Source organism: Ranitomeya imitator, chromosome 1 (genome assembly GCF_032444005.1).
Source record: "Ranitomeya imitator isolate aRanImi1 chromosome 1, aRanImi1.pri, whole genome shotgun sequence".
Lineage (NCBI taxonomy): Eukaryota > Metazoa > Chordata > Amphibia > Anura > Dendrobatidae > Ranitomeya > Ranitomeya imitator.
This window is the reverse complement of record NC_091282.1, coordinates 627082557-627154645: the sequence shown is the minus strand read 5'-3', so window position 1 is coordinate 627154645 and position 72089 is coordinate 627082557. Positions and strand designations below refer to the sequence as shown.

Here is a 72089-nt window from a genome sequence, read left to right as displayed (position 1 = left end):
AGAGTGAAATGGAACCGGGAGAAGAACAAGGACCATCTGGCCTGATGAGAATTCAGCCGCTGGGCTGTATGCAAATAGACCAATTTTTGTGGTCCGTGAAGACTTGGAAGGGAAACCGAGCACCTTCCAGAAGATGTCTCCACTCCGAAAAGGCCAACTTCATTGCAAGCAACTCCCTATCCCCGATGGAGTAATTTCTCTCCGCTGGTGTGAAGGTCTGTGAGAAGAAGAAGCATGGATGCTTCCTACCTTGAGCATCCTTTTGATAGAGGACTGCTCCAGCACCAATGGATGAGGCATCCACCTCCATTAAGAATGGCTTATCCACATCGGGACGATGTAAGATGGGAGCGCTAGCAAAATGAGACTTTATAGAAGTGAAGGCCTTGGAGACCTCTGCCGACCACAATTTGGGATTCGCTCCCTTCTTGGTGAGGGCTACCAAGGGAGCTACCAATGTTGAAAAGTGGGGAATGAACTGGCGGTAATAATTAATGAACCCCATAAAGCGCTGCACTGCCTTAAGAGAATGGGGCTCTTGCCAGTCCATCACAGCCTGTAGTTTGGCAGGATCCATAGCCAATCCCTGGGCAGGGATGATATAGTCCAGGAAAGGTAAAGACTCCTGCTCAAACATACACTTCTCCAACTTAGCATAAAGAGAGTTTGCCCGTAGGAGGTCGAAGACTCTGCCAACATCTCTCCGGTGAGAGTCAATATCTGGAGAAAAGATGAGAATATCATCCAAATAGACTACGACAGAGGTGGAAAGCATATCCCGGAAGATGTCGTTGACAAAGTCTTGGAAAACGGCTGGGGCATTACAAAGCCCGAAGGGCATCACCAGATACTCATAGTGCCCATCTCTGGTGTTAAACGCCGTTTTCCATTCGTCCCCCTCACGGATGCGAATCAGGTTGTAAGCACCCTGCAGATCTAGTTTCGTAAACACCCTTGCTCCCCGAAGTCTATCAAAGAGCCCAGATATCAAGGGCAAAGGATACTTATTCTTAACGGTGATGGCGTTAAGACCCCTGTAGTCTATGCATGGACGCAGTTCCCCATTCTTGTTCTGCACGAAAAAGAACCCTGCCCCAGCAGGTGACACTGATTTCATGATGAACCCTCTTGCCAGATTCTCTTGAATGTACTGAGACATTGCCTCCATCTCCGGGAGAGATAACGGATAGACTCGACCCCAGGGAGGCTCAGCACCAGGCAAGAGGTCAATAGGACAGTCATAGGGGCGATGGGGCAGAAGGGTCTCCGCCGCCTTTTTGGAGAACACGTCTGCATAAGACGAATATTGCTTGGGGAGAGAGGATAGCTCTGCGGGTACCTCTGTAGTAGCAACCTGAACGCACTCCCTCTGACACCTACTCCCACAAGATTCACCCCATCCCAGAATTCTGCCTGAGGACCACTCAATGTGGTCAAGGTATCCCCAACCGGACCTCATCAATTCCCTCAGGAATGATGAGCAGAGATATAATCTCCTGATGCGATGGTGACATGGACAGAGTAAAAGGGATGGTCTGGTGTGTTATCTGTGAGGGCAGTGTCGACCCATTCACCACTCATACCGTTACTGGTTGAGGTAGCATAACCAGGGGTATTGCGTGACATTGGGCGAAGGCAGAAGACATAAAATTGCCCTCCACCCCAGAATCCACGCAGAGATCTACCGAGTGGGAGGATGAGCCAATCGTTATTGTCCCCTTAAAGGACAATTTGGAGGCAAACGTCGCCGTGTCTAGTGTACCTCCACTTACTACCACTAGACGCTGACGTTTCCTCGACCGCTGGGGAAATCTGGTGGCAAGATGCCCTGACTGCTTTCAAACATGACAAACCTGGAGTGCACGAGTGGTCCAGGACTTAGATCCCGCTCGTGACACCTCCATGGCCTCATGTGACTCAGGAGCCTGGACTGGAGATTCCAAAGGTTTGGCGAAGGTGGGAGCCAGCCGAAACCTTTGCCTACACTGGGCTCGCTCTAACCTCCGCTCATGAAAATGGAGGTCAATACGAGTGGATACTGCTTTTAATTCCTCCAGTGTGGTGGGAATCTCTCTAGTGGCCAGGGCATCCATCACGTGGTCAGCCAGCCCCCTCCAAAATATCGGAATAAGGGCTTTATCCGACCACTCCAGCTCAGACACTAGGGTGCGGAAGTGGACAGCAAAATGGCTGACCAAGGACGAGCCCTGAGTCAATGCCAACAGTTAGAGCGCCGTATCATGAGTGACACGAGGTCCTAAAAAGACCTGTTTCAGAGTGGTCAGTAATAACGGAGCACTCTGCACCACATGATCGCCACGCTCCCACAGTGGCATAGCCCACTCTAATGCCCTGTCCGACAGGAGAGACACTATAAACCCAACCTTTGCCCTCTCTGTAGGGAAACGAGAGGCCAGAAGCTCGAGATGCATAGAGCACTGACTCACTAAACCCCTACAAGACTTACTATCACCAGAAAAATTTTCTGGCAGCGGGAGGCGAGATAGAGTCGGTACAGGGGTGGCAGTGGACAAGGTAGCTGCAGCCATGCTAGCAGCCTGAACAGCGACAGCAGTGACATCCACAGCTGAGGTTGGACTTTCTAGAGCCACCAACCTTCCCTCCAACTGCTGGATGTCCCGTTGTAAACGTTGATCGTCCGCCATTTACTAGCCAGACCTTGGCGCTAGTGTTATGTTAGGACTGGCAGAAGGCACCAAGTTTAAGATGGAATAGTATTAGGTGCGTTCACAGTCCGAGGTCCACCGTGCAGGTGAAACCCTGCTGCTAGTATTGACGGATGATATGGCTGTACAATGTGAATACACACACGGGTTAACTTCACCCTGTGTGAAGGAAGCGAACCCTGTTACGTCACAGGGCCGTGGTACCGCACCAAGAGCGCAAGCAAGAAGTCTCAGAACTCTATCCCAAGACACAGGATTTGAGTTCATAAAGACCTCATGCGCTCGACACCGCAACTGGGGTGTCAGAGTGACAGAAATAATAGTATTAAGATGCACGAGAGTGCGTGCGGTACCGCACTGGCGGACGCCACTAACCACCCAGGCTTGGGTCAGGAAAATGCAGAGAAAGCGCACGGCACTGCACTGGCAGTCTCAGCAATTAGACGCTGGAATGTGTGTAACGTGCTGATGGCTTGGTCAGGAGCTAGATAGCTTCCATCATTCGCAAACAGTCAACAACACTAGGAATGGGAATGATTTAGGAGCTTTCATCCATCGACATACATCCATCTACACACACACATTATAAAGTCAATACTAGCTCATGGCCGTGCGGCCATGCAAGCCTTAAATAGTTGCAGCACGTTTAGGACCTTCAAAGAAGGACCAATGGAGTTGCTGCAGTACCTGAGCATGTGACCCCAGATCTCCACTGAGAGATCTTGCCCTGGGCATGCTCAGAGTGCAAAGCAGGACTTAGTCCTAGCACCTACAAGGACCTTCCAAGAAGGACGCTGCAGTATCTGATCATGTGACCCTCGATCTCCACTGAGAGATCTTACTATGGGCATGCTCAGAATGTGAAAAGCAGAACTTAGTCCCAGAAGCGTCTGCTCGCCGCTGCCCAGCACGGACTTCAATGGCAGAAGCAGGAAATGCAGCAGTAACTCTTAGCACAGAGTCAGACTGAGCGAGACGCTGGGATCGACGTCTCTGCTGAGCAGGCTCCACTGCGGCAGGAGAAGAATGGGAGACCGCAGCGGAGATGGCCTGAGGTTCCCTCTGTGCAGAGGCAGAAACTCGACCCCTAACAATGGTGGCCCGATTCTAACTCATCAGGGTGTTCTAGAATATGTATGTATGTATGTATATAGCAACCACATAGTGTATAGCACAGGCCACGTAGTATATAGGAGTACTACGTGGCCTGTGCTATATACTATTTGGCTGCTATATACATACATATTGTAGAATGCCTGATGCGTTAATACAGGCCACGCAGTAAATAACACAGCCCACGCAGTATATAGCAGCCACGTAGTATATAACATAGCCAACGTAGTATGTAACACGGGCCACATAGCATATAACACAGCCCACATAATATATAGCACAGCCCACATAGTATCTAACACTGGCCATAGAAGTAAATAGTCCCATACAGCTTCATATAATACACGATTACTCTGCACAGCTGGGGCCACCGTACACATAGATCACTACGCCCGGGCCCGGCCACTCACCGTGTAATTAAAATAAAAAATAGTTATATACTTACCCATTTAGCGAGACCGCTAAGTCTTCTGGGTAATTTTGCAATGCATCTCTGGGAACAGAACCTGGCGGCAGGCGCGAGCGCATCTTCGGACAACGGAAGGTGAGAATAGCAGGTTTTTTGATTTTGTATTATTTTTAACATTAGATCTTTTTACTATTGATGCTGCATAGGAAGTAAAAAGTTGGGGACACACAGGGTTAATAGCAGTGTTAATGGAGGGCGTTACTCGTGGCATAACGCGGTCTGTTAATGCTGGCATTAACCCTGTGTGAGCGGTGACTGGACGGGAGTATGGAGCGGACGCCGGGCACTGACTGGACGGAAGTAGGGAGGGACGAATTCTTGGCCTGACTGTGCCCGTCGCTCATTGGTCGCAGCAGCCAGGACAGGCAGCTGGCGAGACCAATCAGCGACGCGGGATTTCCATTACAGACAGACAGACAGACGGAAGTACCCCTTAGACAATTAGATATATAGATGGTGCAAAAAGTTGTATTTTGATTCTTCCTACAATCAAACAACTACATATATCTGGTTTGACAGCTTTACTCAAAAAACTATTTCTGTGAAATAAAAATGTAAACATTTCAATAAAATGTCTTTATTTATTGTATATTGTATTCTACATGAATATTCAATTTGTGAAATGACAAAAAAATTGCAATGTCTATGAAAAGTGTGCAGCAAAACAAACGGTGAGTATAACAGAATGACAGAACAGATGGCAAATAACAACCAAGATTAGGAATACAAGGTGGTAAAGTAATGAAAGCCAACAGATCGATAGTAACAGTGACGATAATAATAATTTTATTTCTACAGCGCCAACATATTCCGCAGCACTTTACATTTTACAGGGAACTTGTGTAGACAATAAAAGACATTTCAGCATAATAATAATAATCACATAAGCAATATATACCAAAAGGAGTGAGGGCCCTTCCCGCAAGCTTACAATCTATGAGGAAATAGGGGAGACATGAAAGGTGGATAGTAACAATTGCTTTGAATGTTCTGATCAGCCATAGTGTAAGGATCGGGTGTTCATGTATTGCTGCATGAACCAGTTAACAACCAGTATGTGTAAAAGTACAGACAAACAGGGCTATTAAAAGCATGAGGGTTGTGGGAACAGATGATATGAGGGTCCTAATTTTGTAATTTTAAAGAAAACATAGAATGTGCAAAACAGGGATAGTTAGGTAAATATGTTGAGGTGGTAGGTCTTTCTGAAGAAATGCATTTTTAAGGCATGTTTAATACTGTGGGGATTGGGGATTAATTTAATTATCCTGGCAGTGCATTCCAAAGAATGGGCGCAGCACATGAGAAGTCTTGGAGATGGGAGTGGGAGGTTCTGATTATTGAGGATGTTAACATTAGGTCAGACGAGGGAGGAGATGTAGGGTGGTGTTGAGGCATGGAGCTCTTTGTGTGTGAGAGAATGTACTGTTGTTTCATTCCTGTGGTATAGTAGACTGAATCAAAACATGGTAAGAGAGTGTGATTGTGAGGTTTAGGGAATACGGATGGGAATAGTTGCAATTCTTGACTCATGATTAAGTTGTGTTGTAAGTTTTTGCTAAAGTGTGATGATGAGTTATGCTAAGAGTTATTAAGAAATCACTGCTTGGAGATCGTTAGAGATGAGGGTGATAGGTAGTTTTAACAACCAGGCTGACCAAATTTATAACATCCTCACAAGGCATTGGGGCATCTTTTGGGCAAATCCAGACCTGATGAAAATCAAAATATTTCAGCCTTACATGCAGTAAGGTGAGATCGATCCGTGATCAAGTTATCCAAAGTCACTATAATAGACCACAGCAAGCTGGCACACAGCTGGAGTGCCAAACCTGTGGAACTTTCACATGTGGGGACTGTGGGTTCTGTGCATGGATGACACCTGGATCGAATTCGTGAGCGCATGAACAGGGAGGCAATTCTTTAGATGGGTCTGTGTTAACTGTAAAATGATTGGTGTACTGTATATGGCCACCTGCACATTCCCCCTGAATTACATAGGTAAGACATAGAGGGAACATTTAGGGGATATTTCACATAAGAGGGATACTACCCTTTCTCGTCATGTAAAAGAATATCACCATGGAGATAATGGGAACCTTTCGTTCTGTGTTTTGAAGGTTGTAAAAAACATACCAGTAGAGATGACTGGAACAGACTTATACAACAAAAAGAAACCCAGTGGATCTTTAGGATGGACATTCTGGCTCCTAAGGGCCTGAATAATTAATGTATGGGTGCTTTCTGTAGGACATAAATTGTAGCTGTGAGGTCCATATAATTTATATCTGTTCTAGAACTTGCCATATAATAATGGCCCTAAGAGATGGGCCGTTGTGTAACCTTAGCCACTAGAGTTGAGCGACCTTGACCTTTTTAGAGTCGAGCCGGGTTTCGCGAAACCCGACTATCTCAAAAGTCGGGTCGAGTGAAATCGGCCGATTATGACGTAAAGTCGGGATCGACCGAAACACGAAACCCAATGCAAGTCAATGGGGCAGCATAGTCGGCAGTGAGTGGGGGCCAGGAAAACACCTAGAGTGCCCATTTTAATGTCAAAACCATCCATTCTTCTTAATGAAGCTTGTCAAGCGTAATTTACCTTATAATAATTGGAAGGCATTTGAAATTGGGGGTCATTTGGCTAAAGTTGTGGTGGGTAGGGCTGGTTCAAGTAATTAGTGGGCCCAGGAAATCTGGACCACGTCACGGCAGTGGAGCAGGGAGAGGTAAGTATTTCAACTTTGCAAGTGCTGTGAACCTGAGCAAGCAGGGGGGGCCCACTCGTTGGCATTGGCACTGGCACAGCAGGGCCCCTCAAAGTACAGCGGTGTGTTTGCACGGCGGGGGCGCCTCCCACCAGCAGCAACACTTTTGCGTACCATGAGAGGCCCTGTGCCAGTGACGTCGCCAACTAGTATTCCTCCCCCCACCTGATGAAGGAACCTGCACTTTCATCTGCACCTTCCTGTTTGTCCCCGTGTAAGGTGGTATGGTATGCGGGAAGGGGGACCTGACTTTCAGCAGGGTCACAATCTTGCAGTGTAGCGTGCACGGGAAATGTTGCGTTATGGGTCAATGTACCAGCAGACTCATCTATCACTGGCTGGGCAATGGGCAGGATGAGGAGGAAACACAGATATAGGCCCAAAGAATAAAGTGGGCTAAATGCAGTTCAAAATTGGTAACACAGGACTAATCAGGGGGCATTGCAGTGGAGGACAACTGGAATGAGAGGCTGACACGTAGAGTAGGCCCAAATCAGTAAGTAGTCGAAATGCAGTTCAAAATTGGCAACAGTAGTAAACAGGCGGCACAGCTTTGTTTAGTGGAGGAGAACAGCAAGGAGTGGCAGACACCGATAGTAGGCCCCAACCCAACTAGTAGGCCAAATGCAGTCTAACATTAACAACTACTTAACGAGCGCCTGAAAACGGAATTTCAGGACAGGAAACCAGGAGAACAGCAAGGAGCGGCAGACACCGATAGTAGGCCCCAAACCAACTAGTACGCCAAATGCAGTTGTTCCGTTTAACCACAATTTAATGAGAGCCTGAAGATAGAAGTTCAGGAAAGGCAACCTGGAGAACACCTTGGAGTGGAACACACCATCTCTCTACACCCCATACCCAATTTGTAGGTCTAATGCAGCTTAGTTTCCAACAACTACTAAACGAGAGCATGATGATCGAAGCATTGGCGAGGAAACCTGGGGAACACCTTGGAGTGGAACACACCATCTCTCTACAACCCATACCCAATTTGTAGGCCTAATGCAGCGTAGTTTCCAACAACTACTAAACGAGAGCATGATGATCGAAGCATTGGCGAGGAAACCTGGGGAACACCTTGGAGTGGAACACACCATCTCTCTACAGTGGAACACACCATCTCTCTACACCCCATACCCAATTTGTAGGCCTAATGCAGCGAAGTTTCCAACAACTACTAAACGAGAGCCGGAAGATCGAAGCTCAGGAAAGGCAACCTGGAGAACACCTTGGAGTGGAACACACCATCTCTCTACACCCCATACCCAATTTGTAGGCCCAATGCAGCGTAGTTTCCAACAACTACTAAACGAGAGCCGGAAGATCGAAGCAATGGAGAGGAAACCTGGGGAACACCTTGAAGTGTAACACACCATCTCTCTACACCCCATACCCAATTTGTAGGCCTAATGCAGCGTAGTTTCCAACAACTACTAAACGAGAGCCGGAAGATCGAAGCAATGGAGAGGAAACCTGGGGAACACCTTGGAGTGTAACACACCATCTCTCTACACCCCATACCCAATTTGTAGGCCTAATGCAGCGTAGTTTCCAACAACTACTAAACGAGAGCATGAAGATCGAAGCAATGGAGAGGAAACCTGGGGAACACCTTGGAGTGGAACACACCATCTCTCTACACCCCATACCCAATTTGTAGGCCTAATGCAGCGTAGTTTCCAACAACTACTAAACGAGAGCATGATGATCGAAGCATTGGCGAGGAAACCTGGGGAACACCTTGGAGTGGAACACACCATCTCTCTACAGTGGAACACACCATCTCTCTACACCCCATACCCAATTTGTAGGCCTAATGCAGCGTAGTTTCCAACAACTACTAAACGAGAGCCGGAAGATCGAAGCTCAGGAAAGGCAACCTGGGGAACACCTTGGAGTGGAACACACCATCTCTCTACACCCCATACCCAATTTGTAGGCCTAATGCAGCGTAGTTTCCAACAACTACTAAACGAGAGCCGGAAGATCGAAGCAATGGAGAGGAAACCTGGGGAACACCTTGGAGTGTAACACACCATCTCTCTACACCCCATACCCAATTTGTAGGCCTAATGCAGCGTAGTTTCCAACAACTACTAAACGAGAGCATGAAGATCGAAGCAATGGAGAGGAAACCTGGGGAACACCTTGGAGTGGAACACACCATCTCTCTACACCCCATACCCAATTTGTAGGCCTAATGCAGCGTAGTTTCCAACAACTACTAAACGAGAGCATGATGATCGAAGCATTGGCGAGGAAACCTGGGGAACACCTTGGAGTGGAACAAACCCTCTCTCTACATCACGGAAGGGCTGATTCTTAGGAAGGAAGGCTGTCGGAAAGAAGCAGGGCGCGTCCGAGGGTGATTATATTCTTATTAGGTATATACTCACCCTCGGACGCTCCCTGCTTCTTTATTTGTAATGAATGTTTATTTGCAATGTGGTTTTGACTTACTCTATTTTTTTGGTAAATAATGATTTTATTATTTTCATTGTTTTGCATCTTCTTGGCAATAATATAAAGAAGACGCGACAGGACAACACTCGGTGGATGCCATATCTGTGTTTAAAATTGAAAAAACCTTTCAGTTAACTACTTGCAGGAGAAAGTTATTGTAGCTGGTGGCCATTTTTAGTACTGTACCAGATTTTTGTTGTATGTGTTTGTTTTTAATGTTAAAATGTCTGCATTTGATATCTCTCCAGTATTTTCTTTTTTATAAGCAAAATACTTATTTTTATATTTTCTGATGTTGGTTCCAGGGGTACGCGGGCAGCAGTGGTGTGGTCAGTGGAGGCCTAGTGGAAGGAGTGACCGCAGACAGGCATCGAAGGCCTAAAATAATAACACATGGCTGTAGGCAATTTTAAATTGGTTCCAGGGGTACACGGGCAGCAGTGGTGTGGTCAGTGGAGGCCTAGTGGAAGGAGTGACCGCAGACAGGCATCGAAGGCCTAAAATAATAACACATGGCTGTAGGCAATTTTAAATTGGTTCCAGGGGTACACGGGCAGCAGTGGTGTGGTCAGTGGAGGCCTAGTGGAAGGAGTGACCGCAGACAGGCATCGAAGGCCTAAAATAATAACACATGGCTGTAGGCAATTTTAAATTGGTTCCAGGGGTACACGGGCAGCAGTGGTGTGGTCAGTGGAGGCCTAGTGGAAGGAGTGACCGCAGACAGGCATCGAAGGCCTAAAATAATACCACATGGCTGTAGGTAATTTTAAATTGGTTCCAGGGGTACACGGGCAGCAGTGGTGTGGTCAGTGGAGGCCTAGTGGAAGGAGTCACCGCAGACAGGCATCGAAGGCCTAAAATAATAACACATGGCTGTAGGCAATTTTAAATTGGTTCCAGGGGTACACGGGCAGCAGTGGTGTGGTCAGTGGAGGCCTAGTGGAAGGAGTGACCGCAGACAGGCATCGAAGGCCTAAAATAATAACACATGGCTGTAGGCAATTTTAAATTGGTTCCAGGGGTACACGGGCAGCAGTGGTGTGGTCAGTGGAGGCCTAGTGGAAGGAGTGACCGCAGACAGGCATCGAAGGCCTAAAATAATAACACATGGCTGTAGGCAATTTTAAATTGGTTCCAGGGGTACACGGGCAGCAGTGGTGTGGTCAGTGGAGGCCTAGTGGAAGGAGTGACCGCAGACAGGCATCGAAGGCCTAAAATAATAACACATGGCTGTAGACAATTTTAAATTGGTTCCAGGGGTACACGGGCAGCAGTGGTGTGGTCAGTGGAGGCCTAGTGGAAGGAGTGACCGCAGACAGGCATCGAAGGCCTAAAATAATAACACATGGCTGTAGGCAATTTTAAATTGGTTCCAGGGGTACACGGGCAGCAGTGGTGTGGTCAGTGGAGGCCTAGTGGAAGGAGTGACCGCAGACAGGCATCGAAGGCCTAAAATAATAACACATGGCTGTAGGCAATTTTAAATTGGTTCCAGGGGTACACGGGCAGCAGTGGTGTGGTCAGTGGAGGCCTAGTGGAAGGAGTGACCGCAGACAGGCATCGAAGGCCTAAAATAATAACACATGGCTGTAGGCAATTTTAAATTGGTTCCAGGGGTACACGGGCAGCAGTGGTGTGGTCAGTGGAGGCCTAGTGGAAGGAGTCACCGCAGACAGGCATCGAAGGCCTAAAATAATAACACATGGCTGTAGGCAATTTTAAATTGGTTCCAGGGGTACACGGGCAGCAGTGGTGTGGTCAGTGGAGGCCTAGTGGAAGGAGTCACCGCAGACAGGCATCGAAGGCCTAAAATAATAACACATGGCTGTAGGCAATTTTAAATTGGTTCCAGGGGTACACGGGCAGCAGTGGTGTGGTCAGTGGAGGCCTAGTGGAAGGAGTGACCGCAGACAGGCATCGAAGGCCTAAAATAATAACACATGGCTGTAGGCAATTTTAAATTGGTTCCAGGGGTACACGGGCAGCAGTGGTGTGGTCAGTGGAGGCCTAGTGGAAGGAGTGACCGCAGACAGGCATCGAAGGCCTAAAATAATAACACATGGCTGTAGGCAATTTTAAATTGGTTCCAGGGGTACACGGGCAGCAGTGGTGTGGTCAGTGGAGGCCTAGTGGAAGGAGTGACCGCAGACAGGCATCGAAGGCCTAAAATAATAACACATGGCTGTAGGCAATTTTAAATTGGTTACAGGGATACACGGGCAGCAGTGGTGTGGTCAGTGGAGGCCTAGTGGAAGGAGTGACCACAGACAGGCATCGAAGGCCTAACATAACAAAAATGTCAATACAATGGTATTGTCAGTGGCAGGCATTGAAGGATGTCAGCACATAGACTAAACATTGGTGGAGCTGTGAGATAATTTTGCAAGTGGTAGAGCACTGTTTGAGCTGGGGTGGGGGGAAACTGTCTTGTGGCCGGCGGTACAGGCCCAGGGGCCCTCATATTACAACGGTGTGTCTGACGTTGGGTGCGCACCACCACCGCCAGAGACACTTTATTGTACTAGGAGGGACCCAGTGGCAGTGCCGTCGACCAAAAGCGGGCTCACCCACCTCTTCAGACAAACTGCACTCTCACGGGTGCTGTCGCCAAGTGTCGATACCACGGCCCCGTGTGGGGAGTTTGGCCATTTAGTGAGGTGTAAACATGTCGTATGCTGGACAATCAGGTGCAGAAAATTACGAGATTGGAAAAGGCGTTCAGAATAGTCCACAGGCAAGACCTTTTCATAGGAAAGCTAGGTGTCAGCCGGGCAAGGTGGGGCAAAAGATTTCGAAATCCAGTTGTGGTTCATTTTAATGAAGGTTAGATCATCTACATTTTGGGTAGCCATACGAGTCCTTTTTTCTGTTAGTATTGAACCTGCAGCACTGAATACTCTTTCTGATAGGACACTAGCTGCCGGGCAAGCAAGCTCCTGCAATGCATATTCTGCCAATTCTGGCCAGGTGTCTAATTTTGATGCCCAGTAATCAAATGGGAATGACGGTTGAGGGAGAACATCGATAAGGGATGAAAAATAGGTTGTAACCATACTGGACAAATGTTGTCTCCTGTCACTTTGAATTGATGCTGCAGTACCTGTCCTGTCTGCGGTCATAGCAAAATCACTCCACAACCTGGTCAGAAAACCCCTCTGGCCAACGCCACTTCTGATTTCTGCCCCTCTAACTCCTCTGGTCTGCTGGCCCCTGCAGCTCGTGTGAGAACGATCACGGGCGCTGTGTGCAGGGAATGCCAGAAGCAAACGGTCAACAAGAGTTGATTGTTTGGTTGCTAATATTAGTTCCAAGTTCTCATGTGGCATTATATTTTGCAATTTGCCTTTATAGCGAGGATCAAGGAGGCAGGCCAACCAGTAATCGTCATCATTCATCATTTTAGTTATGCGTGTGTCCCTTTTGAGGATACGTAAGGCATAATCCGCCATGTGGGCCAAAGTTCCAGTTCTCAAATCTGTGGTTGTGCTTGGTTGAGGGGCAGTTTCAGGCAAATCCACGTCACTTGTGTCCCTCAAAAAACCAGAACCCGGCCTTGTCGCGCCACCAATTTCCAGTGGCCCCGGAAAAGCTTCCTCATTAAAAATATAATCATCCCCATCATCCTCCTCGTCCTCCTCCTCCTCTTCGCCCGCTACCTCGTCCTGTACACTGCCCTGGCCAGACAATGGCTGACTGTCATCAAGTCTTTCCTCTTCCTCAGCTGCAGACGCCTGATCCTTTATGTGCGTCAAACTTTGCATCAGCAGACGCATTAGGGGGATGCTCATGCTTATTATGGCGTTGTCTGCACTAACCAGCCGTGTGCATTCCTCAAAACACTGAAGGACTTGACACATGTCTTGAATCTTCGACCACTGCACACCTGACAACTCCATGTCTGCCATCCTACTGCCTGCCCGTGTATGTGTATCCTCCCACAAAAGCATAACAGCCCGCCTCTGTTCACACAGTCTCTGAAGCATGTGCAGTGTTGAGTTCCACCTTGTTGCAACGCCTATAATTAGGCGATGCTGGGGAAGGTTCAAAGAATGCTGATAGGTCTGCATACGGCTGGAGTGTACGGGCGAACGGCGGATATGTGAGCAAAGTCCACGCACTTTGAGGAGCAGGTCGGATAACCCCGGATAACTTTTCAGGAAGCACTGCACCACCAGGTTTAAGGTGTGAGCCAGGCAAGGAATGTGTTTCAGTTGGGAAAGGGAGATGGCAGCCATGAAATTCCTTCCGTTATCACTCACTACCTTGCCTGCCTCAAGATCTACAGTGCCCAGCCACGACTGCGTTTCTTTCTGCAAGAACTCGGACAGAACTTCCGCGGTGTGGTGTTGTCGCCCAAACACTTCATAGCCAATACAGCCTGCTGACGTTTGCCAGTAGCTGCCCCATAATGGGAGACCTGGTGTGCAACAGTGGCAGCTGCGGATGGAGTGGTTGTGCGACTGCGGTCTGTGGACGAGCTCTCGCTTCTGCAGGAGGACGAAGAGGAGGAGGAGGGGGTGCGAACGGCTACAGCCAATTGTTTCCTAGACCGTGGGCTAGGCAGAACTGTCCCAAACTTGCTGTCCCCTGTGGACCCTGCATCCACCACATTTACCCAGTGTGCCGTGATGGACACGTAACGTCCCTGGCCATGCCTACTGGTCCATGCATCTGTTGTCAGGTGCACCTTTGTGCTCACAGATTGCCTGAGTGCATGGACGATGCGCTCTTTAACATGCTGGTGGAGGGCTGGGATGGCTTTTCTGGAAAAAAAGTGTCGACTGGGTAGCTCGTAGCGTGGTACAGCGTAGTCCATCAGGGCTTTGAAAGCTTTGCTTTCAACTAACCGGTAGGGCATCATCTCTAACGAGATTAGTCTAGCTATGTGTGCGTTCAAACCCTGTATACGCGGATACGAGGCTAAGTACTTCCTTTTTCTAACCATAGTCTCATGTAGGGTGAGCTGAACTGGAGAGCTGGAGATCGTGGAACTAGCGGGGGTGCCGGTGGACATGGCAGACTGAGAGACTGTTGTAGCTCGTGTGCAACTTCGTCTGTGTCACCGTGTCGGTCGGTGGTATAGCGTTCGTGATGGGGCAACATAGTCTCATCAGGGTCTGATTCTTGATCAGCACCCTGCGAGGGCAATGTTGTGGTCTGAGTCAAAGGACCAGCATAGTAGTCTGGCTGTGGCTGTGCATCAGTGCACTCCATGTCAGATTCAACTTGTAATGGGCATGGACTGTTAACTGCTTCACTTTCTAAGCCAGGGACGGTATGTGTAAAGAGCTCCATGGAGTAACCCGTTGTGTCGCCTGCTGCATTCTTCTCTGTTGTTGTTTTTGCTGAAGAGGACAAGGAAGCGACTTGTCCCTGACCGTGAACATCCACTAACGACGCGCTGCTTTGACATTTACCAGTTTCACGAGAGGAGGCAAAAGAGCTAGAGGCTGAGTCAGCAAGATAAGCCAAAACTTGCTCTTGCTGCTCCGGCTTTAAAAGCGGTTTTCCTACTCCCAGAAAAGGGAGCGTTCGAGGCCTTGTGTAGCCAGACGACGAACCTGGCTCCACAGCTCCAGACTTAGGTGCAATATTTTTTTTCCCACGACCAGCTGATGCTCCACCACTACTACTACCCTCATTACCAGCTGACAATGAACGCCCCCGGCCACGACCTCTTCCACCATACTTCCTCATTGTTTTAAAAACGTAAACAAACTAACGGTATTTGTTGCTGTCACACAAATTACACGGTGAGCTATAACTTCAGTATGATTTAGCTACCCCTTTACAGGTGAGTGAGACCACAACGAAAATCAGGCACAATGTTACACACTCTGTTGTTGGTGGCAACAAATGAGAGAGATGCCACACACGCAGGACTGTCACTGAAGCACAAATGTAAATATTAATCTCCCACTGATTTGATTTTTTTTTTTTTTAAGGGAGACTTTAGGAAAAAAAAATAATAGAATAAAATGATTTTTTCAGGAAGAATTTAGAAACCAAATAAAATAAAATGATTTTTTCAGGGAGAATTTAGAAAACAAATAAAACAAAAAAAGGCTTTCTATGGCCCACTGAGTGAGAGATGACGCACACAGGAGTCAGGAGTGGCACACAAGCCCAGAGGCCAATATTTATCTCCCACTGATTGATGTAGTGATTTTTTCAGGTAGATTTTGGAACCCAAATCAAGCTAAAAAAAATAATAGGCTTTCTATGGCCCACAATTGGAGAGAGAGAGAGAGATGGCACACCCAGGAGTCAAGACTGGCACACAAGCAGAAAGGACAATATTAATCTCCCACTGATTTGTTTTTTTTTTTTTTTTTCAGGGAGACTTTAGGAAAAAAAAAATAGAATAAAATGATTTTTTCAGGAAGAATTTAGAAACCAAATAAAATAAAATGATTTTTTCAGGGAGAATTTAGAAAACAAATAAAACAAAAAAAGGCTTTCTATGGCCCACTGAGTGAGAGATGACGCACACAGGAGTCAGGAGTGGCACACAAGCCCAGAGGCCAATATTTATCTCCCACTGATTGATGTAGTGATTTTTTCAGGTAGATTTTGGAACCCAAATCAAGCTAAAAAAATAATAGGCTTTCTATGGCCCACAATTGGAGAGAGAGAGAGAGATGGCACACCCAGGAGTCAAGACTGGCACACAAGCAGAAAGGGCAATATTAATCTCCCACTGATTTGTTTTTTTTTTGTTTTTTTTTCAGGGAGACTTTAGGAAAAAAAAAAAAATAGAATAAAATGATTTTTTCAGGAAGAATTTAGAAACCAAAGAAAATAAAATGATTTTTTCAGGGAGAATTTAGAAAACAAATAAAACAAAAAAAGGCTTTCTATGGCCCACTGAGTGAGAGATGACGCACACAGGAGTCAGGAGTGGCACACAAGCCCAGAGGCCAATATTTATCTCCCACTGATTGATGTAGTGATTTTTTCAGGTAGATTTTGGAACCCAAATCAAGCTAAAAAAAATAATAGGCTTTCTATGGCCCACAATTGGAGAGAGAGAGAGAGATGGCACACCCAGGAGTCAAGACTGGCACACAAGCAGAAAGGGCAATATTAATCTCCCACTGATTTGTTTTTTTTTGTTTTTTTTTTTCTGGGAGACTTTAGGAAAAAAAAATAGAATAAAATGATTTTTTCAGGAAGAATTTAGAAACCAAATAAAATAAAATGATTTTTTCAGGGAGAATTTAGAAAACAAATAAAACAAAAAAAGGCTTTCTATGGCCCACTGAGTGAGAGATGACGCACACAGGAGTCAGGAGTGGCACACAAGCCCAGAGGCCAATATTTATCTCCCACTGATTGATGTAGTGATTTTTTCAGGTAGATTTTGGAACCCAAATCAAGCTAAAAAAATAATAGGCTTTCTATGGCCCACAATTGGAGAGAGAGAGAGAGATGGCACACCCAGGAGTCAAGACTGGCACACAAGCAGAAAGGGCAATATTAATCTCCCACTGATTTGTTTTTTTTTTGTTTTTTTTCAGGGAGACTTTAGGAAAAAAAAAAATAGAATAAAATGATTTTTTCAGGAAGAATTTAGAAAACAAATAAAACAAAAAAAGGCTTTCTATGGCCCACTGAGTGAGAGATGACGCACACAGGAGTCAGGAGTGGCACACAAGCCCAGAGGCCAATATTTATCTCCCACTTTTTTTTTTTTGTTCCAGGGAAAATTTATAAACCCAATAAAAAAAATAATAAATAGGCTTTCTATGGCCCACTATCTGAGAGACAGAGAGAGATGGCACGCTTAGGACTGGCACACAAGCCCAAAGGCCAATATTAATCTCCCTTTTTTTTTTAAGGGAGAATTTATAAAACCAAAAAAAAAAAATAAATAGGCTTTCTATGGCCCACTATTTGTGAGAGAGATGGCACGCTCAGGACTGGCACACAAGCCCAGAGGCCAATATTAATCTCCCACTGATTGATTTATTGATTTTTTCAGGTAGAATTTAGAACCCAAATAAAGCAAAAAAAAAAAAAAATAGGCTTTCTATGGCCCACTGAGTGAGTGATGATGCACACAGGAGTCAAGAGTGGCACACAAGCCCTGAGGCCAATATTTTTCTCCCACTGATTGATGTAGTGATTTTTTCAGGTAGATTTTATAACCCAAATCAAGCAAAAAAATAAATAGGCTTTCTATGGCCCACTGAGTGAGAGATGGCACACACAGGGATGGCACTCTAGCAGAAATGTCAATCTTAATCTCCCACAAAAAAAAAAAAAAAAAAACAGGGAGTGTCCAACAATTACTATCTCCCTGCAGTAATCTCAGCCAGGTATGGCAGGCAGCAATAAGGAGTGGACTGATGCACAAATTAAATAAAAAGTGTGGACAAACCAAAAAGATAGCTGTGCAGAAAGGAAGGAACAAGAGGATTTGTGCTTTGAAAAAAGCAGTTGGTTTGCACAGCGGCGTACACACAGCAATGCAGCTATCAGGGAGCCTTCTAGGGCAGCCCAATGAGCTACAGCGCTGAGGGGGAAAAAAAAAAAAAGTAGCTTCCACTATCCCTGCACACCGAAGGTGGTGTTGGGCAGTGGAAATCGCTACAGCACAAGCGGTTTGGTGGTTAATGGACCCTGCCTAACGCTATCCCTGCTTCTGACGAAGCGGCAGCAACCTCTCCCTAAGCTCAGATCAGCAGCAGTAACATGGCGGTCGGCGGGAACTCCCCTTTATAGCCCCTGTGACGCCGCAGACAGCAAGCCAATCACTGCAATGCCCTTCTCTAAGATGGTGGGGACCAGGACCTATGTCATCACGCTGCCCACACTCTGCGTTTACCTTCATTGGCTGAGAAATGGCGCTTTTCGCGTCATTGAAACGCGACTTTGGCGTGAAAGTCGCGTACCGCATGGCCGACCCCGCACAGGGGTCGGATCGGGTTTCATGAAACCCGACTTTGCCAAAAGTCGGCGACTTTTGAAAATGAACGACCCGTTTCGCTCAACCCTATTAGCCACTATTGCAAATAATATGTGGAGTATCAGTCCCTAATGTGGTGTATAAGTCCCTTTAATCCAGATCTATATGAGTATATGTACTGCCTTCTATAATAAACTTCTGTTTATACGTCTGATCCTATGATCATCCTCTCTGAGGATGTCATGGATATGATTTATATACCGTATTGTAAAGAATCCCCTTTGGGCAGCATGGACTAGGAAGAGAAAAGAATAGTACATCTTTATCTATGCCAAAATATGTGTGCAGTAAATGAGATGATATCTACAGTAGATGTGGGATGAACTCTGATGCGCCCTGACGTTGGAGAAATGCATCTTTGTAGTAGGATGAAATAGGGCACACGTTAAACATCTGAAATTGATAGGGTGGTACACTTACCTGAAACAGCATCTACTCAATGATACAGCAGATAGTCAATAACATGTGCAATAAGGCAGGTATAAGACCGTAATGAAATGAGAGCATAAGAACCGCGCATGCGAGCATGCAGATGTGGCCAGAAGCTGAAACAAAGGCAGTATCCACTCCAACATGATGTGAATAATATGATGCAGGCAGGGATGGCACTGCTGATACATGTGCATTGGTTAACTTTGGCTAGGTAATCAACTAAGTGACTGTTTGTTCCCATTTGAGATGGTTACGTAGCCCTATATATTGACTTATTTACTTGATATATAATCCAATTATATAGTACGTAACCCTATACTGTGGGCGAAATAAGTATTTGATTCCTTGCTGATTTTGTAACTTTGCCCACTGACAAAGACATGAACAGTCTATAATGTTAAGGGTAGGTAAATTTAAACATTGAAAGATAGAATATCAAAAATAAAATCCAGAAAATCGCATTGTATAAATTTATTTGAAATTTGCATTGAGAAATAAGTATTTGATCCCCTACCAACCATTAAGAGTTCTGGCTCCTACAGACCAAATAGATGCTCCTAATCAACTCATTACCTGCATTAACCCTTTTACCCCCAAGGGTGGTTTGCATGTTAATGACCAGGCCAATTTTTACAATCCTGAACACTGTCCCTTTATGATGTTATAACGCTGGAACGCTTCCATGGATCTTGGTGATTCTGACACTGTTTTCTCATGACATACTGTATTTCATGATAGTGGTTGTTAGGTGTCGAGTTCCCGCCGCTGCACAGGGGGAATCTCAAACCATGTCTGCTGCGGTCTCCCATTCTCCTCCAGCCACATTGGAGCCTGCTCAGCAGAGACATCGATCCCAGCATCTGGCTCAAGCAGATACTGTGCGTTTGGTTACAGTTGCCTTTCCAGGCTCAGCCTTTGCAACCAGCATTGATCAGCGGTGAGCAGATGTTCCAGGGATTAAGTCCTGCTTTTCTTCTACTGAGCATGCCCACGGGATGACCTCTCATTGGAGGTCGAGGATCAAAAAAAGTTTGCATGGCCGCTCGGTCATGTTCTAGTATAAAATTGAAATTGTGTGTGTGGATGTATGACCGAATCTCATGAAAGCTCCTTAACCATTCCGATTCCTAGTGTTGTTAAAAGTCCTAGGGTGATTGAGCGACCTAGCGCCAGACTCTGCCATCCAGCACTAGGCACAAGCTACAGCGTCAATTAGCAGCGACCGCCAGTGCGGCGCCATGCGCAATCAGTGCGCTTTCCTGACCATAGTTAGGGAGGTTAGTGGCGTCCGCTAGAGCGGCGCTCTATGCACTCAGTGCGGTAAATGTTTTAGTTAAGTATATAGAAAATGAGGTGCTCACTACCCTTAGAGTAGGTGCTCAGGAGAAAAATAGAGATATCCAAAAAAGTAATTCCGGCACACAATGGAAGTCAATATAATTCACATATGAGTTTATTGAAAATTCCCATCACGTTGAAAATGACGTTTCAAATGACCTCGCACGGCCGGACCCCCGTCACTGATTCATGTACAGGTTTTCTTGAAAAAGGCTTATAAGCCGAAACGTTGAAATAATTACCTGTGAAGTGATGAATACTATTGTTTTCTTCGTCTCACTACGTATGCAGTGTTAATCTTTTCCTTATATGGATTAAACGTCATTTGAAACGACATTTGCAACGTGATGGGAATTTTCAATAAACTCATATGTGAATTATATTGACTTCCATTGTGTGCCAGAGTTTTAAATGTTTTAGTTAGTCCTGTCCTGACAACCGGTCAGTGTAGGGTGGGAATTCCCACTTGGACTCAGCATCTGACTCAGGGCGTCCTCAGGCGCGGGCTCAAAAGCCACCGAGGGTCAGAGCGAGTCCACTCACAAGGTTTAGAGGGGGTGATTCATAAGGATCCCACTAGCGTCTTTCAGCTGCACCCTGTGACTGCTAACAGGGCGCAGCATATATTTGGCAACTCTGTGAAGCAACAGAGTTCGCTTCCATTCACACTAGGTGAGGTCTAAACACACATGTGAGCAAGCATCCATCCACCATTACGCAGCAGCAGGTTCCATCTCTGCACGGTGCATCTCTTATCTCCCTTTATATTATTTGGTGCGTTCCAATACCCCTAACAGTAGTAACATATCTTTGATCATATTCCTCACCAACCGTTACACCGATGCCTCTACCTTGTGCCAGTCATTACACTGGCTACCCATCCACTCCAGAATCCAGTACAAAACTACTACCCTCATCCACAAAGCACTCCATGGCTCTGCACCACCCTACATCTCCTCTCTTGTCTCAGTCTACCACCCTACCCATGCCCTCCGCTCCGCTAATGACCTCAGGTTAGCATCCTCAATAATCAGAACCTCCCACTCCCGTCTCCAAGACTTTACATGTGTTGCGCCGATTCTTTGGAATACACTACCTAGGTTAATACGATTAATCCCCAATCCCCACAGTTTTAAGCGTACCCCAAAAACTCATTTGTTCAGACTGGCCTACCGCCTCAATGCATTAACCTAACGATCCCTGTGTGGCCTATTTAAAAAAAAAAAAAAATCAGGTTCCTCGCATTATGTTCTCATTCACTTTATGCAGTTAATAGCCCTCTGTGTCTGTACTGATACATACTTAGGCAGTTAACTGGTTCATGCAGCTTTACATGAACACCCGAGCCTTACACTATGGCTGGTCCGAATAACTATAGCAATTGTTACCATCCACCTCTCGTGTCTCCCCTTTTCCTCATAGTTTGTAAGCTTGCGAGCAGGGCCCTCACTCCTCCTGGTATCTGTTTTGAACTGTATTTCTGTTATGCTGTAATGTCTATTGTCTGTACAAGTCCCCTCTATAATTTGCAAAGCGCTGCGGAATATGTTGGCGCTATATAAATAAAAATTATTATTATTATTATTATTTGATATGACTTGCATTTATTTGTGAAAAAAAACGGATATTTGGCAAACATTTTGAAAATTTCGCAAATCCCTACTTTGAATTTTCATGCCCTTTAATCACACAGATATATCACAAAAAGTACTTAATTAAGTAACATTTCCCACATGTCTTCTTTACATCACCACAATTTTGGAACCAATTTTTTTTTCTTAAGGAGTTATAAGTGTAAAAATTTGAACAGCGATTTCTCATTTTTACAACACCATTTTTTTAAGGGACCACATCACATTTGAAATCCCTTTGAGGGGTCTGTATGACAGAAAATAACCAAAAGTGACACCATTCTAAAAACTACACCCCTCAAGGTGCAAAAAAACACATTCAAGAAGTTAATTAACTTCTCAGGCGCTTCACAGAAATTTTTGGAATGTTTAAAATGAAATGAACATTTAACTTTTTTCACAAAAAAATTCTCAAATTCAATGTTTTTACTTTTCCAAGGGTAAAAGGAGAAATTGGACCACAAAAGTTGTTGAGCAATTTGTCCTAAGTATGCTGATGTCCAACATGTGAGGGGAAACCAGTGTTTGGGCGCATGGCAGAGCTCGCAAGGGAAGGAGCACCGTTTTGGAATTAAGACTTTGATGAAATGGTCTGCGGGTCTCATGAAGTGTTTGCAGAGCCCCTGATGTACCTAAACAGTAAAAACTTCCCACAAGTGACCCCATATTGGAAACTAGACCCCCCAAGGAACTTATCTAGATGTGGTGAGAGAACTTTGAACCCCAAGTGTTTCAGTAAAGTTTAAAATGCAGAGCCGTGAAAATAAAAAATCATTTGTTTTTCCACAAAAATTAATTTTTAGTCCCAATTTTGTATTTTCACAAGGGTAACAGGAGAAATTTGACCCCAAAAGTTGTTATGCAATTTGTCCTGAGTATGCTGATACCCCATATTTGGGAGAAAACTACTATTTGGGCACACGTCAGGGCTTTGAAGGGAAGTAGTGACGTTTTGGATGCAGACATTGACGGAATGGTCTGCGGGCATCATGTTGCGTTTGCAGAGCCCCTAATGTGCCTAAACAGTAGAAACCCCCCACAAGTGACCCCATTTTGGAAACTAGACCCCCCAAAGGAACTTATCTAGATGTGTTGTGTTTCACTAATGTTTATAACGCAAAGCCGTGAAAATAAAAAATCATTTTGTTTCCCCACAAAAATTATTTTTATCACCCAATTTTTTATTTTTACAAGGGTAACAAGAAAAATTGGGCAACAAAATTTGTGGTCCAATTTGTCCTGAGTAAGCTGATAACCCATATGTGGGGGTAAACCACTGTTTGGGCACATGGCAGAGCTCGGAAGGGAAGGAACACCATTTGACTTTTTCAACTCAGAATTGGCTGGAATTTAGATTGAATGCCATGTCGCGTTTGGAGAGCCCCTGATGTGCATAAACAATAGAAAACCCCCAATTATAACTGAAACTCTAATCCAAACACACCCCTAACCCTAATCATAACCCTAACTATAACCCTAACCACATCCCTAACCCGAACACACTCCTAACCATAATCTCAACCCTAACCACAACCCTAAGCCCAACACACCCCTAACCTTAATCCCAACCCTAACCATAACCACACCCCTTACCTTGACACACCCGTAACCATAATGCCATCCAAAAACATAATCCCAACCCTAGCCCTAATCCAAACCCGAACCCTAACTTTAGCCCCAACCCTAACTCTAACTTTAGACCCAAACCTAACCCTAATGCTAATGGGAAAATAGAAATACATACTTTTTTTTGTTTTATTATTTTTCCCTAACTAAGGGTGTGATAAAGGGGGATTTGATTTACTATTTATAGCGGGATTTTATAGTGGTTTTTATGTTTGGCATCTGTCACATGGTAAAATACACTTTTTATTGCAAAAAATAGTTTTTGCATCATCACATTTTGAGAGATATAATTTTTCCACACTTTGTCCCACATAGTCATGTGAGGTCTTGTTGTTTGCGGAACGAGTTCTTGTTTTTAGTGGAATCATTTTCGGGCACGTGACATTATTTGATCGCTTTTTATTACGATTTTTGGGAGGCAGAATGAACCAAAAACATAAATTCATGAATTTCTTTTGAGTGAGGCGTTTATACCGTTCAGTGTGTGGTAAAATTGATAGGGCAGTTTTATTCTTCGGATCAGTACGATTACAGCAATACCTCAGTTATATTTTTTTATGTTTTGGTGCTTTTATACAATAAAAACTATTCTATATAATAAATAATTATAATTATTTTTGCATCGCTTTATTCTGAGGGCTAAAACTTTTTAATTTTTTCACTGATGATGCTGTATTATGGCTTGCTTTTTGTGGGACAAGATGACGTTTTCAGCGGTACCATGTTTATTTATATCCGTCTTTTTGATCGCATGTTATTCCACTTTCTGTTCGGCAGTATGATGATAAAGCATTGTTTTTTGCCACTTTTTTTTTACAGTGTTCACTGAAGAGGTTAACTAGTGGGACAGTTTTATAGGTCAGGTCGTTAAGGACGTGGTGATGCTTAATCGGTGTCATTTACATAAAAAATGTATTTATTGGAACAATATATATATTTTTTTTCTTTATTTAGGAATTTTTAGAAAAATATTTTTTCACAGTATAATATTTTTTTTTTACATTGTTCCAGGGTGGGACATCACTGTATAGAGTGAGATAGCTGATATGACACTTTGCACAGCTATGTGTCAGATCAGCGATCTGACAGGCAGTGAAGGAGGCTTCTCAGGTCCTGCTCTCAGTAGGCACTGAGAAGCCACCTCCCTGCAGGACCCGAAAAGACTCCACGGCCATCTTGGATCAGGGGGTCTGCAGGCAGGGAGAACCTCAGAACAACCGATAACATTGTGTTGTTCTGAGTGTTTGAGAGAAGCACGCAGGGAGCCCCCTCCCTGCGCAATGCTTCTCTATGCCACTGGGATGCTGTGATCTTGTTTGATCACAGTGTTCTGGGGGTTAAAGTGCCGGGAGCAGTCCGTGACTGCTCCTGGCACTTAGTGCCGGGTGTTAGCTGTGAGAATAAACTGACACCCTGCCGCGATCACCCGCGCTCCCCCCGGGAATGCAGCTGATCGCATTGGACGTACTATTCCATCCATGGGAATTAAGTCCCAGCTCACATGGTTGGAATAGTATGTCCAATGCCAGAAAGGGTTAAAGACAGCTGTCCTACATAGTCACCATTATAAAAGACTCCTGTCCACAGACTCAATTAATCAGTCAGACTCTAGCCTCTATAACATGGGTAAGTCGAAACAGCTTTCTAAGGATGTCAGGGACAAGATTGTAGACCTGCAAAAAGCTGAAATGAGCTCCAAAACCATAACTAAGATGCTAGGCGAGAAGGAGACAACTGTTGGTGCAGTAGTAAGTAAATGGGAGAAATTCAAAATGACTGTCAATCGACATCAATCTGAGGCATCATGCAAAATCTAACCTCTTGAGGTATCCTTGATCATGAGGAAGGTGAGAGATGAGCCTAAAACTACACATGGGGAACTTGTTAATGATCTCAAGGCAGATGGGACCACAGTCACCAAGAAAACCGTTGGTAACACATTACGACATAAAGGTTTAAAATCCTGCAGTGCCCGCAAGGTCCCCCTGCTCAAGAAGGCACATGTGCAGACACATCTGAAGTTTGCGAATGAACATCTGAATGATTCTGTGAGTGATTGGGAGAAGGTACTGTGGTCAGATGAGACAAAAATTGAGGTCTTTGGCATTAACTCAACTCAGCATGCTTGGAAGAAGAGAAATGCTGCCTATGACCCAAAGAACCCCATCCCTACTGTCAAGCATGAAGGTGGAAACATAATTTTTTGGGGTTGTTTCTCTTCTTAGGGCACAGGACTACTTCACTGCATCAATGGGAGAATAAATGGAGCTATGTACCCTAAAATCCTGAGTGACAAACTCCTTCCCTATGCCAGGACATTAAAAATGGGTTGTGGCTGGGTCTTCCAGCAAGACAATGACCCAAAACATACAGCCAAGGCAACAAAGGAGTGGCTCAAAATGAAGCACATTAAGATCATGGAGTGGTCTAACTAGTCTCCATACCTTAATGCCATAAAAAAATTATGGAGGGAGTTGAAGCTCCGAGTTACCAAGCGACAGCCTCAAAATCTTAATGATTTAAAGATGTTCTGCAAAGAGGAGTGGACCAAAATTCTTCCTGACAAGTACATTAACCTCATCATCAACTACAAAAAATGTCTGACTGCTGTGTCTGCCAACAAGGGTTTTGCCGCCAAGTATTAAGTCTTGTTTGCCAGAGAGAACAAATCACTGCAAAATGCAAATAAATGTATATAATTTATACAATGTGATTTTCTGGATTTAGTTTTTTGTATTCTATTTGTCAATATTAAAATTAACCTACCCTTAAAATTGTAGACTGTTCATATCTTTGTCAGTGGGCAAACTTACAAAATCAGCAAGGGATCAAATACTTATATCAGAAAAAGATACAGTGGAGGAAATATTATATATGGTCCCGTATGCTCAATTAAATAGGATCTATGCCTAGGGCAATGAAGGGACATAAAGGGATAGTCCTTGATGAGTGGGCATTCCATTGGTGTCAAACGTAGCGTGCCAACCTCTGCTGCAAGGCAGGGATCTGCCCAAAGAATTTACAGGAACTATTAGGCCCGTTTTTGTTTTAACATTTATGGCTGGTTACTGATCGGATTTTGAGGAATTGTGAATTCATCAGAAAAACATTTGTGACACAAATACATACGCCATTTATGATATATTTACATAGAGGGAGGGTGTCTTTAACGATTATTATAAAATGTTATGTTTTAAGGGTATTTTCTGTAAGAGGACTTGATAATATCTCATACTAAAATCAATATTGTCAATCTAAAGTATACAGCTTATACTACTCAAAGAGAGGAGAAGCACAACATGGCGGCAGAGTCAGTACCATTCTCAAGGGGCTCATTCTAGCGTCTTTGGTGCCATTTTACGTTTCCAAGGCTGTTCTATACCCATACTCTGTATATTTGCTTTTTTTACATGCTCATTATTCTTGACCTCTCTGCAGCTTTCGGCACTATTAACCACCATCTACTACTCTCTGTTCTCCAATCAATAGGCCTAAAGGACACCGTTCTCTCCTGGTTCTCTTCTTATCTTTCTGACCTCTCCTTCAGTGTATCCTTCGCTGGCTCCATTTCTTCTCCTCTGCCTCTCACTATTGGTGTCCCTCAAGGTTCAGTTCTTGGCCCTATTCTCTTCTCTCTCTACATTGCCACAATTGGACACATCGTCAGCAAATTTGGCTTTCAGTAGAATCTGTGTGCTAATGACATACAACTAGATGAAGGGGTTAATGTGGATATGGTCCGCGCTGCTGAATAATTGTTTGTCCAAACATATTTTGCAGAAAGAATGGTGGTTTATTCAACGCGTTTCAAAGTCTAAGTGACTTTTTCGTTAGGAAATACCGCACGAATACCAATTTTCCTGATGAAGAAGTCACTTAGACTTCGAAACGCATTGAATAAACCACCATTCTTTATGCGAAATACATTTGGACATACGATTATTCAGTAGCACGGACCATATACACATTTACCCCTTGATCTGTATACAGCATGGCCGCTTCTTGACTTGTGGATCTGCCGCAGCGGATTTCTTTATGTGCTTTATTATAAGCTCCATCTGGTGAGTAGAATTTGATTATATCAATTCACTTTGTGTTGGATAAGACCCTATTTGCGCTGATCTCTCCAGCAGCATTCCTTGAATGACATACAGGTCCTTCTCAAAAAATTAGCATATAGTGTTAAATTTCATTATTTACCATAATGTAATGATTACAATTAAACTTTCATATATTATAGATTCATTATCCACCAACTGAAATTTGTCAGGTCTTTTATTGTTTTAATACTGATGATTTTGGCATACAACTCCTGATAACCCAAAAAACCTGTCTCAATAAATTAGCATATCAAGAAAAGGTTCTCTAAACGACCTATTACCCTAATCTTCTGAATCAACTAATTAACTCTAAACACATGCAAAAGATACCTGAGGCTTTTATAAACTCCCTGCCTGGTTCGTTACTCAAAACCCCCATCATGGGTAAGACTAGCGACCTGACAGATGTCAAGAAGGCCATCATTGACACCCTCAAGCAAGAGGGTAAGACCCAGAAAGAAATTTCTCAACAAATAGGCTGTTCCCAGAGTGCTGTATCAAGGCACCTCAATGGTAAGTCTGTTGGAAGGAAACAATGTGGCAGAAAACGCTGTACAACGAGAAGAGGAGACCGGACCCTGAGGAAGATTGTGGAGAAGGACCGATTCCAGACCTTGGGGAACCTGAGGAAGCAGTGGACTGAGTCTGGTGTGGAAACATCCAGAGCCACCGTGCACAGGCGTGTGCAGGAAATGGGCTACAGGTGCCGCATTCCCCAGGTAAAGCCACTTTTGAACCATAAACAGCGGCAGAGGCGCCTGACCCGGGCTACAGAGAAGCAGCACTGGACTGTTGCTAAGTGGTCCCAAGTACTTTTTTCGGATGAAAGCAAATTTTGCATGTCATTCGGAAATCAAGGTGCCAGAGTCTGGAGGAAGACTGGGGAGAAGGAAATGCCAAAATGCCTGAAGTCCAGTGTCAAGTACCCACAGTCAGTGATGGTGTGGGGTGCCATGTCAGCTGCTGGTGTTGGTCCACTGTGTTTCATCAAGGGCAGGGTCAATGCAGCTAGCTATCAGGAGATTTTGGAGCACTTCATGCTTCCATCGGCTGAAATGCTTTATGGAGATGAAGATTTCATTTTTCAGCACGACCTGGCACCTGCTCACAGTGCCAAAACCACTGGTAAATGGTTTACTGACCATGGTATTACTGTGCTCAATTGGCCTGCCAACTCTCCTGACCTGAACCCCATAGAGAATCTGTGGGATATTGTGAAGAGAAAGTTGAGAGACGCAAGACCCAACACTCTGGATGAGCTTAAGGCCGCTATTGAAGCATCCTGGGCCTCCATAACATCTCAGCAGTGTCACAGGCTGATTGCCTCCATGCCACGCCGCATTGAAGCAGTCATTTCTGCCAAAGGATTCCCGACCAAGTATTGAGTGCATAACTGAACATTATTATTTGTTGGTTTTTTTGTTTGTTATTAAAAAACACTTTTATTTGATTGGATGGGTGAAATATGCTAATTTATTGAGACAGGTTTTTTGGGTTATCAGGAGTTGTATGCCAAAATCATCAGTATTAAAACAATAAAAGACCTGACAAATTTCAGTTGGTGGATAATGAATCTATAATATATGAAAGTTTAATTGTAATCATTACATTATGGTAAATAATGAAATTTAACACTATATGCTAATTTTTTGAGAAGGACCTGTAGAACTATACATGTCATCCCCTGACCTTACTTCTGCTGTACTACAGAACAAGTGACTATCTTTCCACAGTTTCCAACATCATGTCTGCTCTCTGGGTCAAGGAGTACAACTTTAATAGTCTCATTCCCAACTACGGTCCTGAACCATAACTTCTAACTACATCTTCTCTGAAATGCCAGAGCATTTTAAATAAAATATATGTGGCTGCAATCATGTAATCAGGTTTTAATTCATGATATCCATGGTTTTGGCAGCATAAATCAGCTGACAGGTTTCTTTTAAAGCCTCTAATTACCTAGAAAAGACTCATCTAGACAGTATCAAACATCTTCTGTTTCAAGCTCTTTAATGCAAATATAGCTTTGGTAATGTTAAAGTTAGTGTCCTCAACATATATGGTTTTGGGTAACAAGGCCACTGGTGTTATCATACAAGCTGTTTAATGACATGTTGAACTCACAGGTTCTTTATGCTTTTAACTTAAAATAAGCGGCAAAAAAAATCCCATTTAAGTGATCAGGCAGACTAGAATAAGTGACTGTAAGTCCAGAAGAATGACTGAAATTTCCTCCTATAAGGACAGAATTTTCTCCTCTAGTGCAGGAATTTCCTGCTCTCCCCAGAATTTCATGCTCTCCTCACAATTCACTTGCCCCAACCTGTGGTCCAGGCATGGGTCTGGATGATGACAATTCATTCACGTTTCACTGCCTTCCCTACCAACAATATATTTTGTTTTCTATGGCTACCATAGTAGTTAGACAATGGCTAACGAAGAATCATGTTTTGATTGCTGTTTTGATCATATTTTCTGATCCAGGCAGATAGTGACAAAAAATAACACTCCACCAGCCTGTTATGCCCCCAACCTTGCAACACATAGACAATTTCAATGAGTGGCCAACACAAAGGTGGCTTAGTTCAAAGGACAGCGGTAGTTCTGTAATGTCCATGAAGGCTGATCACATACCATAATTTCATAGAAGACAATATAATTTAAGAGGGATAGAAACTGTTTTGAATTTGAACACATAGGAGATGAGTTTTCACACAAATGGACAATCTGAATATTTTTCCTGTTCACAAATCTGGATAAATGACTATGCCATGGAGTAAGAGTATGTAAAGTTGTTGAAAATGGTATTGATTATAGGGATGTGATAATGACCAGGCACTAACTGAGGTTGCCATCTTGCTATCCAAAAGAGGATGATGAAGAGGAGCATAGCTCATTTTGCTACCCTGTTAGTTTTTAGCATGTGGACAGGTAGTACCTCTTCATGTGCTGATGTAGATCCATAGTTCCTAGACAACTTGCGCCAGGATGTCTTTGGCTTATTTTCTGGCTGTATAGCCTCCACACTGCAATAGATTGGTCATCCATGAACACAGTGAAGAATTACTTCACCTGAAATGATGACACTATGACCAGGGCATTCAGGCGCTTTTGAGACTTCTCCACTAGCAGTTGCAACCCAAGCTGACCACAGAAGAAGGTTTGCCTCTGGAAAATCTTTTGAATGGACATTTGCCCTGCTCTGTATTCCTAATGCTACCCTCCTTCTCTTATTACAATACCTCTTTGCTATCAGCAGATTGGTATGGTGGCATCAGCACTGTAGATCAGGACCAACTTTTGTCTAAAAAGTATCCTCCAGACCCTGTTCCTAGGTCCTTTCCACCACAAATCATCATCATTTCTGACTTGTCTGGTTGTTTTTTCAATGTAGAAACTGCTCTAAATACTTTGCCCTCCACCTTTTTTAGATCTCTACTTGTGTCCTGTTTCAGGGTGCCCCTATCAATTTGACTGCCACGCTGCCACACTCACCACACTTAAAATCTTACCACCAAATCAACATGATTAGTGTGGAATTGATGATGGTTAGATTTTAAAGAACTCTCGAAGGTCCTAATCAAACCAGGTCAAAAAACATTTGTTCTATTATGTTTAAATGCATTTGCATTCCTTTTACGCAAGGCGAACATTTGGAAACAGACCACTGCATGAATAAGAGACATACTGTAGATGGAAAGTAAACAAGAACGGTGCAGTGTAATTGTTGACCCTGAAGGTCAGTTTGGAAGCTGGGGTTTGAACACATCATAGTATGGAATTCCGACAGTAGCATCCACCAAAAAATCTGAAAAAGGCAATATGACTAAGCTAAAAGAGACCTAGAAAGACAGTGACTTCCTATCCAAGATGAGTGTAGCTATGAGATTACTGACAATAATCCTTGGTAGGCTTGGTAGCCCCTCTCAGTAATTTCACAATAACACATACAGTAAATGTGATAGACCTTTTGTAATATTTTCTAAATTTAGCTGTTAAGAAGAGTCCTGGACAGTAAAAGGAACACCCATGGCACATGCAACAATAAGGAGGAAAATAGGAAGTTTTCCAAATATGGCCTGGTGCAATTTAACTTCGATCAGAAACAAACAGCTCAATCTCTCCAGTTCAAAAGGGGTCTAATGGTCATGAGAAAGTCCAGCATCAAATGTTTAGGAGCTGTGCCACATACGACGGTCTAAAGCTAACGCTTGTGCACTTCAGCATGACCTACATTACAATTTAATCACACAACTCTTAAATATTTGGCCCATTGCCTACTTAAGGCCCATGCTGTGCCTTTTAGTGTCTCCGATCTTAAACGGAGGCACAAAAGGTTTTTCTCATGTGCTCTGCCCAGGTCATCCCATATTACAAAGTTGTGCTCCCTTAGCAGCATTGCTTTCAAGTAGAAGTGCTGTGTTTGATGCAGAGTATGGAGCTCCTATGAGTTACTAATATAGACAGATTGGAAAATATGGGAAATTATGTTATAAATAAAGTGCTTGATACAATTTTTAGCTCCTTCATTAAAAACTCCTATCTCAGTCTGCCAAGTCTCAAGTGGAAAATCTTCCCCTCGGGATTTTTTCCTGCTACTCCCTTTCCAATTCAGCTCATTATAAGTAGAGAGGATCACCGTTATATTTGATCTCAGACTTTATGAACTACGAGAAGATAATGCGCTGTCACCAAACAACATTGCTTGCATATAAATATGGAGAATAAATCAGAGGTAAATACAATTGTTACTTTCTTCTATCAGATTCTTTGTGTATTGTGATGTGTAAATATTAACATCACGGATTTTACCTTTTTGCAATTATAATGATAAATTTCACTAAGAAAAAAAGAACAATTGATAACATTGTATTTTTAACATTTCATGGTCACTTACATAGTACTGTATTGGATGCAGTTTGTGGTGTGGAAAATCCAGAAAATCCAAGGTTTCTGAACCTGGTAGAATCAGAGATATCAGAGATAATAGAATGATCATAAGAGTGGAAGTATTTGTGTAATTCCTTTAAAAATAATTTGTCAGTCGGTTGTTTGTATGTAATCTGAGAGCAGCATAGTGTAGGAGTAGAGACCTTGATTTAAGAGATGTATCATTTACTAGGCTGTCTTTTGCTGTTTGATAAAATCAGTGTTTTATCAGCAGGTGATTCTCATTGGAGGACCAGTTGTCTCTGCAGACTGCAGCCATATTAAAAGTGTTGTGGCCAATCAGAGAGCTCAGCTGATCTGAGTGGTTCATGCCATCACTTCAGGCAGAGCCACTTGGCTCACTCATTGGATGCAATGTTCCTGATGTAGCATAGGGGCGGCTGACAATGGCAGAGACCAGGCGCAGCAACAGAAACTCATAGCTGGACCCATGGATGGTGAGTACAGTCCAGTTTGTTTTTTACAACAAATTTCAACCAGGGGACAGAGTTTTTCCAAAACCAGAAAACTCCTTTAATGACAATTTTTATCGTAGCACGTGAAACCATTTACCAGCAACAATATAACCTCTTTCAGATGAGAAGCTACACTAAACAAACTTAAACTTCTCTGTGTTTAGTCCTCAGTTAAACTTGTTGAAAGTAGATTCAAGATATGCCCTATTCTAATTAGCAATCACCTGGCTATGGTGCAAAATCAAGATAGAAGCAGCCATACACCGCCAAGGCAGAATCATTAGAATATCATTTAACCACCTAACTTTTCTTGCACTATGCTGTTTGGAGGTGTGCCTGCCTCCATCTTGGGCTTGCACCATATCCACCCATCTGCCCAAATGTAGCTGGATTCTACTTTTCCAAAGTTTCTCCTGCCATTAGAAGTTAAGGACATGCAGAAATGCAGAGAAGTGTTGCAATGTATGAGTAAATGCTTGTATCTTAGTTAGCTAGCAGGTGGGAGTGAGTAGCACTCACAATTCAGGTGCCACTTAGGAAGCTCTAACCTTAACTGCATTTAGTGTTTGTTCTACTAGAAGATCAATCCACTTACATTAGAGCATAGAGGTTTATTCTTTATTATGTGAGAGATTAGCCATCCAAGATGGGCACTGAGTAGCCATACCAGAATAGTCCGGAAAATGACACCTTATGTACTAAGTATGAAGAGGAATGCCAGAGACAAAAAAAAACAGTTTGTGTTAGGGACTAGGACACAGTAAGTGTGAAGTGTTGGTCGCAAGCGTATGCAATGTTCTGGACAAGCTACTAAATTCATTGCTGCTAAAGAAAGGTGAATGAGAAAGGGGTTGAGACCGACACTGTGAAGGTGAACTGTTAAGAAAATAACCCACATTGTTACAGAATAAGGAAAGAGCTGCTGAGGAGACTGCCAGCAAGTTATTTTAAGTGTCGACAAATTGGTGCATGTATATACCAATTGTTGCAAGTGACAAATGTACACCTTTTTTCAAATAAACATGTTGCGTCTTCAGAGAATGTGAAACCATCAAACTCTTTACCTGTTGACTTCATGGCTGACAGTAAACTGATATCTATGTTCATGTGCATCTTTCTGCTCTCCCTGGGTGGGAAAACATTCTTCTACCAAGAGTCTCATCATTTATTACTTTTATGGTGGTTTGCAGACAATGAGTCACCCCGTGGGCTAGGGGTAATCGGTACTGGGTCCTGCGGTTCACAGGGGGATGTCATGGTGACTGCGACCCGGTCCGTGGCCCAGGGCGCCAATGTAAAAGGGGAAAGGTCTTTAAAGGGATAGAGTTTATGTTCATGATGCCACCTGTGGTATTCGGTCAGGGTGACCAATGCTGCTTTAAGGGGTCCCTTTACCTTTACTGAAGATTCTGGCATCCACAGTCCAGGGCACCAGACCACAGGGCAGGTAGGGTCCAGCCGGTTTGGAGGCAAGTCCAGAGTCCCCTTGTCCAGGTGGAGAATAAAAGCCTTCCTTTGAGCTGTAATGTTGTAGTCCCTTACTGCTAAGCTTCACATAAGGTCCTCACAGATGTTATCTCTCTCTCTGTCTCCCGGATAGGACAAAACCCGTATGACTGGTGACTTGAGCCTGTTTATGAGCCTGTTTATAAGATCTCTTTGATGACCCGGCTCTCTGGGGTGGCACCATGCCTCCTGGGTGTAGGTGTGGACAGGTAACGTGCTATTAGCTGTCTGGCCGGTCTCTAATGTAAGGCGTAGAGGTTCTCACAACCTTGGTGTTCTGGCTACTGGTGTTTCTGCACCTCAGAAGGAGGCAGCCTGCTCGGGGCTGGTCCCCTTCTGGTATCCTCTCCAATGCTTCCTCTCCTGCTCGCTCGCTGCAAACAATTCAGCCTTAAATGTCTCTTTCTGGGAGCTGCAGCTCTGTGGGCATGCACAGCTCCGTGAACCTTCTCTCCTCCTCAGACAGCTGTCTGGAACTAACTGAACTATGCTCAGCCAGCAACTAACTAACTTTTCCTACAGACTACCAGTTATATATATGGGGAGTGACCAAGTAAATAGGAGCAAAAGCTCCCCCTGGTGGCCTGGAGTGTGAAGTGTTGCATGTTTGTGGTCCCTGGATGCAGTTATCCTTCCTTGCCTCCAAACGTAGTATCACTCTCCCTGGAGGAAAGCGACACTACTGCGACGACGAGGACCCTGGGGCACCGCAACAACATCCTAAAACAAATCTAACTCTTTAGTTTCCTGATTGCAGAGAAAAAAAAGATGACTATTCATACCAATAGATGTCTACCTAACAAGATTATTTATTAATTTATTCCTCTGAAAACTTCTGAACTTACATTTTTTTCCAGTGATCTGGGTTTTATCATACGGTCAGGTGTTTATGTACAGTAGTTTTTTGATAGTTAATAATACGTTATTAGAATTTTATCAACATTTACGAACCTGAATTTTCTCTTGTATGCAAAAATGACACACCCTTAATGACTTGAGTGAAACAACATAAGCTTCCAAAGCCACTTCAATATCAATTAATCATAGAAGCTTTAGGCCGCGTCACACTTGGCGTAAGACAATACGGAACGTATTATACGTCCGTACTACGCGTTCAATATGCCAAAATGTCCCCGAAATCTACTTCCGTAGTTAATGCGTTGCTTAGGTGTGGTCGCGTATTTTGCACATGTGCTTGTGCGTGTGTAATCCGTATGTGATCCGTATGGCGTATTTTTCACGCACCATCACAAAATGGACATTTAATGGTTTTCAGGCCTGCAAATCATTTAAACCATCATTAACCACACTATTTAAGCCCTCTACAACAGGTGGACCCCTCCCATCTGCCCTATATGTTCTCTAGCATATTTTGGCTGTGTTGCTTTGACCTTACAAACATGACTGACCATGTGTATTTAAGCACAACTCAGCGGGTGTTGCTTCACTGGGTGTTGTCTCGTCGCTTTGGCCAGCCATATCCGGTCAATGTTGATCCGCGAAGGAGGAGACGAAGATTGTGGGTACATCCTCTATTGACCCAACGCCAGAGTAAAGGACATTTCCAGAGACTATATTCAGCTTTGAGGGCACATCCTGACAAGTTTTACCTGTATAGTCGCATGTCCATCAGGACTTTTGACATGTTGTTGGAGATCTTACGTCCTGGGCTCACCTATCAGGACACCTGCATGAGAAAAGCCATCTCTGCTGAGGAGCGTCTGCTCCTAACCTTATGGTATGTATTCAACATTTGCACAAACTGTATGTTTTTTTTTTTTTTTAAATGTGTTGTGTCCTACTATGTTTCATTAACTTTATTTGGACATGAAGCCACAAGCACATCACAAAAAATGGTGTTAATATTCTAGTATAGTAAGAATGTTAAATGAACCTTTTTATATTGTAAATAATGTCATAGTAAATGAAATATACACTTGTGCTTCTTCATGTTTTCTTAGTCCTCATGTTAATGTTTTTTTAAAATATTTCTTGTATTTCAGCTTCCTGTCCACAGGCTTGTCCTATGCGGGTCTACACCTGGAGTTTCTGATTGGGCGGTCGACAATATCAGGCATTGTTAGGACAACCTGTTCCCAAATATGGCAGAAACTTCAGGAAGTTGTTATGCCTGAGCCCAAACAGGATGATTGGCTCAAAATCGCCACTGGTTTCAAAAATACTTGTGACTTCCCTAACTACATTGGAGCTGTGGATGTGAAACATATCAGGGTGCGTAAGCCGCTGAACTCTGGTTCCCAATTCTACAATTATAAGCAGTTTTTCTCTGTAGTTCTGTTAGCAGTTGCTGACAGTAACTACAGGTTTATAATTGTAGACATTGGGGCCTATGGGCGAACTGGAGACTCTAGGGTCTTCAATTCGTCCATAATGGGTCGGCGGCTACGTGACAACCAGTTGAACCTCCCACCACCACAACAACTCCCAGGCTCCAATGCGGAAGCAGTGCCTTTTGTTTTGGTTGGAGATGAGGCATTCCAACTGACGAGGCACGTCATGAGGCCTTACCCCTGGCGCAACCTTGACCACCGGCGGAGGGTGTTTAATTTGAGACTTGCCAGGGCACGGAGACTGGTTGAGTGCGCCTTTGGGATTCTTGTAGCCAAATGGCGGGTTCTTCAGTCTGCCATTCAGCTGAGTGAGGCTACAATCAATGAAGCGATCAAAGCCTGTGTTATTCTACATAATTTCACCAGAATACATGATTGTTCCTCTCCAAATTTTGAAGATCACCTCATGAGCAATGTTAGTAGGCCTACCCCATATGTCCCTCCTCCGCGTCGTCCACTTTCTGGCCTCAAAATTCGGGATGTCTTGACAAATTATTTTTTGACTCCTCAAGGTGCTACTCCCTGGCAAGACTATGCAATTTTGCATGTGTAATTAGTTAGATATATAAATTTTTGGTTTCCCAATTTTGAAACTAGGTCTGCTGTATTTAATTATTTCACATATGGTTATGAGCATATCATGTGTGTGATGTAAGAATGAATAGAGCGCATCCAGAGTTTGATTGTTATTAACGAAAATTTTACTTATGTAACTTTTTTGGGGGGTTGGTTATTGTTTTGTCATAACCATTTTTTTTTTCTAAATTCCACAGTTTTTTGTGGCCATAAAAATTAGGAACAACATCTTCATTCAAGATTGCTATGTAAGCACAAGCAAACACAATATTGTGTATACAAATCAAAGATCAAAAATAAACAAAATGGTTAAATTAAAATTTAAAAACCAAACAAAAAGAAAACAAAAAAAATTACAAGTCCTAGTAGGTAGGTGCTGGAGATGTTAATTGCTCAGGGTCAGCATCAGGTGGCCTTTGTAGGCCCAATTGTCCAGCACCCTGTGCGGATGTGGTAGTGGCCTGAGGGACATTAGGCCTGCTATGATGCTGGGCACTTTGAAGAGTGAGGACAGGATTTTGGAGATACCCCTGATGTTGATGACCATATGGGCGGGAATCATACCCCAACCCAAAATGACCATATTGTCCAAACCCAGGTTGGGACCAGCCTCCAGCACTGGGTGTGGACAAGTGTCCATATTGGGATGGTTGCTGATATCCCGCCATATGGTGCTGAGGTTGCCATTGTGGGTTCATTGTGGGTTGGGGTTGAGGTGTTGGCTGACGTGGAGGGGGTGCTTCAGATCCTTGTTGAGCATGCATGCCTTGTAATCTCTGAGGCCGCAGAATATTTTCTGGTGACATCTGCCACTGTTCAATCATGTGCAAGAGATTGTATGGGTTATTTGGGGGGGTGCATGCATCAATAAGGATCTGAAAACACCCTCTCACACGAAGCCTCAACTCCCGCTCTATGGACCGTAAGTACTGGGCAAGGCTACGTGTAAATCTCTCCTTCCCATCATCCTCTCGAACCCGTGCCAAATAGTTCATGACCCCAGCATCCACGTTTCTCCTGCTTTGGAGAAGCTCTCTCCTGCGGCGTGAACGCTGTGGTCTGACTGTAGCCTGTGGGGATCGCTCCAGGGCAACAGTAGGGCTGCTGCTATTTCCAGGGTCATCCTGGCTAGGTGGTGGTGCTGCTGCTGCTGATGATGCTGCTGATGCAAACTGTGGGGCCTCTTGGTGTTGTTCTGCTGCAGCTGGAGCTGGCTGGCCAGATGAGGAGGATCCTGGAGGGATGGAGCCTGAGGGAGCAGCAGATGGACCAGCCACCTCTTCACCTTCACCAACTGGGTCAATGACCAGTTCAGAGTCAGACCCTGTCTCCCTGTCAGTGAGGTTAGACTGTGTTCTGAAAAAGAAAAATTTATTTAGTTTAAATTTTATTTGTAATCATTTCTCCAACTTCAAAAATTAAAAAAGGTTGTGATGTTTTTACTTACGGCCTGAGGTCCATGCTGGGGTTCAAAAAGGTTAGCCGGTCAAAATACACGTATTTCCGTTTTTTAGGACGTGCCCCGGCTCCACTTCTCTCCCGCTGCTGCCTCTGCCTCCTATACTGGTCACGGATACTCCGCCACCTTGTTGTAACATCACCCACTGAAACAACAGAAATTAAACACATTGATTAGACCATTATGCAGAGTGCTCACACAAGGTGTAATTGACTACACAGATTTAAGTGTAGCATAGAAATAGGCATTTGTGGAGCACATTTAGTATTAAATTTGAAAAACTCACACAATTATGAAGCAAGGCCACAAGGATAGAGTCCGCTACCCTCTATCCCAGAAAGCACAATTACTGGGAAACACTGTTAGTAAGGGACATCTGTTCAAAACATTACTGAAATCCGTTTATCATGTACAACACCATGTATCTACTGGTGTGCTTTCTATTTCTTTCTGGATTAATTTATAAATTCTTGTTTAGAAATTCAAAGTAGTAAGGGCCTGCTGTTTCACAAGAATATTACATTTCAAACATGGGTGTACTTACTTATTTGTCGCTGGGCCGCACGTGGCTGCTGCTCATAATGTGGGAAGAGGGACCCACACACGCTCCTCCATGCTGCCTCTTTTTGGGCCCGGTTGGCATAGTTGGGGTCTCTTTGGTCCCAGATCACAGGCCTCTCTTGGACCAAAATGATCAGCATGTCTACATTAATTATGCTGGCCATGCTGAATCTCACTCCGTGGAGGCGTGCCACAGACTTCCGGGTTCACTGTCTGGCTTTTTCAGCTAATTAGCATGTCTCACCTGCCTGATTGAGGCCTTTGGACATTTCCGGACATCTGCCAGTGAGTAGCGTATTTCTCGCAAGGCACACGCATGGTCCGTATGCATTCCGTATTATACGCTCTCCCATAGACTTGCATTGGCGTATTTTTTGCGCAATACGCTGACAAACGCAGCATGCTGCAATTTTGTGCGGCCGTAGAACGCCGTATATTACGGATCCGTAATATACGGCTGATAGGGCTAGACCCATTGAGAATCATTGTGCCGTATGTTATGCGAGTTTTACGCACGTAGTTTCTTTTCTCTTACGTACGTAAAACTCGCAAGTGTGACGGCGGCCTTATTGTTTTACCAAGGAATTATCAAGCTGAGAAAGTTCATTTGAAAGTATTTTTTTTTGTTATAGTTTTCCTAACTGTTTTTGCAATTTTTTTTCAGGGATTTGTACTTTACAGAACCAATAAAATTAATAAGACCACAGTTACAGAATTTGTTCTTATGGCATTTTCCGATCTACAGAGCCTACAGATTTTACTTTTCGCATTTATACTATTGGCTTATGTATCGTGTGTTGCGGGGAACAGTGTCATACTTGCCTTAGTAAGATATGAGCGCTCACTTCATACTCCAATGTATTTTTTTATTGGCACCTTTGCTCTTTTGGAAATAATATTTGTATCTGTCACCGTTCCTAAACTTCTAGCTACTTTAATAGCAGCAAACAGGAAGATATCATTCATTGGATGCTTTGCCCAGTTGTATACATTTGATTCTTTGGGAGTAGCAGAATGTTATCTTCTAATAGTTATGGCTTTTGATCGGGACTTAGCCATTAACAAACCTTTGCATTATTACAGGATAATGACCCAGACTCATTGTATTGAACTTGCAGTTGCCCCTTGGGTTGTTGGATGTTTCATTATTGCCATACCTACGATATTTACAGCTGAACTGGATTTTTGTGGACCCAATGAAGTCAACCATTTCTTCTGTGATTTTGCTCCATTGCAGAATCTAGCATGTTCTAATCCCATAGTCAGCAACCTCGTTACAAGTTCAGCAACTATATTTGCCAGTGTTCTTCCATTCCTGACCATTTTAGGATTTTATATTCACATCATTACCCTAATCTCAAAGATTAAAAGCAACAGAGGCAAGAAGAAAGCCTTCTCCACCTGTTCATCTCACCTCATTGTAGCCTCCTTGTTCTACAGCTCAGGTATTATCATATATGCTAAGCCTAAAGGTAGTTAACATGACAAATTCCTTGCCCTGATATATATTGTCATTATCCCATTTTTAAATCCATTTATTTATACCTTAAGGAACAAGGATGTAAAAGCAGCTCTAAGAAATTCAAAGCTACTAAGAGTCCTTGGTCAGATAAGGATTAGCCAAGTTCAGTAAGTCCATTGTAGATATTCATAAAATGAAGGACAAAAAGAGAAAAGAAAAAGATGTTAAAATGTTGCAAACAATTGTATTCTGATTCCTCCTACAATCAAATCAATAATTACATCTACTGTAGAGATTAGTGGATCAATTCTTGGAGGAGTGACTTGAGTCAAATTTCCTGAAATTCTCAGGTCTACATGAATTTGAAAACTGTATTTCAATTATCAAAGATCATAAAATATATATGCCATTTCACAGGCTGCTTGCGACTTACAGAGTGAACTTATGTCATCAGGCAATGCCGAGCAACCGTCCCCATGATGCCTTGCAGCTATCACAATACACGGTCTACCTCAGCTAATCAGGGAGACTTTCACAGCTGGTATAAAAGATGGGGGCTAGCCCAGGTGTTCTTTTTTATGCCTGAGCAGTGTAGAGATAGAAGGTCAGAGTGCGCTGCTTATTCCACATAGGGATAGAAAAATGCTTGAACCTCGTGATATACTACTGCAGCGCGGAAGCATATTGAAAATGGGAGAGCTAGTCTCATCTGTAAATAACAATCCAAAGATTTAAATGATATAGGAAAGTGCTGGACCTGAATAGTCAGTTTGACTATGAATTGACATATACTGCAGTAACAACACCTTAACACACATTGCAAACAAGGAGTGCATTTTAATGCCCATCTGTCCTATTTTTGCTATTTAATAAAATCATAAAACCAAGGTTTTCATGTTACAGAAAGTGTGCTTCCTGGCTTGTAAGATATGCAAGTCATATTTTTTGGAGTTTTAAATGTCAAAAGAAAAAATATGTGTAGATTTTTGTGCATAATTTCTTGTTGCTTCAGTATAGTACAAAATTAGACCTGTCCATGTCACCTGATTAGGGCGAACTGTTGCAGATTGCTTTTAGGATGTTAAACGAACAAGCCTTCCTTCTCACATCATTTTTTGTAAAGACATGGGGATGTTATTTTTTTCTTTTTCATCTTTTGAATAAAGGACACATTATAATTTTTGAATAGTTGTTTTAATTGTCCAATTAGCAACTGTAAACCTCAACATTATACTGCAAATGGTTGCCACATGTTTGTTTCTAGCCTTGACCAAACATGTAGTTACTGTGCTTCACAGGGTAGCATTTTGGGTTATGTTTAGTGTTGAGCGATACCGTCCGATACTTGAAAGTATCGGTATCGGATAGTATCGGCCGATACCCGAAAAATATCGGATATCGCCGATACCGATATCCGATACCAATACAAGTCAATGGGACATCAAGTATCGGAAGGTATTCTCATGGTTCCCAGGGTCTGAAGGAGAGGAAACTCTCCTTCAGGCCCTGGGATCCATAGGGATGTGTAAAATAAAGAATTAAAATAAAAAATATTGATATATTTACCTCTCCGGCGGCCCCTGAACTCAGCGCGGGTAACCGGCAGGCTTCTTTGTTCAAAATCAGCGCTTTTAGGACCTGAGAATCACGTCCCGGCTTCTGATTGGTCGCGGGCCGCCCATGTGACCGCCACGCGACCAATCACAAGCCGCGACGTCACCGCAAGCTATTAGCGCGCTCATTTTTGAAAAATGAGCGTGTTAATGACTTTCAAAGACGTAGCGGCTTGTGATTGGTCGCGGCCAGGCGACCAATCACAAGCCGCGACGTCACCGCAAGCTATTAACGCGCTCATTTTTCAAAATGAGCGCGTTAATGACTTTCAAAGACGTAGCGGCTTGTGATTGGTCACGTGGCCGCGACCAATCACAAGCCGCGACGTCACCGCAAGCTATTAATGCGCTCATTTTTAAAAATGAGCGCGTTAATGACTTTCAAAGACGTAGCGGCTTGTGATTGGTCACGTGGCCGCGACCAATCACAAGCCGCGACGTCACCGCAAGCTATTAACGCGCTCATTTTTAAAAATGAGCGCGTTAATGGCTTTCAAAGACGTAGCGGCTTGTGATTGGTCGCGTGGCCGCGACCAATCACAAGCCGCGACGTCTTTGAAAGCCATTAACGCGCTCATTTTTAAAAATAAGCGCGTTAATAGCTTGCGGTGACGTCGCGGCTTGTGATTGGTCGCGGCCACGCGACCAATCACAAGCCGCTACGTCTTTGAAAGTCATTAACGCGCTCATTTTTAAAAATGAGCGCGTTAATAGCTTGCGGTGACGTCGCGGCTTGTGATTGGTCGCGGCCACGCGACCAATCACAAGCCGCTACGTCTTTGAAAGTCATTAACGCGCTCATTTTTAAAAATGAGCGCGTTAATAGCTTGCGGTGACGTCGCGGCTTGTGATTGGTCGCGGCCACGCGACCAATCACAATCCGCTACGTCATTGAAAGTCATTAACGCGCTCATTTTTAAAAATGAGCGCGTTAATAGCTTGCGGTGACGTCGCGGCTTGTGATTGGTCGCGGCCACGCGACCAATCACAAGCCGCTACGTCATTGAAAGTCATTAACGCGCTCATTTTTAAAAATGAGCGCGTTAATAGCTTGCGGTGACGTCGCGGCTTGTCATTGGTCGCGGCCACGCGACCAATCACAAGCCGCTACGTCTTTGAAAGTCATTAACGCGCTCATTTTTCAAAAATGAGCGCGCTAATAGCTTGCGGTGACGTCGCGGCTTGTGATTGGTCGCGTGGCGGTCACATGGGCGGCCCGCGACCAATCAGAAGCCGGGACGTGATTCTCAGGTCCTAAAAGCGCTGATTTTGAACAACGAAGCCTGCCGGTTACCCGCGCTGAGTCCAGGGGCCGCCGGAGAGGTAAATATATCAATATTTTTTATTTTAATTCTTTATTTTACACATCTCTATGTATCCGATGCCGATACCCGATACCACAAAAGTATCGGATCTCGGTATCGGAATTCCGATACCGCAAGTATCGGCCGATACCCGATACTTGCGGTATCGGAATGCTCAACACTAGTTATGTTGCATTTTTTTATCAAGAGGGGCACCTTATAAAAGTATACGGTAAATACATAAATTAAAAATGGAAAAGCTTTTCAACTGTATTACTTGTCATATTTAAAAAGTGCCTGTGCCATAATGGCTGTTACTAGGGTGGAGCGAAACGGATCGGACAAATTCAAAAATCGCCAACTTTCGGCAAAGTCAGGTTTCATGAAACCCGACCTGATCCTAGTGTGGGATCGGCCATGAAGTCGGCGATCTTCACGCCAAAGTCACACTTCGTATGACCCTTTCAGCGCCATTTTTCAGCCAATGAAGGAGGATGCAGAGTGTGGGCAGCGTGATGACATAGGTCTCAGTCCCCACCATCTTAGAGAAGGGCATTGCAGAGATTGGCTTGCTTTCTGTGGCGTCACAGGGGCTATAAAGGGGCGTGCACGCCGACCACCATCTTACTTCTGCGGATCGTAGCATAGGGAGAGGTTGCTGCAGCTGCATCATAAGAAGGGATATAGTTAGGGAGGGAAGATTAAGTTTCCACCCAGGAGAGAAAGTATTGATGACTGGGTATTCCATCATACAAGACTGCTACCTGACCTTCATATCCCCTGATGAGTTCCTTTTCCCGGAATGTAACGCGTAGGGAGGTGGTCCTGAATAAGAAATGGTCTATGGAGTGTTATACCGAATTTCTGAATCTCCTAAATGACTGAGTGGTGGAGTGCATCCTTTGTATGGCTTCTTCAGGAACGGGTGAGATTGTTCCATACTTTATGGTGCATTTTTTGTGTTAGTGACTTTTGCAGATGCAGTGAGAATTGATGATACTGTTTTGATGTCACATTTCTGAGCAAAAGCACACATGTACAAACAGCAGCATTATTATATACCCTCCTTCAGCCGTTCTTTTTTGAGCTTTGGGTAAGGACATGCTAGCAGGAGAAGCAGTTGTAAATTTGAGTATTTTTCTGCTGTAAGTACAGTTTCTCTGTGATTTCCTTGGATAACTGTTTGACCAACTGTTGGTATTATACATGTTTGTCTCTGTGTATTGGGTTATGTCATTTTTAACTAGTATATTAAATGTTATGTTTTAGGTCCCTTTATTGTGCTATTTACACACAGGGAAGATTAAGCCCCAAAACTGCTTGTGCTGTAGCGATTTCCACTGTCCAACACCACCATTTGTTTGCAGGGACAGTGGAGGCTAGATTTCTGTGCATCAGCTCTGTAGCTTATTAGGCTGCCTTATAAGGCTCCCTGATAGCTGCATTGCTGTTTGCACGCCGCTGTGCAAACCAACTGCTTTTTTAAAGGCAAAAATCCTGTTGCTCCTTTCTGCACAGTTATCTTGTTTATTTGTCCACACTTTTGTGTGCAGAAGTCCTTTTTTATTGCTGCCATACTTTTCCTGAGATCATTGTAGGGAGATTAAAATAGTACTACAGTCCTTGTATTTTTTCATATATCTTCCAGCCACTTTCTGCCACTTTGATTGCGTTGTTATATACACTGGGCCTGAGTTTTGGGTCAGTCTCCCCCCAAAAAATGAGTTTCAAATTCTCACAAAGTGGATCTACTTCAGTCCTGTTAGTTTGGTGTATGTCAGCCAGCCACTTTCTGCCACTTAGATTGCGTTGTTATATACACAGGGCCTGAGTTTTGGGTCAGTCTCCCCCCAAAAAAAGGGGAGATTCATATTCTCACAAAGCGGATCTATTGCAGTCCTTTTAGTTTGGTGTATGTCAGCCAGCCACTTTCTGCCACTTATATTGCGTTGTTATATACAATGGGCCTGAGTTTTGGGTCAGTCTCCCCCAAAAAAAGGGAGTTTCAAATTCTCACAAAGTGGATCTACTGCAGTACTGTTAGTTTGGTGTATGTCAGCCAGCCACTTTCTGGCACTTACATTGCATTGTTTTATACACTGGGCCTGAGTTTTGGGTCAGTCTCCCCCCAAAAAAAGGGAGACTCAAATTCTCAACAAGTTTATATACACCTTCTACCTTGTTTTACAGTACCATATAACGGTTGTTATTTTGGTTAGATTTTCCAAAAAATGAGGAAGTCTCGTGGAAGAGGCCATGGGAGGTGGTTGCCAGCTGGTACTGATGGTGGTGGTGGTGCATCTGGTGGTAGTGGCAAAAGCACAATAGCACCTAAGGCTGGAGGTGTTGAGCCAGTGTCATTGTCTGGCTACACAAGGCCTCGAAGGCTCCCTTTTCTGGGAGTAGGAAAACGGCTTTTAAAGCCGGAGCAGCATGAAAAAGTTTTGGCTTTAATTGCTGACTCAGCCTCTAGCTCTTTCGCCTCCTCTTCAGAAAGTTCCGAATATAAAAGCAGCGAGTCGTCAGTGGATGCTCCCGGTCAGGAACAAGACGTTTCCTTGTGTCCTTCACCCAAACCAAAAGTGAAGGTTGCGTCAGGCAACACTACAGGTTACTCCATGGAGCTCTTTACACATAGCGTGCCTGGGTTAGAACGGGAAATTCTTAACTGCCCATTACAAGATGAATCGGACATGGAGTGCACTGATGCACAGCCACAGCTAGATTATAATGCTGTTCCATTGACTCAGATCACTTCATTGCCCTCGCAGTGTACTGAGCCAGAATCTGACCCTGATGAGACTATTGTGCTTCGTCCCGAACGCTATAGCATCTTACACGGTGACACACAGGACGGTGCACATGACATTGAAGAGGAGGTGATAGATGACCCAGTTGTTGACCCAGATTGGCAGCCATTGGGGGAAGAGGGTGCCACTGCCAGTAGCTCAGAAGCGGAGGAGGATGATCCGCAGCAGCCATCTACATCACAACAGCTGTCATCTGGCAGGCCCGTATCAGGCCAAAAACAAAAACAGTTTTAGGACAGCATGGCCATCCGGTGAAAGTAGCTGTTAGGGGTCGAGTTACCACCTCTGCACAGGGGGAATCTCAGGCCATCTCTGCTGTGGTCTCCCATTTTTCTCCTGCCGCAGTGGAGCCTGCTCAGCGGAGACGTCGGTCTCAGCGTCTTGCTCAGTCTCACTCTGTGCATAGAGTTACTGCTGCTTTTCCAGCTTCTGCCATAGAAGCCAGTGCTGACAACGGCGAGTGGATGCTTTTGTGACTAAGTCCTGCTTTTCCTCTTCTGAGCATGCCAAGGGCAAGATCTCCCGTTGGAGATCGAGGGTCATGTGCCCAGATACTGCAGCAGGTCCCATTGTTCCTCCAGGAAGGTCCTGAAGGTGCTCAACTTCTGTGGCTGCCTCCCATTGGTCCTCCTTGGAAGGTCCTGTACATGCTGCAGCTATATAAGGTTTGCATGACGGCACGGCCATGCGCTAGTGTACATTTGTAAACGTTTGTGTCTTGTGAGTGAAAGTCGTTCTTTAAAAATCCCCTCCCTATTAGATGACTGCTTGCGGAAGGTGGATGATTGCTATCTAGCACCCAACTTAGCCATCAGCACATAACACACCATACAGCATAACACACGCACTCTCGTGCATCTTTAGTTATTATTTTGGTTACGCTGACACCCCAGTAGCAGTGTCAAGCGCAAGTAGTCTACACGGACTCAGATCCCAAGTCTTGGGACTGAGCTCGGTGACTCCTTGCTTGCGCTCTTGTATGCAGTACCGCGGCCCTGTGACTTAACAGGGTTTGCTTCCACTGCCATATAGCGCTGCCATTTGCTAGCAGCAGGTTCTCACCTGCACGGTGGACCCCGGACTGCGAACGCACCTAATAACATCTCACCTTTTACTCGGTGCATTCCGCCAGTCTTAACAGTAGCACATCATGCAATGCCTGAAAAGGTATTCCATAGTAGGAAGAGTGCAGTGTGGGAATTTTTTAACCAAGATCCGAATGATCAGTCAAAAGTTATCTGTAAGAAATGCTCAAAGACCTTTAGCAGAGGGAAGAATCTTCAAAATTTAAATACAACGTGCATGCTTAGACATTTAACCAGCATGCCCTTGCAAGCCTGGACTAACTACCAAACATCCAGTACCGTTGGTGCAACTGCTCAGAATGAAGGTAGTCAGCAATGCTAGATTGCTTCCCTCACTGTAAGCCCACTGGTTAGGACACCACCAACAGCAAATGTGGAGGTATCGTCGCAAGGACAAAGCAGTCAGGGAATCACAAGGTTTTTGGTAGGAAACACTGTAGGTAGGCCAACATCGAGAATACCATCACCAACCCTCTCTCAATCCACCATGTTCATCACCACCACCACTAGTTCCACCATATGCACCTCTCCAGTCCAGCTCTCCCTACAAGAGACTCTTGTTAGGAAAAGAAAGGACTCATCCTCTCATTCGCATACACAGGGTTTGAACGCCCACATTGCTAGACTAATCTCGTTAGAGATGATGCCCTACGTTAATTAACGGCGCTGTGGAAAAAATGAATAGCACCCCCCAGAGTCGGATTTTCTCTGGGGTCTTGGTTGCCAGGGGAAGCCGAGACCCCAGAGAACATGATTCGGGGTTTTTTTTACCGACCCCCGAGTTGCGATCGCCAGTAATTAACCGTTTACCAGTGATCGCAAAAAAACCCGCGATTTCCCTTTTAATTTCTCTGTCCTCCGATGTGATCGCACATCAGAGGACAGAGAAATGGGGTCCCCGATAGCCCCCCGATACTCACCTGTCTCCCCCGGTGCTCCTTGTGGCTCCCGATGGGCGCCTTCATCTTTTTCCGGCAAAAAAATGGCGGGCGCATGCACAGTGCGCCCGCCGGCCAGCACCAGGAGGATCTTTGGGGTCTCGGCTGCCGGGGGTAGCCGAGACCCCAAAGAACATGAGCGGGGTTGGTTTTTACCGACACCTGTTTTGCGATCGCCGGTAATTAACTGTCTACCGGCGGTTGCAAAAAAAAAAAAAGCCATCTGTCATTCTCTGTCCTCTGATGTGATTCGGGGACCCTATTATACTTACCGCTGTCTCTGGGTCCTCCTGCGTCCTCTCCTGCCTGCCGGCTTCTTCATCGGGAAAGAAAATGGCAGGCGCATGCGCAGTGCACCTGCCATCTGCCGCCATCTGCCGGCCGGCAGGAGAGAGGAGTTGGAGCTAAAATTAGGGTTAGGTTAGGGTTGGGGCTAAATTTAGGGTTAGGGTTGGGGCTAAATTTAGGGTTAGGGCTAGGGTTAGAGCTATGGTTAGAGCAATGCGTCGGCCCGATGTACCGACGCACGTTGTGAAAATTGTGCACAATGTGGGCAGCGGATGCAGTTTTTCAGCGCATCCGCTGCCCAGTCTATGTCTTGGGGAGGAGGGGGCAGAGTTACGGCCACGCATGTGCGGAAATGGCAGACACGACATACAAAAAAAAGGTTACATTGAACGTTTTTTTTGTGATGACGGTCCGCCAAAACACAACGGATCCAGTGCATGACAGACGCGACGTGTGGCCATCTGTCGGCAATACAAGTCTATGGGCAAAAAAAGGCATCCTGCGGGTAAATTTGCAGGATCTATTTTTTTGTCCAAAACAACAGATTGCGACGGATTCCACATGACGCAAGTGTGAAAGTAGCCTTAGGGCTAGGGTTAGGGTTGGGGCTAAAGTTAGGGCAAGGGTTAGGGTTAAATTTAGGGTTAGGGTTAGGGTTGGGGCTAAATTTAGGGTTAGGGTTAGGGCTAAAGTTAGGGTTAGGGCTAGGGTTGGGGTTAAAATTAGGGTTAGGGCTAGGGTTAGGGTTGGGGCTAAAGTTAGGGTTAGGGCTAGGGTTAGGGTTGGGGCTAAAGTTAGGGTTAGGGCTAGGGTTAGGGTTGGGGCTAAAGTTAGGGCTAGGGTTGGAGCTAAAGTTTCGGCTAGGGTTGCGGCTAACGTTAGGGTTAGAGTTGGGATTAGGGTTAGGGTTTGGATTAGGGTTGGTATTAGGGTTAGGGTTGGCATTAGGGTTACGTTTGGGATTAGGGTTAGGTTTGGCATTAGGGTTAAGGTTAGGGTTGGGATTAGGGTTAGGGGTGTATTGGGATTAGGGTTAGCTTTGAGGTTAGGGTTGAGATTAGGATTAGGGGTGTGTTGGATTTAGGGTTTTGATTAGGGTTATGGTTAGGGTTGAGATTAGAGTTGTTTTGAGGTTAGGGTTGTGATTATCGTTAGGGTTGTGATTAGGATTATGGATCGGGTTGGGATTAGGGTTAGGGGTGTGTTGGGGTTAGGGTTGGAGTTAGAATTGGGGGGTTTCCACTGTTTAGGTACATCAGGGGGTCTCCAAACACGACAGCCAATTTTGCGCTCAAAGAATCAAATGGTGCTCCCTCACTTCTTAGCTCTGCCGTGCACCCAAACAGTGGTTTATCCCCACATATGGGGCATCACCACACTCGGGATAAATTGTACATCTACTTTTGGGGTCCAATTTCTCCTGTTACCCTTGTGAAAATAAAAACTTGGGGGCTAAAAAATCTTTTTTGTGGGAAAAAAAATATTTTTTATTTTCACGAATCTGCATTATAAACTTCTGTGAAGCACTTGGGCATTTAAAGTTCTCACCATATATCTAGATAAGTTCCTTGGGGTGTCTAGTTTCCAAAATGGGGTCACTTGTGGGGAGTTTCTACTGTTTAGGTACATCAGGGGCTCTGCAAATGCAACATAACACCCGCAGACCATTCCATCAAAGTCTGCATTCCAAAACAAGGCTCCTTCCCTTCCGAGCTCTGCCGTGTGCCCAAACAGTGGTTTACCCCCAGATATGGGGTACCAGCATACTCAGAACAAATTGGACAACAACTTTTGGGGTCCAATTTCTCTTGTTACCCTTGTGAATATAAAAGCTTGGGGGCTAAAAAAAAATTTTTGTGGAAAAAAAAAAATATTTTTTATTTTCACGAATCTGCATTATAAACTTCTGTGAAGCACTTGGGAATTCAAAGTTCTCACCACATATCTAGATAAGTTCCTTGGGGGGTCTAGTTTCCAAAATGGGGGCACTTGAGGAGGGTTTCTACTGTTTAGGTACATCAGGGGCTCTGCAAACGCAACATAATGCCCGCAGACCATTCTATCAAAGTCTGCATTCCAAAAATAAGGCTCCTTCCCTTCCGAGCTCTGCTGCGCGCCCAAACAGTGGTTTACCCCCATATATTGGGTACCAGCATACTCAGGACAAATTGGACAACAAATTTTGGTGTCCAATTTCTCTTGTTACCCTTGTGAAAATAAAAACTTGGGGGCTAAAAAATCTGTTTTATGGAAAAAAAATATTTTCACGACTCTGCATTATAAACTTCTGTGAAGCACTTGGCCATTCAAAGTTCTCACCACATATCTACATAAGCTCCATGGGGGGTCTAGTTTCCAAAATGGGGTCACTTGTGGGGGGTTTCTACTGTTTAGGCACATCAGGGGCTCTTCAAGTCCGACATGGTGTCCGATCTCAATTCCAGCCAATTCTACATTGAAAAAGTAAAATGGCACTCCTTCTCTTCTAAGCTCTGCGGTGCACCCAAACAGTGGTTTACCCCCACATATGGGGTATCAACGTACTCAGGAGAAATTGCACAACAACTTTTGTGGTCAAATTTTTCCTGTTACCCTTGTGAAAATAAAAATTGGGGGGCAAAAAATCAATTTTGTATAAAAAATGTGATTTTTTTATTTTCACAGATCTACGTTATAAACTTCTGTGAAGCATTTGGGGGTTCAAAGTGCTCACCACACATCTAGATAAGTTCCTTAAGGGGTCTAGTTTCCAAAATGGTGTCACTTGTGGGGGGTTCCACTGTTTAGGCACATGAGGGGCTCTCTAAACGTGACATGGCATCCAATCTCAATTCCAGCCAATTCTGCATTGAAAAAGTCAAACGGCGCTCAGTGGTTTACCCCCACATATGGGGTATCAACGTACTCAGGAGAAATTGCACAACAACTTTTGTGGTCAAATTTTTCCTGTTACCCTTGTGAAAATAAAAATTGGGGGGCAAAAAATCAATTTTGTATAAAAAATGTGATTTTTTTATTTTCACAGATCTACGTTATAAACTTCTGTGAAGCATTTGGGGGTTCAAAGTGCTCACCACACATCTAGATAAGTTCCTTAAGGGGTCTAGTTTCCAAAATGGTGTCACTTGTGGGGGGTTCCACTGTTTAGGCACATGAGGGGCTCTCTAAACGTGACATGGCATCCAATCTCAATTCCAGCCAATTCTGCATTGAAAAAGTCAAACGGCGCTCCTTCACTTCCAAGCTCTGCAGTGCGCCCAAACAGTGGTTTACCCCCACATATAGGGTATAGTCGTGTTCAGGAGAAATTGCATAGCAAAATTTATGGTTACAATTCTGTTTTTACACATGTGAAAATAACAAAAAATGGTTCTGAATTAAAATGTTTGCAAAAAAAGTTAAATGTTCATTTTTTCCTTCCACATTGTTTCAGTTCCTGTGAAGCACGTAAAGGGTTAATAAACTTCTTGATTGGGGTTTTGAGCAACTTGAGGGGTGCAGTTTTTAGAATGGTGTCACACTTGGTTATTTTCTATCATATAGACCCCTCAAAATGACTTCAAATGTGATGTGGTCCCTAAAAAAAAATGGTGTTGTAAAAATGAGAAATTGCTGGTCAACTTTTAACCCTTATAACTCCCTAACGAAAAAAAAAATTGGTTCCAAAATTGTGCTGTTGTAAAGTAGACATGTGGAAAATGTTATTTATTAACTATTTTTTGTGACATATCTCTCTGATTTAAGGGCATAAAAATACAAAGTTTGAAAATTGCAAAATTTTACAAATTTTCGCCATATTTCCGTTTTTTTCATAAATAATCGCAAGTAATATCAAAAAAAGTTAACACTATCATGAAGTACAATACGTCACAAAAAAAACATTGTCAGAATCAGCGGGATCCGTTAAAGCGTTCCAGAGTTATAACCTCATAAAGTGACAGTGGTCAGAATTGTAAAAATTAGCTCGGTCATTAACCCCTTAGTGACCGAGCCAAATTTTTGAAATCTGACCAGTGTCACTTTATGTGGTAATAACTCTGCAACGCTTCAACAAATCCCAGTGATTTTGAGATTGTTTTTTCGTGACACATTATACTTTATGATAATGGTTAATTTTGTTCAACATTTTTTGTGTTTATTTATAAAAAATATCAAAAATTTGAGAAAAATGTTAAAAAATTAGCAATTTTCTAAATTTGAATGATTATCCCTTTAATCCAGATAGTCATACAACAGCAAACCATTAATAAATAACATTTCCCACATGTCTGCTTTATATCAGCGCCATTTGTAAAATGTTATTTTATTTTGTTAGCATTTTAGGAGGTTTAAAAATGTAGCAGCAATTTTTCATTTTTTCAAAGAAATTTACAAAATTTATTTTTTTAGGGACTTATCCATGTTTGAAGTGACTTTAGGGGTCCCATATATTGGGAAACCCACAAACGTGATACCATTTTAAAAACAGCACCCCTAAACATATTGAAAACTGCTGTCAGGTAGTTTATTAACCCTTCAGGTGCTTTACAGGAATTAATGCAAAGTGGTATGACAGAAATGAAAATGTGTATTTTTACCACCTAAATGTTGCTAACTTCTAAACAGATTACTACAGCCGTCAGACTCTAAGGCCACTATTTGGTCAGGAATTGCCATGGCAAACATCAGGACAACAGAATCATGATCTGAGGGCACCAATTGTGACAAAGAAGAAGCCCCCACACTCCGTTAACCATTTATAATGATGTAGTCACTATTGACAGCAGCATCTAAGGGGTTAAACAGATTTAGATGGTGCAAATACTGATCGTGGCTGGTACAGCAAGTTGTCAGCTATAGTGTACAACCGACAGATGCTGGATTGTCATCTGTATGGGGAGGCTATTCTCTTATATCTCAGGTCAGTTAAAAGACGTATTGGCGGTCATTAAGGGGTTAAGTACCAAATTGGCTCTGTCACTAAGGGGTTAAAGACCTTTCCCTTTTTCAACGGACTTCCCAGGGCCAAGGACCGGGTCAGCCACCATGACATGCCCCCGAGAACCGAAGGACTCGGTACCGAGTACCCCACAGCCCACGGGGGCGCTCCATAACCTTCATTACAATTCGGTGACGCGCCCTAATAGTAGAGGAGAACCTCAGCAGCTAACCGCGCTTTTACTGAAGATAATCTCTATATAACGACCAACATGGATATTACCGCCATATGGTGAGTGGTAAATACCAGCTCTACAGAACATATGAGATCACAGCACAGTTACAGATAATGTCTTACCGCTGATGTTCTCGTATGCAATTGTTCACTTTTCCCGTATTTTCCATCTGGCACAGATCGATATGACAACTTCTTCCAGCCAGAACTCGTCGGCAGAGAATACAACAAAGACACATTTATCTTCTCATATTCCAGCCCCATCACCATCTATTCCCAACCTGCACAAACTCCTCATCCTGCTGATACCCCAATACTGAGCTGCTGCTGGTGCATGTGTCCCTATTACTGCCCCTGATACCCCAATGTGGAGCCACTGCTGCAGTATGTGTCCCTATTACTGCCCCTGATACCCCAATGCGGAGCTGCTGCTGCTGTATGTGTCCCTATTACTGCATCTGCTGTGTGGTTCTCTGTGCCTTCTAAATTCTAAAGCACTCCTCTATAATATAGTAATGTAATGTCGGGTGCAAGTGCCCTAAAAAACAATGCCCACATTTTGCTCCCTAGAAAGTAATATTGTCCTGTGTGCTCCTTTGATAGTCACAGTAACCTGAGATCCCCTATAACAAGAAGTGCCCACTTTACATTTAATAATGTCCTGAGTCTGCCTCCTGTACAGCTCCCCTATACAATATAATGCCTCCTCACTGTATAGTACCATTCACACAGTGTACTTACCCCTTAGTAGCCCCCAAACTGTTTGATGCATCCAACACTGTATGATGGCCCCTTCACTGTAATCTCCACACTGCATGATGGCTTGCATACAGTATAATGCACCAGATCATCCTAAATACAGTATAATGCACTTCCCATAGGTCTCCATTTAGTATAATGTACTCCCCATAAGCCTCCATATAGTATAATGCACTCCCCATAGGACTCCATATAGTATAATGCACTTCCCATATGACTCCATATATTATAATGCACTCCACATAGGCCTACTCTATAGCACAAGGCAGCACCCATAGGCAGACTCTGAAGTATGAGGCAGCACACATATAGGCAGATCCTGAAGTATAAGGCAGCCCCCCCATAGGCAGATCCTGAAGTATAAGGCAGCACCCCTATAGGCAGATCCTGAAGTGTAAAGCAGCCCCCTATTGGCAGATCCTGAAGTATAAGGCAGCACCCCTATAGCCAGATCCTGAAGTATAAGGCAGCCCCATATAGGCAGATCCTGAAGTATAAGGCAGCCACCCTATAGGCAAATTCTGAAGTTTAAGGCAGCAACCTTATAGGCAGATCCTGAAGTATAAGGCATCCACCATAAAAAAAACAATAAATAAATACTCACCTCTCTTCCTCCTTGTTCCAGTGGTGCTCATCGTTTGACAGCGGGTGCCGTGTGGTGACGTCATCGCGCCCACTGTCATCGCTGGCAGAGCGGGTGATGGGAGAAGGATCGCAACGCAGTGCTCCTTCCCTCATCAGTGCGGTGATGGGTGGGGGGCTACTACTGGCACCGGTCCCCCCCCCCGGCCTGCTCTTGGGCCCCATAGCGGGCGGCAGAGCAAGGAGATCGATTCTCCCTGCTCTGCCGCAGAAGGTAACTGTATCGGCTCGCCCAGCACGCCGATGCAGTTACAGTAGCATAGCTCCAGATGGGCCCCTCTGAGCCCCGAGCCCCGGGGCGATGGCCCCCTCTGCCCCCGGTAGCTACGCTACTGTTGGGACATCATGTCTCGCACCATCCACCAACGTCAAGTTGCACCACAGACTGTCCAGGAGTTAGCGGATGCTTTAGTCCAGGTCTGGGAGGAGATCCCTCAGGAGGCCATCCGCCACCTCTTCAGAAGCATGTCCAGGAATTGTAGGGATGTCATACAGACATGTGGAGGCCACACCCACTACTGAGCATCATTTCCTTGTCTTGAGGCATTTCCACCGAAGTTGGATCAGCCTGCAACTTAATTTTGATTTTGAGCATCATTCCAATTCTAGACCACCGTGGGATATTAGTTGTGATTTAAGTTTATTATTTTTAGGTTTTATTGTTCTCAACACATTCCACTATGTAATGAATAAAGATTTATAACTGGAGTATTTCATTCAGTGGTATCTAGGATGTGGGATTTTAGTGTTCCCTTTATTTTTTGAGTAATATATATATATATATATATATATATAATAATCTTTATTTATATAGCGCCAACATATTCCGCAGCGCTTTACAGTTTAACAGTTTCAAACACAAAAGTTATAAGTAACAACATTATCAATACAATAATTAAAGCAAAATAAGACGACCCTGCTCGTGAGAGCTTACAATCTACAATGAGGTGGGGGAGATGCAAAGTACAGGTGTGTATTTACAGTGATGTATTTACAATCATGGTCCAGCCATCTTCAGGGGTTGGGGAATAGATGGGTATAGTGAATGGGCTACACACACACACAAACATAAAATGACTTTGATTAGTGAACGTGATAGGCCGCTCTGAACAAATGTGTTTTGAGCGAGCGCCTAAAACTATGCAAATTATGGATGGTCCTAATATCTTGGGGTAGAGCATTCCAGAGGATTGGCGCAGCACGGGAGAAGTCTTGGAGTCGGGAGTGGGAGGTACGGAATAGTGCAGAGGTTAATCGAAAGTCATTTGCAGAGCGCAGTGGTCTGTTAGGCTGATAGACAGAAATGAGGGAGGAGATGTAAGGGGGTACCGCGCTGTGGAGAGCTTTGTGGGTGAGAACAAGTACTTTGAATTTTATCCTGTAATGAATGGGTAGCCAGTGTAACGACTGGCGAAGAGTGGACGCGTCCGAGTAACGATTAGCCAGATGAACGACCCTGGCTGCTGCATTAAGGATGGACTGGAGAGGGGAAAGTCGAGTGAGGGGGAGGCCAATTAATAGAGCGCTACTGTAGTCCAGGCGGGAGTGGATCAGGGCGACAGTGAGGGTTTTAGCTGTCTCCATGGTGAGAAAAGGGCGGATTCTAGAGATGTTCTTTAGGTGTAAGCGGCACGAGCGGGCAAGAGATTGTATATGGGAGGTGAAGGAGAGATCGGAGTCAAACATAACACCCTGCTGCCGGGGTGTTATTATGGTGCCACCCACGGAGAGGGAAATGTCAGATTTAGGGAGGTTAGTAGATGGTGGGAGCAGAAGAAGTTCAGTTTTTGAGAGGTTGAGTTTCAGATAGAGAACGGACATGATGTTGGAGACTGCAGACAGACAGTCAGTGGCGTTCTGTAGTACAGCGGGGGTAAGGTCAGGGGATGACGTATATAGTTGTGTGTCGTCGGCATAAAGATGGTACTGAAAGCCAAATCTGCTGATAGTCTGTCCAATTGGGGCTGGGTAGAGAGAGAACAGAAGGGGGCCAAGGACTGAGCCCTGAGGTACCCCGACAGCGAGAGGAAGAGGAGATGAAGTGGAGCCAGAGAACAGAACACTGAAGGAGCGGTCAGAAAGGTAGGAGGAGAACCAGGAGAGAGCAGTGTCCTTAATGCCTAGTGACTGGAGCCTAGAGAGAAGGAGAGGGTGGTCAACAGTGTCAATAGCTGCAGAAAGGTCGAGAAGAATGAGCAGAGAGTGGTCACCATTACGTTTTGCTGTCAGAAGGTCATTGGTCACTTTGATGAGTGCAGTTTCTGTTGAATGTAGGGGGCGGAAACCGGACTGTGAAGGGTCTAGGAGGGAGTGAGTGGAGAGGTAACGGGTAAGGCGGGAGTATATCAGGCGCTCCAAGAGTTTAGAGATGAAGGGGAGATTGGAGACCGGTCTGTAGTTGTTTGTGCAGGATGGGTCGAGGGTGGGTTTCTTTAGTAATGGAGTAATGATAGAGTGTTTGAAGGAGGAGGGGAAAATGCCAGAGGAGAGGGAGAGATTAAAGATTGTAGTTAGGTGACTTGTGACAACTGGAAAGAGAGACTGGAGGAGATGTGAGGGAATGGGGTCGGTAGTGCATGTAGTCGGACGAGAAGACGAGAGGAGCTTGGAGACTTCTTCTTCTGTGATGGGATCGAATGTGGAGAGTGAGCCAGGGGCAATGAGGGGAGGGATGGGAGTCACTGAACTTAGTTGTTGGAAGCGGATTTCCTGACGGATATTGTCTATTTTCTCTATAAAGTGGGAGGCCAGGTCACCAGCACAAATATCTGTGATAGGGGCTTGTGCTTTTGGCCTGAGGAGGGAGTGAAAGGTGTCAAAAAGTTTCTTGGGGTTGTTGGATAGTGAGGAGATCAGAGTGGTAAAGTAGGTCTGTTTAGCGAAGTGAAGGGCAAAGTTATAGGTCCTTAACATAAATTTGAAGTGTATGAAGTCTTCTGGTGTGCGTGTTTTCCTCCGTAAGCGTTCAGCACACCTAGAGCATCGCTGGAGAAATCAGGTTTGCGATGTGAGCCAGGGCTGTTTTATTCTGTGTTTGGAGGTTCTGAGGGTGAGGGGAGCTACTTGGTCAAGGGTGCTTCTAAGAGTGTCATTGAAGTGATGTACGGCCAAATCAGGACAGGAAAAGGAAGAGATTGGGGACAATGATGAGCGTAGGGAGTCTGAAAGTGTAAGAGGGTTAATGGCTTGTAGATTTCTGACTGAATGGTATGTAGGAGGGTGCTGGGGTGAGCGAGGATATGTGAGTGTGAAGGAGAGAATGTTGTGGTCAGAGAGGGGAAGCGGTGAGTTATCTAGGTAGGAGATTGAGCAGAGCCGGGCAAAAACCAGGTCCAGGGTGTTACCGTCTTTGTGTGTTTCAGAGGTTGAGAGCTGTGAGAGGCCGAGAGAAGTGGTTAGTGACAGAAGCTGGGATGCAGATGTTGAAGTGGGGCTGTTAATGGGGATGTTGAAGTCTCCCAGGATAAGGGTTGGTAGTTCTGAGGACATGAAGTGCGGCAGCCAGGCAGAGAAATGGTCCAGGAAGTGGGTGGGTGAGCCTGGGGGCCGGTATATGACCGCTACTCTGAGGGAGAGGGGACGAAAGAGCCTGATTGTGTGGACCTCAAAAGAAGGGAATAAGAGTGATGGAACTGAGGGGATGACCTGGAAAGTGCATTGTGGGGACAGGAGTATGCCAACTCCACCACCAGGTCTGTTTGTTGGTCTCGGGGAATGGGAGAATTGTAAGCCACCATGGGTAATGGCAGCAGGAGAGACAGTGTCAGAATCCTGAATCCAGGTTTCCGTGAGGGCCAGCAGATTCAGAGAGTTTTTCAGAAAGTAATTGTGTAGGAAAGGAAGCTTGTTACATACAGACCGTGGATTCCAAAGGGCACAATTAAAAGAAGGAGGAGATGAAGGCGTGCAATTAATATTAGTAAGATTATTAAGGTTTCGATGTGAGGTAGGGGTTGAGGTTGGTGGATGGTTGACCGGGGTTTGGGGAGATGTCCCCTGATATCAGCCGGAGTAGGAAGATAAAAAGCAAGTAGCCTTTGGAATTGTATGAAGTTTTTTTATGCAGTCTGTTTGGGTAAGATGGACTGAGGTTTTTCAGGAAGGTGAGAAGTGCATGGGAGCTGTACATGGGAGAGGGAAGGAGAGAGGAGCTGATGTATATGAGTCGTGATGGAGGGGGGATTGGGCGGCGAATGTGGATTGCAAGGGAACATAGGAGGATAGGAATAAAGCACATGGATAGACGGGAGAGCAGAGTGTGGGTTACCTGACTCCTGCCCTGACTAACTGCCATGAAATAACTGCGGTATCACGACGCTTATCTTCTGTGACGCTTTGCTTATGGGACGCTAGCGTGCACCCCTAAGGAAGGTTCTAAATTTATAGCCCAGAAGAGATGGATTGTGGGAACTGGTTGAGGATAATTTGGCAGCTGGCTTGCACACCAGGGGCTTTTTTTTTTTCTTTTAAAAGATGATCAAAGACACTCAGCCTGGTAAAATCTACTTTCACACCTTCCACCAGATAAGATCTACACTGATCCCAGTCATGGATAGTAAGTAGACAGTAAGTTTTAAGTGCAATGCAACAAATGAATTATACCAATGAATTAGCAAACACATTAAATTATGTTTCTAGATGGTAAAGCAGCAGATGACAGACAGCAAGCAGAGGGAGTTAATACCATTAGAGTCTATTGCAGCAGATGGGACAGCTATCAGAGGTCGGAAGTTGCACCATTTGATTGTAAAGCAGGATATATATATATACAGCAAATATAAATATATATAAATATACATGTATCATCTAAGTACATTTTCGAAGTCAATCTATTTCTAAGGGTGCTATTGACATGAAATTGTCACCATGTGACATTAACAACACATCTACTCCACACAGGCAAAGAAATCAAACCATAAAAGTCCATAAATTAAATTACGTGTAACAATGAGAAGTTACACAGGAACTCACAACCACTCTTCAAATCCTGTAGTTCCCATGGGCTCCTTCTCGGAACTTTGTGTTTTAGTTTCTTCCATAAATTTTCTCTTGGATTCAGGTCCGGTGATGGACTCAGCCATTTTAGTAGCATTATATTCTTTCTCTGAATCGACTTGAGAGTTTCCTTGGCTGTGTGTTTGGAATCATTGTCTTGCTGATATACCCACCCTCATTTCATCTTGATCATCCTGGTAGATGGCAGCAAATTTTTATCCAGAATGTCTCAGTACATTTGTCTGTTCATTCTTCCTTCACTCATATGAAGTTTTCCAGTGCCACAGCTGAAAAACAGCCCCATATCATGATGTTCCCACCTCCAAACATCACTGTTGGCATGTTGTTTTTGGGGTGATATGTACTGCCTTTTCATCTCCAAACATGGTGTGTATTATGGCATCCAAAGAGTTCAGCTTTAATCTCATCTGACCAGACTATATTCTCACAATATATCACAGGCATGTCCAAATGTTGTTGAGCAATCTTTAAACACACTTGAACATGCTTTTTATTCAGCAATTGAGCCTTGCTTGGTGAGCATGCCTACAGGCTATGGAAGTAGAGGGCATTACTTATCGTTTTCTTTGAAACAATTGTACCAGATGATTACAGGTCTTTCTGTAGCTCTCTATAGGTGGTCCTTGGCTATTGGATAACTCTTTTTAAAATTATTTTCACTCCTCTGTCTGAAAGCTTGCAGGGAACACATGTTCATGGCCAGTTTATGGTGAAATTATGTTTTTTTATTTCCGACTTTCCACAGCGGAAAAAGTTTTCCTCCGGTCATAGGTGTCGGCTGACGGGACTACTACTTTCTTCTGTCAAAACCTTCTGTTGTTGATACCAAGGAGAGGCGGCACTGCTGATTGGTGTATTCATCAACCGGCACATGTGCTATAAATACATAAATAAACAAATAAATTTTAATAAATGATATGGGTTCCCCTTTATATTTGATAACCAACCAGGCAAAACTGACCACTGCAGGCTGCAACCCTCAGCAGTCAGCTTTAGCAAGGATGTTTAAATAATTAAAAAAAACTGCTTGGGGGTCCCTCCTTATTTTTGACAACTAGTCAAGATTAAGCAAACAGCTGGGGGCTGGTATTCTCAGACTGGTAAGAGGCCATGGATATTGTCCCCACCCTGGAATAATAATGGAGAAGAATCTGTTAGAAACGCCTATAAATTGCTAATTCTAGTGTTTATTTACAATATAACTATAGGATTAGTAATTGAGCGGCATCTTACAGGGCAAGTGGGAAGAGCAGGGCAAATCACGAGAATTGGTACATCTAATGAAATTCCTTTTCTGTTGCCGACTACTTTTTTAGGCTAGGGGAGCAATTTCCATAGCCCCTTGCCAGCAGGAGAATACCAACCCACCGGTTGTATGTTTTAGCTTGGCTGGATGTGAAATATGGAGCCCACGCCATTTTCTAAAATTAGTTATTTAAATCATTTTAAATAACGGTGTGGGATAACTCTATTCTTGATAACCAGCCTTGCTAAAGCTGACAGCTTAGGGTTGCAGCCCACAGCTGTCAGTTTTGCCTGGCTAGTTATCATAAATACAGGGGAACCCACACAATTTTCTTTATTATTTATTTATAGTACAGGCATTGGCTGAAAATACATGCATCTGTGGTGCCGGCTCGTACTGTTATCATCAACAGCATGAGTAGGCTGATGGGAGTAGGCTTCCCATCACCTGATGCCTGTGACCAGAGGTGAACCGTCAGTTCCTGAGTAGTAAGTGTTCATATAAATATATCTGGTAGGAAGCAGGTGACTATTGCCAGATGTGGCACCCCTAGGGGTATTTGCCACAAAAATAGTTACTGACACTAAATACACTAAAATAGTTACTGACACTAAATACACTGACACTAAGATAGCAAAAACTGCACTACCACCTCCGGCCAGAAGGGGGAGCTCCAGAGACTCCCCTTGATCCATTCTGGTCTGAGCGAAGAACTGGCAGTTGGCCTAAAGAGCTGAAAGTGAGAGGTCATACAACTGAATTTCTAACAGCCCTATGACGGTTTCCAGGCCCAAATCACCGGCCTGAGGAGAAGAGGGATAGAGAAAAAGGACATTGTGAGAACCGGGTAGCATTAATCACTACCCAGAACAGGCGCAAAGACGGATACCGGATCCGTGGCTGTATTCATTATATATAATACAGCAACCGGAAAAACGTGAGGTGATATCAGCTTCACTAGGGCCGGACGCAGCAACAGTCACAGAGTTCAGCGGTACTCCCGGAGGGGGTAAGCCGATAAAAGGACTCGGGTTGCCCGTCGAACCAGGACCCGGAGGGGACAGATTGGGCCGGCAGCCAGTTCACATACAGCAGCAGGGCCATACAGAAACTGCGTACAATAAGAGGCGAAGACCCCGGCAGGGTCAAAGTAACTCAGAGTTCCCATACAGACTCCGGTGACAGGACTGGTTGTAAATCCCTTTATGTTGAAGTAAACTGGTTAAATGTTTCAGTGCCTCAGTCTTTCATTTGGACAATAGCCATCTATCCAGGATCGGGATCATCACCGCTGGGAGAACCTGCTGCTGATCAAGTAAGTGCCTGTTCCCTCACGATACCCTTACACTGTGCATTGCCTGAGGCCACAGCACCGGGTCAAGCCACCCGTGACATCCCCCTCAAGAGACAGACCCCATTGGTCCGGTGCTGGGTACCCCGGTCTCCTGGGCGTCACACAGACAAGTGTCAGATCATTTTAAACAACTGCATGGTCATTTCAACCATTTGTACAAGGCAAAGTAAGCCCAACTGACTTTGTAAAAAAAGAACAGTCTTTTATAGTGTCACCAGATTTGTGACATGACAAGCCACTGGAAATCGATGCTGCATACGTTAGAGCATCAAGTATATGTGTGTTAGCAGGCACCATCAAATAAATGAAGCTGTGATCACCCAATGCATACCAATTATTATTATTATTTATTTATATAGCACCATTGATTCCATGGTGCTTTACATGAGAAAGGGGTTACATACAAATTACAGATATCACTTACAGTAAACAAACTAATAAATACAGACTGATACAGTGGGGTGACGACCCTGCCCTTGCGGGCTTACATTCTACAGGATGGTGGGGATGGAGACAATAGGTTGAGGGTTGTAGGAGCTCCGGTGTTGGTGAGGCGGTAGCTTCGGTAGTGGTGAGGAGGCAGCGGGTTCAGTGCAGGCTGTAGGTTTTCCTGTAGGCAGCACAGTGGCTTAGTGATTAGCACTGCAGCGTGGGTTTTCTCTGGGCACTCCGGTTTTCCTCCCACATTCCAAAGATATACTGATAAGGAATTTAGATTGTGAGCTCCATTGGGGACAGCGATGATAATGTCTGTAAAGTGCTGCGGTATATGTTAGCGCTATATAAAAATAAAGATGATTATTATTATTATTATTATTATTCCTGAAGAGGTGGGTTTTCAGGTTCCATCTGAAGGATCCGAATGTGGTTGATAGTCGGATGTGTTGGGGAAAAGAATTCCAAAGGATGGGGGATATTCTGGAGAAGTCTTGGAGGCGGTTGGGTGAGGAGCGGATAAGTATTGAGGAGAGAAGGAGGTTTTGGGAGGACCAGAGATTACGTGAGGGAAGATATCGGGAGATTAGTTCAGAGATATATGGAGGAGACAGGTTATGGATGGCTTTGTAGGTCAGTATTAGTAATTTGAACTGGATACGCTGAGGGAATGGGGGCCAGTGAAGAGATTTTCAGAGGGGCGAAGGGGAGGAGTAGCGAGGAGAGAGATGGATTAGTCGGGCAGCAGAGTTAAGGATGGACTGGAGAGGTGCAAGGGTGTTAGCAGGGAGGCCACAGAAAAGGATGTTGTAGTAGTCAAGGTGGGAGATGATGAGGTCATGCATAAGCATTTTAGTAGATTGACGGTTGATGAAAGGATGGATTCTGGAGATATTTTTGAGCTGGAGGCGACTGGAGGTGGAAAGAGCTTGGATGTGCGGTTTGAAGGACAGGGCAGAGTTGAAGGTTACTCCGAGGCAGCGGACTTCCGGTACGAGAGAAAGCGTGATATTGTTAATTGCGATAGATAGGTCAGGTATGGAAGATCTATGAGATGGAGGAAAGATGATGAGTTCAGATTTGTCCACATTGAGTTTGAGGAAGCGAGAGGAGAAGAAGGAGGATAGGGCTGATAGACACTCCGGGATTCTGGACAGCAGAGATGTGACGTCTGGGCCAGAAAGGTAGATCTGAGTGTCATCATCATAAGGCCGGCATCACACTAGAGTTTTACGGATGTATGAGAGGCGCAAAAACTACGCATTGCTCACGGACCAATGATTCTCTATGGGGCAGCTCCTATCTGCCGTATATTATGCATCCGTATTTTACGGGCGTAGAAAATCACAGCATGCTGTGTTTGTCAGCATATTGCGAAAAAAATCCGCCAATGAAAGTCTATGGGTGCACAACAAATATGGATTACAAACGGACAAGCAGTGTGACTTGCGAGAAATACGCCAGACATCTCCAGGTGCCAGGAAATGTGTCAAGCCCTCAATCAGGAAGCTGAGACATGCTAATTAGCTGAAAAAAACAGACAGACATCCCAAAAGTCTGGCGCACGCCTCCACGGAGTTGCAAGCAGCATGGCAAGCATAATAAATGTGGATATGCTCCTGGTCCTGGTCCAGGAAAGGCCCGAGATTTGGGAACAGCGTGATACCAATTATGCAAACTGGGCAAGGAAAGAGGTTGCTTGGAGGAGCATTTGTGGGATCTTTTTCCCAAATTATGAGCAGCGGCCACATGAGGGACAGAGGCAACTAAGTAAGTACAGTCAAGATTATAAAGTCTTTAATATTGCAAACTGCAGTAATAACAATGTTATTATTATTTATGTTATTCTGATTTTGTATGTATATTGCACCATTTATTTAATGGTGCTGGACATGAGAAAGGGGTTACTTGCAGCATTTATAGATGTCGCTTACAGTAAGCAAATTGACAATGACAGATTGGTATAGAGGGGACAGAACCCTGTCCTTGTGTGCTTACATTCTATGGTGTCTCCCTTTTATGTGATTGGGGTATTTGTGTGTTTATTTTTATTACTGAAGATATTTATTAAGAAATGCACCTTACTAGGGCATATTAAAATCTGTTAAATCACTGACACCTTATGTTACCAATGTGCGCAATGACCTTATACATTATTTTCTTCTCCGTCATTACAGTGGAAGATGTTATGAGACGTTGGAGAAGCATTCGGGAGCAGTACCGAAGAGAAAGGCAGCAGCGGGCCAGGAGTGGGTCATCTGCTCTAGCAAAAAGAAAGTATATATACTTTGTTCGGCTGTCCTTTTTGGATCCCAGTATGGATCTCAGACCGTAAGTACAAACCTCACACCACATTCCACATATGTTAGGAAAATTAAAAAATTAATTTTGAAAAATCATCTATGAGCATTTCTAACAGACCTCAATCCAACCTCACTGAGAGGGAGACAACAGGGTCTGAATCAGAGCCATTGATAGATCCTGTTGGTGAAGGAGACAAGGTGGTTGGCCCATCTACGGATCCCTCCATGTTTTTCCCTCCGATCCATCTTTGGCTGCCCCTCATGTTTCACAACCACCTGGTCCAGATGCTGCAGCCCCAACCATAGATGCACCAGCTTCACTGATGCCCGAAGATACTGGCCACAGCAGCAGCCCCACTGTTCCACTTGAGGCCTCCCCACAGCCTGCTGTGACCTCACGCCGTGGCCGCAGAAGGAAAGAGATTATTCCAAAGGAAGGAATGTGGACAGTGGTGTCTTAAATTATTTGGCCAGGGCTAATCAGGATGAGGGTGAGGAGGCCTATGCGAGGAGCTTGGCCCGGTATCTCCATCCCATTCCCAGTGAGGTGAGGCTACGTGTGAGAGGGTGCATTCAAATCCTTCTTGATGCATGCACCCCCCCAAATGACCCTAGTAATTTGTTTAAGTACATTGAGAGATGGCAGCTGTCACCATGTAACCTCATACAAATGCCAAGAAATCAACCAGTGCATGCTCAAGAGCACCTCCTCCACGTGGGCCTACACCTCAACACTTTCGCCAACAGAACCCACCAATGGCTACATCATACCAAATGGCATCCTTCCAGCAACCTTACTGATATGGCAACTTGTCTAGACCCAGTGTTGGAGGCTGGTCCCAACCTGGGTTAGGTCGACATGGCCATATTGGTGGGGGTTATGACTCAGGTGACTGCTACTATCATCATGATGCCCATAGTAGCAACCCTTATGGCCAGTACTCAATCTGAGCAGTGCCACATTTTTGAGCATGCCCAACAAACATCACAACAACAGGGTGAAGGACAATTGGGCCAACAAAGGCCGCAAGAGCAGCAACCCGAACTGTCACCATCACCTCCACCAACATATCAGAATCTTTAAAATTTATTTTGTTTAGCCTTGCAAACTCTGTGTGATATACACAAATTGTTAATCTGCTGTGATAGCAATGTTTTTTTTTGTTTTAATTAACTCTGGCCAAGTTATAATGGCCTCAAAAAACATATGATGGCAATATGGTGTTTAAAAACCCAAAATTGCGCTATAATCTCATTTATAAAAAAGAGTTTAAAAGCCAATTTATTTGTGTTTGTCCAATCATTATTACATCATACACAATAATAATATGTTATAAATATTGTTGAGCGATACCTTCCGATATTCGAAAACATCGGTATCGGATTGGATCGGCCTATATCCCCAAAATATCGGATATCGCCCATACCGATACCCGATACCAATGCAAGTCAATGGGACAAAAATATCGGAATTAAAATAAACACTTTCTGTCCTTGTAGGTTAATTCTACATGAAGGAAAACAACTAAGAATAATGTAGGATGTATTGGGGGAGGTGGAGGAGACATTAAAGGCATAGAGGATTAGCCCAGTCAAATGGAATAGCAGGATTTTTTTTTTAAGACGTTCGGAGTTACAAAGATATTGACTATGTTAAGATTTTTTATATTTAGTCAGATATTTATGTTTCACTACTTCCATGCTGTTCACCTTATTTTTTACTTCTCCCACACTTTCTTCTTCATCATCCTCAGCAGCAGCATTTTTTTCATCAACTTCTTCTTCACCTTATTCATCTTCCTCTTCTTCACCTTCTTCCTATTATTTTTTTTTACATTCTTCATATTCTTTTTATTCAGCTATTATTCTTTTTCATATTCTACTTCTTCATCTTCTTCATACTTTTGCTCTTCATCATATTCTTATCTGTGACAGGCATTCCTGTAGTTGTTATCTATAAAAGTTTGAAAATTACACCTTCCGTTCTGCCTGTCACAAAAGATTTACAACAGGATTTGTCCGCATTGAGTTTGGCTTGCAGCAGCAGATTTTTTCCAGGGGCACTACGAGGAGGAAAGGACGCACCCCCATATTCTACTTAGTCTTCTTCTGCTTATAATTTAGATCATATCTTTTGCTCTGATTTTTAGTCTTATGCTTAATGTTCTTCTGCTTTTTGTTCTGCAGCTTCTTGTTCTTCTGCTTCTTGGTCTTCAGGGTCATCGTCTCCAGGGTCGTTGTCTCCAGGGTCGTCATCTCCGGGGTTGCCGTCTTCTTCGGGGTGGTCTTCAGGGTCATCGTCTTTAGGGTCGTCGTCAGGGAGATCCAGAGTGATTAGCAAGAAGGTACAAGAAGGCTGAGGAACTGCCGTGAACCAGCTGACGGTACTGGAACCCGGATGGCTACCCGAAGGTACAAGAGCCAATGGAACTACCGAGATCCCCAATAACAGAGGAGCAACTGTTGACTGTGCAGACAGCACTTCCGAGCAGCAACTGGCGGTGTTGGAGCCCAGGGTCAATGCTAGAAGCAGGGTGTAGGCTGAGGCCTAATTTGAGCTAGTTTAATATCTGTTGTAGTCTTAGTGCAGAGGGAGCAGAAGTAATAGCCTTACACACAGCAGAGGAGCAGCTGGCATTACTGAACCCCAATAACACTGGAGCAGGTATTGACTGTGCAGACAGCACTTCTGGGCCGCAAATGGCGGTGTTGGGGCCCAGGGTCTTAGATAGAAATGGAGTGGAGAAATTGCCGCACACACAGCAGGGGAGCAGCTGGCGTTACTGAACTCCAATAAGGGTACCTTCACACTGAGCAACTTTAGAACGATAACGATAACGATCCGTGATGTTGCAGTGTCCTGGATAGCGATATCGTTGTGTTTGACACGCAGCAGCGATCAGGATCCTGCTGTGACATTGCTGGTCAGAGCTAGAAGGCCAGAACTTTATTTCATCACTGGATCACCCGCTGACATCGCTGAATCGGCGTGTGTGACGCCGATCCAGTGATGTGTTCACTTGTAACCAGGGCAAACATCGGGTTACTAAGCGCAGGGCCGCGCTTAGTAACCCGATATTTACCCTGGTTGCCATTGTAAATGTAAAAAAATAAAACACTACATACTTACATTCCGGTGTCTGTCGCGTCCCCCGGCGTCAGCTTCCCTGCACTGTGTCAGTACCGGCCGGCCATAAAGCAGAGCACAGCCGTGATGTCACCGCTCTGCTTTACGGCCGGCGCTTACACAGTGCAGGGAAGCTGACGCCGGGGGACGCGACAGACACCGGAATGTAAGTATGTAGTGTTTTTTTTTTTTTACATTTACAATGGTAACCAGGGTAAACATCGGGTTACTAAGCGCGGCCCTGCGCTTAGTAACCCGATGTTTACCCTGGTTACCCGGGGACTTCGGCATCGTTGGTTGCTGGAGAGCTGTCTGTGTGACAGCTCTCCTGCGACCACACAACGACTAAACAGCGACGTTGCAGCGATCGGCATCGTTGTCTATATCGCTGCAGTGTCGCTTAATGTGACGGTACCTTAACAGAGGAGCAACTGTTGACTGTGCAGATAGCACTTCCGAGCAGCAACTGGCGGTGCTGGAGCCCAGGGTCTTAGCTAGAAACGGAGTGGAGAAATTGCCGCACACACAGCAGGGGAGCAGCTGGCGTTACAGAACCCCAATAACAGAGGAGCAACTGTTGACTGTGCAGGCAGCACTTCTGAGCAGCAACTGGCGGTGTTGGAGCCAAGGGTCAATGCAGGAAACAGAGTGGAGAAATTGCTGTACACGCAGCAGGGAGCAGCTGGTGTTACTGAACCCCAATAACAGAGGAGCAACTGTTGACTGTGCAGACAGCACTTTTGAGCAGCAACAGGCGGTGTTGGATCCCAGGGTCTTAGCTAGAAATGGAGTGGAGAAATTGCCGCACACACAGCAGGGGAGCAGCTGGCTTTACTGAACCCCAATAACACTGGAGCAGGTGTTGACTGTGCAGACAGCACTTCCGAGCAGCAACTGGTGGTGCTGGAGCCCAGGGTCAATGCTAGAAACGGAGTCGAGAAATTGCCGCACGCACAGCAGGGAGCAGCTGGCGTTACTCAACCCCAATAACACTGGAGCAGGTGTTGACTGTGCAGACAGAACTTCTGAGCAGCAACTGGCAGTGTTGGAGCCCAGTGTCTTAGCTAGAAACTGAGTGGAGAAATTACTGCACACACAGCAGGGGAGCAGCTGGCATTACAGAATCCCAATAACAGAGGAGCAACTGTTGGCTGTGCAGACAGCACTTCCGAGCAGAAACTGGCGGTGTTGGAGCCCAGGGTCTTAGCTAGAAACAGAGTGGAGAAATTGCCACACACAGCAGGGGAGCAGCTGGCGTTACTGAACCCCAATAACACTGGAGCAGGTACTGACTGTGCAGACAGCACTTCCGAGAAGCAACTGGTGGAGTTGGAGCCCATGGTCAATGCTAGAAACGGAGTGGAGAAATTGCCGCACGCACAGCAGGGGAGCAGCTGGCATTATTCAACCCCAATAACACTGGAGCAGGTGTTGATTGTGCAGACAGCACTTCCGAGCAGCAACTGGCAGTGTTGGAGCCCAGTGGCTTAGCTAGAAACTGAATGGAGAAATTGCTGCACACACAGCAGGGGAGCAGCTGGCGTTACAGAATCCCAATAACAGAGGAGCAACTGTTGGCTGTGCAGACAGCACTTCCGAGCAGCAACTGGTGGTGTTGGAGCCCAGGATCTTAGCTAGGAACGGAGTGGAGAAATTGCCACACACATAGCAGGGGAGCAGCTGGCGTTACTGAACCCCAATAACACTGGAGCAGGTTGACTGTGCAGACAGCACTTCCGAGCAGCAACTGGCAGTGTTGGAGCCCAGAGAATCCAAGAGAAGCAGAGTGTAGGCCGAGGCCTAATTGGATCAAGTTTAATATCTGAAGTAGTGTGAGTGTGGAGGTAGCAGCAGCAATCGCCGGATACACAGCTGGGGATCAGCTGACGTTACTGAAACCCAATAACATGGCAGCAAGTGTTGACTGCGCAGATGGCACTTCCGAGCAGCAACTAGCGGTGTTGGAGCCCAGGGAATCCAGGAGAAGCAGAGTGTAGGCCGAGGCCTAATTGGAGCAAGTTTAATATCTGAAGTAGTATGAGTGTGGTGGTAGCAGGACAAATTGCCGGATATACAGTTGGGGATCAGCTGACATTACTGAAACCCTATAATAATGGGTCATGTGTTGACTGTGCAGACGGCACTTCTGAGCAGCAGCTGGCAGTGTTGGAGCCCAGGGATTACAGTTCAGGTGGTAGAAACATGAACACAACAGGAGACCTGGATACTTTTGCCAACCAATAATTTAATCTGGAAGAGGAGTGGGAAATTCCTACGAGATCCAGGCCTTGTTCATTTTCAAGAAAGTAAGCCGGTCAACGTTATCGGAGGATAGTCGCATGCGACGGTCTGTTAGTACACCACCTGCGGCACTAAAGTGTTGTGAATTCTGCTTTTGGGCTCCCTCCGGTGGTTGTAGGTGGTAATGCAGTTGTCCCTGGGCTGCAGTCTTGGACAGGTGTATCTGCTGATTGCAATTCTGACTGGGGTATTTAGGTTTGCAGGACTCATTAGTCCTTGCCAGTTGTCAATGTTTCTTGGGAAGTGTTGGACCTCTGTCTGGCTTCTCCTGCTTAGCTGCCAATTCAGCAAAGATAGGTGTCTGTTTCTTTTTCTATGGCACACAAGCTGTGTGCTTATTTTTTGATTGTATTCATGCTCTGTGTGTAGGAGTCTCTGGAGTTGCAGATATACGTTCCACGTCTTTAGTTAGATGGAGGAATTTTTTGTATAATCTGCTGTGGATATTTTTGGAAGGGTTTTTAATACTGACCGCACAGAACTCTGTCCTATTCTTTCCTATTTTAGCTAGAGTGGCCTCTTGTGCTAAATCCTGTTTTCTGACTGTGTGTGTCTTTCCTCTCCTACTCACAGCCAATATTTGTGGGAGGCTGCCTATCTTTTGGGGTTCTGCTCTGAGGCAAGGTAGAATTCCTATTTCCATCTTTAGGGGTATTTAGTCCTCTGGCTGTGACAAGGTGTCTAGGGCTTGTTAGGTACACCCTACGGCTACTTCTAGTTGCGGTGTTAAGATCAGGATTTGCGGTCAGTATAGTTACCACCTACTCCAGTGAAAGTTTTCATGCTGCTCCAAGG

General features: G+C 44.5%; 1 pseudogene; it reads left to right on the top strand.

Moving 5' to 3' along the window:
* The first annotated feature begins 25123 nt into the window (after nt 1-25123).
* Nucleotides 25124-41092, top strand: LOC138637582 (olfactory receptor 6N1-like; annotated as a pseudogene).
* The last annotated feature ends 30997 nt before the right edge of the window (nt 41093-72089 follow it).